Source organism: Xenopus tropicalis, chromosome 1, assembly GCF_000004195.4.
Source record: "Xenopus tropicalis strain Nigerian chromosome 1, UCB_Xtro_10.0, whole genome shotgun sequence".
NCBI lineage: Eukaryota > Metazoa > Chordata > Amphibia > Anura > Pipidae > Xenopus > Xenopus tropicalis.
This window is the reverse complement of record NC_030677.2, coordinates 97,962,154-98,034,242: the sequence shown is the minus strand read 5'-3', so window position 1 is coordinate 98,034,242 and position 72,089 is coordinate 97,962,154. Positions and strand designations below refer to the sequence as shown.

Sequence of the window (72,089 nt, the reverse complement as noted above, 5' to 3'; positions counted from 1 at the left end):
TTTCATATACATTCTTAGATCCTTGCTGAGCTATACAGTAATAATAAGCATAGCATCAAGTTTAAAAATTTTAAAGTTAATCCATTTGAATAAAACAAAATGGTAAACCCAAAGCATATTTTTAAGTTGTGGACTGTTCTCTTCCAACTTTTGTTACCTTCCATAGTAAACGTCTTCGAAACACTGTGAAAACAATTGGCCCAATAGGGCAAATGAAAGCGGAGAATTTCCTCTGCGTTTGTGTTGTTATATGTTATACAGAGTAAGGATTTTTAATCAACTGTGCATGTGTGCTGTCCTGAACAGCAAAGAGGGTTGCAGGGACACCGGCAGAGATGGTGTGGTGCATGGCCCAGGATCTAAAAGTAAAAGTTTAAATTTAAAAAAAGTTTATAAAGTTAAAATCTGTCCAAAAAAAAAGAGATTGAGTCAACTCAAATTCATGAATTTTAGTTGACACATCTATTATTTATTTATTTTATTTTTTTTTACAGATTTTGTGAAAATTATAGTTAAGTGCTTAAAGAGGAACAGTCATGAAAAATGTTTTTATAGTATTGAAAATATCTAGACAAACATTTTGGCAATGTATAGCAATTAACAGACACGGAAAGGTGTGAGTGACAGAGCAGAGTACAAGCTGGTTTGGCATGTCATGAGGACACACCCCATACGTGCAGAGGAGAAGTAATGGGGTGGAGCCGGGCTGGGCTGCGAGCTGATGAAGCTGCATTTATACATATAACGGTAAAGCAGCTAATGGTTTATATCCACATATACATAGCAATTCAGGCTCTTTTTCATTTGGGTTTTGTGCTTCCCACCAGCAGACTTCGATCAACTGCCAGTCAACCTCCTGCACATGCAGATACAAATCTTAATTCAGTAACTAGATACAGTTGTATGCATGTATGTTTCAAATTGCTGAGCCTTTGTGATAAATAACATGACTGCTGCCGCTCAGCAAAGATAAATCAACTGATAAGTGGCTTCTTTCATATCTTTCTCATAAATAACTTTACAGTGACACGGGTTAATAAAACAGAAAGTGTCAGACAATGTAATTGGGAATTGGGTTGAATTTTTGGACCTTCTTTGAAGTCTTTTCCAGGTTTCCTATCAGATAGGAAAGATGAGCAGGTGGGGGTTGAACTTTAGATGTCAGTCAAAAATGGTTAGACCCCTCCCACTCCTGCTCAGAACACAAGCAGCCTGTCAGAACTGAGCCAAGTTAAGTAGATTTTGATTCATGATAGTTCCACTTTAAGGCAGGTTAACTTTAATGTCCAGCAGTGTTAATTTCAATTCCCATGGTTGTAGATTCGGAGGCCATAATGAATTCATTTGGTTGGAATATGTAAAACCCAATTTAAATTATTTTTCTGAGAAGTTATTCCTGAAGTTTACAAACAATCAGTGACTAAGAATTTGCAGACCTCTCCAGTTGTAGGCCACATTTAAAGGGGTGGTTAACTTTTATTAAGTTACAGTAACATTTCAGATGGTCTTTATTTTACTATTTTTCTTAGTTTCTGATTTATTTGCCTTTCTCTTCTGCCTCTTCCCAGCTCTCAAATGGGGTCACTGACCCCAGCAGCCAAAACAACTAATGCTCTCTGAGGCTACAATTATTGTGTTTTTGCTTCTGTTTATCTTTCCATTTAGGCCCCCTACTATTCATATTCCAGGCTCTCATTCAAGCCGCCTCCTGATTTCTAGGGTAAACCATCTGCTGAAATTCCAAAATGAGAGAGCTGCTGATCAAAAAAAAAAAATAATTTAAACAAAATAAATACCAATTGCAAAAATTACCTATTTTTGCAATTGCAAAATGTCACTGTCTGCATCATACTAAGTTAAGTAAAGGGAATAACCCATTTAATACAGAAATCCAGCTGTTTATATAAAGGTTGAAACATGTTTAACACATTTGCAGCTAAATGTCAAACTGCCTTGCTGATTTCAGGTCCTGGGATATGAGCAAGTTTCTAAACATGCAGTGTCGTGTTAGTCGCCTAAAATACCCTCGATTTGCAAAGAAGTGGATCAACATTCGCAAATCTTATGGGAATTTCTACAAGGTTTGTACAAAATTAGTCTGAAACTTTACCCTGAGTTTTCTAATTGTATTAATTTTCTGTTTCCCCTTAAAGGAAAAGTAACACTAAAAAAATTTTAAGTAAAAAATCTATTCTACCCTGCCACAATAATTGCCCTATGTGACTATAGCGAATTAGACCTTTTACTTCAAACAGCTGGTAGTTACATAGTGTATTCTCCTTAATGGGATACAATTTGTGTTAGTCATGGCATATATCGGTCAAAGATGCAACCGTCCCTTCTCTTACTCCTTCCCTGTACAGAAAGGTACTATAAAGTTGTATCTAGCATAATTATTCAGTAACATTTTAAATGTAGTGTCCCTACAGTAGAAAAATTAAAAAAAAAACATTTTACTTTTGACTAGGTACCACGGACTCAGACAAAGTTGACCACCATGCTGGAAAAATTGGGCATGACCTATGATGGACGTCTGCACAGTGGCGTGGATGATTCTAAGAACATTGCTCGCATTGCAGCTCATATGCTTCAGGATGGCTGCGAGCTTCGTGTAAATGAGAGGATGCATGCAGGGCAGTTAATGACTGTGTCTAGCTCTTTGCCTTTTGAAGGGGCTCCAGTTCCTCAAAATCCACAGCTGAGAAATTAGTATTTTATGTCTCTGTAAATACATCGTTTTGAAGAGTTTTTTAGGAGCACCTTAAAATATCATTTTATATATATTGTAATTCTTATCTTGAACGAAATAAACTTAAACTGCGGCAGAATGGTTTTAAATGTTTGCTTTAGCACTTTAACATTTGAAAAAGAAAATGTATTGCTTTCTTGAAATATTTTAAAAAGTGAACTGTATTATTGGTTTGATCAATAAATAAGCTGAGAATAAAAATCCTTGCTTAACTTCACCTTTGAGAAATGTGCACTTTGGCAAAAATGTCACCATGGTTAACTTGTTCTTGTAACGCTAGAGACACATCACATTCTCTGCCAGAGCAGGTTTTAGACAAATGTATACATGCCCATATTCTGGCTAAAATCCACTCAGTGTCTACCCTGATTGGCAGATTAAAGTCCTGCTTGTGCGCACACAAATCTAGTTTAAAATGCTTTTGTAGAAAACAATGTGCGCCGCTACCCAAAGTATTTTAAAATGTTTATTTTACTGTGTGAGTTGTATTGAAGTGGTTGTGGTAGAAGATGCATTCGATTCAAAAAAGGAAGGAATTGTTTCTCCCTTTGAGGCAGATTGGAGAGGTTTGACATGGAGATTTTCTTCTTCCTGTGGCACAGAAGTTGGTCCAAGCTGGAACCATAGTCCTTGGTCATCTGACTTGCCTATAGATTTGCCCTATCAACTCATGACAGGCACTGGTAAAGTGAAAGGAGCAGGTGCTGTATCAGGGAGAGATGGTAATGATGTGCCTGCATCTATACCCACAGCACAGCTGGTATCCATATGCTAAATAGAATCTGCAAACATTGGTTTGCTCTCCACCCACTGAAACAAACTGGCAGAATGGGGGATAGAAGAGTTTGTCCACCTGAGGTTGCTAACAGGGGACCCTGAATAATTTTCACCTCTGTTAGGTTGTGCTTAGCAGTATAACTTAACTATATTTCTATGTCCCTGTTAACAAAAGCCTTTAAACATGCAAATCTAAAGCAAATAGAAAAAAGGAGCTTAAAAACAGTCAAAACAAACAAAAAAAATAATCATTGTGATCAGGGAGTAGATCATCTAATCCACTTACCACACTAGACAATAATATTTTACTGGCAAAAAATAACAATGCAGAACTAAAAATGCATCAAATAATTGAAGTTGCTGAACTAACCGAAGCCATTCAATTGGCCAGAACACTTTATCCACTTGTAACAGTTTACTGGCACATGTACTGGTAAAAACAAGTAATCAACCACAAAATGCTATACAATCACTCAAATGAACAAAACAGTTATGCAGAGAGATTAGTGGTGAAAATACTTGATCTGTCTCTGCATAATCAGGGTCATTTTAGTTAATTGGCAAAAGGGGCATTTGCTGGGGGCCCACAAGCACACCTTTCATGAACTGAGTTCTTCTGTATGGGTGTTTTAATATATTTGCCTTTATTCTTGTGGCATCATTATTTTGTAAATTTTCTGCTCCCAGGGCTGTTGATCCAGAGCGGCACACCTGGGGATCATGTCTACTTCAGTTAGCGCAGACTATTTCTATATTGAACTTTACATGCATGAGGGTTATTCTATCAGTAGTTCTAGGGGCAGTGGGGCCCCACCAATGAAATTTTACCCAGAGAAATAAAACAGAACCTTGTAATTGATCCCAACTAAGATATAATTAATCCTTATTGGATGCAAAACAATCCTATTGGGTTTAATTAATGTTTTATTGATTTTTTAGTAGACTTAAGGTATTGAGATCCAAATTACGGAAAGACCCCTTATCCGGAATATCCTTGGTCCCAAGCATTCTGGATAATGGGTCCTATACCTGTACCAGCAATAGCTAAAGTTCATATAAGAGTGGTCAGTAATCTGGCCTTTGAAGTATCCAAGAGTATCAAAGTACTTGTATTTTTGGGCCCTTTATGAGCTCCTAGCAGGCCCTTCTGTGCACGCTAATATGACTGAACCCACCATGAAAAATTAAAGATACTTTGTATTGAATTAACTGAGTTAAATGAATGAGTTTCTTCCAGGAAAAAAACTAAGGTAAGTATGATGGTGTATCACCTTGTGTAGAGGTACAAGAGGTTTCCCAAAGGCATAACAGCAGGAGCTAAGGAGTGGGGTATTTTTGGTTTAAAATTTTAAACATTGTACATGATGTACATGGTAGCATATTTACCTTCTGTAAAGGAGACTGTTATAAAATTCAGTGTTCGAAAGCACATGCTATTTGAAAAGTAGTTGTGTAACTGCTACTTAAATCACCAGATGTCGCTGCTGCTTTATTTTTCTGTGCTACAACCATGGCTGAGAACAGTTACAATCCAAAAGATAATAAGAATTATGTACCCCCTATTATAAAATATATGGACAGTAAATTACAGAGGCGCTCCATGACCATACTGTATAAAAGCACAAGACCAAAGACCAAGTGCTATTACGAAAGTAATAAAACTCCAAGTTAACTTCTAATATCCTCATATTTTACAACAGGTGGTACATTGTTTATTATAATATACAAGTTTCAGTGAGTCATGTGACAGAAATTACATAACTAAGTACCGATTATAATTAATTACATCACTAAGCATTTATAAAGATGCAGTTTACAGGATATTCATGGCTTTTGTCTTTTATAAGTCTATATACACACACTGTTTTTTTATATAGACAATATAATAAGACAATAATAATGTAAAATGCAACAAAGAGATTTTTTTTTTTTTTTATGGAGTAATCTGAAAAGTTTAATTTTATATTTTTATCTATAGATTTTTTTTACAGAGAAATACACATGGGGTACAGGAAATTACACATGGACCACTTCCGGTGGCCATAGAAAAAAATCATAGTCATAGAGCTTAGAAACATATCAGTCTGTGTTTCCATGGGTCAGTCACCTGCATGGATAGAGGCACAATTGGGGGTGATTTTATGGCAGCTGCCTATTTAAAATTCACAGGGACCATTGCTCTGGAAATAAACCCATGTGCCAGTGCCCTAATAATGCTTTGGTTACAAGGCGCCTGGAGTTGGGCACAGGGCTGGCTCAGAGGAGGAGTAGCAGCAATACAGAAAGGAGGAATTCCTACAGAGAATTACTCTACTCGAATGTTAAGATCAGCATGGTATCAGATCAGAAGGCAAAACTGTAAAGTTCAGGCAAACAGGTCAAAAGGCAGGCAGCAAAGTAGCAAAGTCAAAAAACGTAAGCAAAGGTCAGCAACAGATAATCAGGAATCAGAAAACAGCTCAGTAACACAGCCAGGAAAAGCGCAGATCACGTAGCAATGAGCTCAGGAACACTGGTGTCATTTAAAGCAAAATGCGCCTGTGCATGTCTGACCACGCGCACACTTTTGGGTATTTGGACTCTAAGGGCCTCAATCTAGCTCCACTTAATACTGCAGCACCTGAAGCTTTATGCTTATGAGCCCTTTAGTAGCACAATAATTATTAAACCCAAATATGGATAACATGAATTAAAAAGTGTTGGACTGGAGTATATGCGGCCTACCAGAGAACCTTACCCCAGAGACTCACAAAACATATAAGTGCTGCTGCTTGCCATGCTCTCCCTCCTGCATAGCTGAAAATAACTTTTAGATGGCCATGCATTCTCTTAATGGAATGCACAATCATCATGGGTTTTTTTTCTTTGCCTTCCAAAAAACCAAACTGTCTCAGTCTAGTAGTAGGCAGCGGTTGGTCAGCAGGGTCCTGCTGGGCACTGGCCGGTTGACTCGACCCAGCATAGAAGCAAGCACCTGGCAGGGCACGGCACAGATGCGGCAGGGCCCACTGAGATTTTTCCCAGTATCCTGGTGGGACAGTTTAAGCCTGAACAAGATGAATGTGACAATTTACATGGATGTGTTTGACTGCTTTGAGTAAAAAGTCATTCTTTTCAATGAGTTATTAGAGATCAGCTGAAGGGCTGATGTCTAAATGTTGCATAGTAGTTTAATGTTTGTGTCACATGGACAATATTTGTTATCAGTTGCCATAACTGAGGAAAAAGATACAGGTTTTTCCCTAATTGTAGGAGTTAGGATAAGCCTCAGAGTAGTCACTGCTAAAATACTGGGCAGTGTCATTGCAATTGGATGCAAATGGCAAGCAGGAAAATGTATCAGTGTCAGTTTGATTTCATATAAAATCCTATTATGGGGATAGATAGGTTCATTTAACCAGCTTGAATCCATTACAAAAAGGACTCATACTGACAGGAAGAAACACATTCCGTTCTTTCTAATGTGACTGCACTAACACAGACACATACAAGCACTGAACGCAGGTTGAGCGCAGCATGTTGAGATATTTATTATATGTATTATTTAGCTTTCTTAGACTAACATTTGTTTCCAGCTGTAAACAAAGATACATTTTACAACCGAAAATAACTTGTTGTATAAAGAATAAATTATCAGATTTAGAAGTCTTTCAGTCAATTTGGGAATGCCCTACTGCCCAGACATAAAAAGGGTTCTTATACTCTTCTGGTTTAGATGGACAAGTAGCAATGTGAAGCTGCATACTGTCGTGGAATTAGCTAGTGCATTGCAGTAATATTTACACAACTGTTCAAGTTCATGTATTTTAAATGGTGGCTCTTTAAGCAGCAATGACCTGATGTGATCTTATTTTAGGATCCAGCAAACTAGAAAGACAAGCCAACAGGTGAATTAGCTGCCTGCCCTTGGTGTCAGTTACAAATTACACCCACTTCTCCATGCAAACCACCACACTGGCAAACAGGATGGTAATGGGTCACACTAGTTCAGGATTCTCTAGCACACAGTGCCTGGAAGTCAAGCTATTTTTATTTACACCAGCAATGAAGGGTACATGCTGTTCTGGATCATAAGAAGCCTATGCAATATTTACCAAGGTCAGTATTGCTCTCTGAGTTAGGCCTTTTGACCAAAGTCACTCACTGAACTAAAATAGCTCTAGCAAATAGTGCTACAGTAGCCCAACTGAAACGGTCATGCCATCTACATAGGTTCAGTTTCCTGGCCATAAAATATTCTTTGTTTCCCTGAGGTGTTTATATTGGTTGCAAAGTGAACAGGACTATACTAGCAGCTGCAGCTTTTGCTCCCAAGTTCAGTATTAAAGGGGCAGTTACATAAACTAATAACTTGCATGGAGAATTGATTTGGTAGTTACACCTTATTCGATTCATATGGTACTCTATGCACACTTCAGGGTGAACAGGGGCAAACAAGCAAACAGAGGCATTTCCAGGGCACAAACAGATAAATCTCAAGTACACACCATATCTATAATTGAGTGCTCTGGCACTGCCACATTTACATCTAACAGCCTTGCATTTTATTTATCAAAGGGATAAAAAAGATAAAAAAAGATATTCCGCACTCGCAGGACTTATAATCAAAAAAAGGATTTTATTAAAGAAGTGACTAACGTTTCGGCTGTCCCTGCAGCCTTTTTCAAAGTGCAAAACAACAAACATATCCACCCCTAAAATACATATATATATATATATATATATATATATATATATAGCGAACCCAGGGTGGCACTCTGCTTCAGCTCTTAGTTGCCTTTTGAGAGAATTTAGCAGCCTGGGACCCTATGAAGGAGATTGGCATACAGTCCTGTTTAGCATAGTGTTTGAACACTACTTATTTTCGTTATATGGTGATTTTGTTGGCAGTATTGTATGGCAGTTCCCACTGATATGATAATAAATATGCATAGTGTATGCAATCTGTTATGCAGAAACCAGAAAGCTCTGAAAATATATGAGGGCTGTCTCCCATTTTAATTCAATAATTTATATTTTTAAAAATGATTTTCCTTTGTAATATACCTTGTACTATTTAGAACTAAGATATAATTAACCCTTATTGGAGGTAAAACTGGATTTATTTCATGTTTAAATATTTTATAGTAAACTAGGCATGGAGATCCAAATAAAAAACCCTTTATACTAGATAATAGATCCCATACCTTCATGCAAAATAACATACGTTTTGCTGAACATTATAGGAAAGCAAGGCTAAAACTCGAAAGTTTGAGAACAAACTTCATGTTGGGTTGAAAAACATGAAGTCACTGAATGGGCTCTGCCCACTTTCTCTGACCTTGGACTACAGTTATATAGTAAAAACCACTGTGTAAAGTTTGGGGCCCCTGGTTTTAATAGTGTCTGAATGGCAGCAACTTAAATTTCCCCACTGAAAGTCAACGAGTGACATCTGATTGGCGTTTGGTGGCTCCACCCCCTTTTTCTAACCTGGAACTGTAGTTCCCCAGTGACTAACTCTGCAAAGTTTAGGGACCCTAGGATTAATAGTTAAAGAACGGCAGCAATTAAAATTTAAACCAATAAAAGTCAATAGGTGAATTGTGATTGGTGGTTGGTGGCTCCGCCCACTTTTTCTAACCTTGAGTCAAAGTCACCCAGTGACAAACAGTGGGCACCCTGGCATAAATAGTGTGAGAATGACAGCATTTTAAATTTAAACCAATAAAATTCAATGGATGAAATCTGATTGGCTGTTAGTGGCCCAACCCACTTTTCCTATTTTTGAACTGCAGTCCCCCAGTGACCAACTTTGCAAAGTTTGGGGACTCAGGCATAAAAATTGTGAGGCTGAAAGCATTTTACACTTCACCATTGAAAGTAAATAGGTGAAATGTTATTGGCTGTTGGTGGCTCCGCCCACTTTTTTTCTAACTTTGAATGGCAAATACCCAGTGACTATCTCTGGAAACTTTAACAACCCTGAAATTAATATTTAAATAATGGCATCAGTTTAAATATAAACCAATGAAATCTAATGGGTGGAAATGGATTGGCTGTTGGTGGCTCCTCCCACTTGTTTGGGAACCCTGACATAAATAGTGTGAGCAAAGCAACATTTTAAATTTAAACCAAAAAAATTCAATAGGTGAAGTCTGATCAGCTGTTGGTGGCTCCACCCACTTTTTAAAACCTAAAAATGCAGTTCCTTAGTGACCCTGGTGTTAATACTGTGAGAATGGCAGCAGGTTGAATTTCCCATTAAAAATCTATAGGTAAAATCTGATTGGCTGTTGTTGGCTCCACCCTCTTTTTCTAACTGAACCGCAGTTACCAGGTGACTAGCTCTGCAAAGTTTGGAGACCTTAGTATTAATATTTAAAGAATGGCCGCAGTTTAAATTTAAACATATGAAGTCTATATGTGAAATCTGATTGGTTGTTGTTGGCCCCACCCACTTTTCTAAACTTGGAACATAGTCACCTAGTGACAAACTGTGCAAAGTTTGGGGACCCTGACATTAAACATGTGAGAATGGCAGCAGTTAAAATTTCCCCACTGAAAACAATAAAAAAAAGTGATTGGCATTTGGCGGCCCCGCCCACTTTTTCTAACCTTGAGTACGAAGTCACGCAGTGACTGACTGTGCAAAGTTTGCGAACTCTGGCATCAAACCAATAAAATGCAATAGGTGAAATCTGATTGGCTGTTGGTGGCCCCGCCCACTTTTCAAAACTAAAACTGTAGTCCTCTAGTGACCAACTGTGGTAAAAATCTGATTGGCTGTTGGTGGCTCCACCCAGTTACAAAAATACAAAAAACCTTAAATGCGTAGTCAACCAGTGTCTGACTATGCAAAGTTTGGGAACCTTGGCAAGAAACCAATAAAATTCAATAGGTGAAATCTGATTGGTTGTTGGTGGCTCTGCCCACTTTTCAAAACTAAAATTGCAGTCCCCTAGTGACCAACTGTGAAAAGTTTGGGGACCCTGGTGTTAATACTGTGAGAATGGCAGCAGGTTGAATTTCCCCATTGAAAAACAATAGGTAAACTCTGATTGGCTGTTGGTGGCTCCACCCACTTTTTCTTACCTTGAACCACAGTTACCTGGTGCCTAAATCTGCAAAGTTTGGGGACCCCGGTGTTATTACTGTGAGACTGGCAGCAGGTTGGATTTCTGCCAAGTCAATAGTTAAAATCTGATTGGCTGTTCACAGCTCCGCCCACTTTTGGGCATCCAACAATCATCATATTTTCATTCAGGCTGAGCCCATGACGGTGTGATTCAAGTTTGGGGAGTCTAGCCTCAAAGCTGTAAGATTGGCAGCAGTTTCAATTTCCCCATAAAAGTCAATGGGTACAATATGATTGGCTGTTGTTGGCCCCTCCCACTTTGCGGGGGTTTTCTGTTTTTTTTTTAAACTTGAATGCGTAGTCACCCAGTGGTAGCAGTTTGAAAATCTTCCCTGTCAAAGTCAATGGGAAAATTGGGGGGTTCGGAGCAGCGCCACAAAAAGACGGGGGGGGCACAATCGCTTAGAAAAGCACAAGCAACCTGCTCCGCTATGGGGCGAAGAAGTGTGGGGAGTTTGGGTGTTGTACCCCTAAAACTGTAGGAGGAGTAGCATTTAGAAAATGGGGGGCGCTAAGAATAAGAAGAAGCGGAAGAATAAGCCAAAGTCGAAGAACAGTATGTTGGGGTTTTTCAACCCAACATAATTACCCCTACTTGAATATGGAATATCTTCACTATAAAAACATTCATTTTCTCCATACTTGCATTGCACTCCTCCATATTCCGCTTTATTCCCCCTAAGGCACTCCCTAGAGAGCTCAATCCATGATTGTATTGTACATAGATGATCTAAAACAAAAACTTAGGTAGGCAGAACAAAACAGAGAATTCAAATATGCAGTTTTATGAAGCTGGTTACAGTGATATATACCTTCATATGATGTGAGTTCAAGGAAAATTCAATTAGGGAAACCCTACTACTAATATCAGGACTACCACATGCATAAAGTAACCAAGAAGAAGTGGTTACATTGGACTTCCTGTTTCAGTTGTGCGGTCTGACATTATAATATATGCATGTGTCTTTTTCTGTAAGGAACCACCAAGTAAAACATTCCAAAAAGTGACAGTTTAACTTCTAAGGATAAGAACAGTATGTTTTAGGGTGTCAGTTTCTTAGGAACCCCAGTGAATACTATAGCTTACTTTTACATTGGGCCAGTAATTCACTTGTATAAAAAACACACTGACTAAAGGCCCCCATACACAGGCCGATTTTTTACTGTCAAACGACCGATTTCCGAACGATCCGATACTATTGTTAAGTTATCATATAGTTGATGGTGTGCGAACGATCGTCGGCCCACTAATCGACCCGACATTATCGTCCCCAAAATCAATCGGCCAGGTTTAAAAATTTTAGTTGTTTAACGATAAAATCTGCCAGTTGGTGTGAGTGTCAGACATTTGTCTTCCAACGATTGTTCTCTGCGCATGTCATGATTGCCAGCAGCGGAAGTTAACGAACATAAATAAATACCACTTCCGCCACGACATTGGATCGTATGTAGATGTACGGTCGTACGTATATTACGATAATGATACGATGAAATCTTTTGCAAATTATCGTTGCCCGTGGATGGCATATCATATGGAAACCCGATCGCCATACAATCGTTTGTCGATATAATCGTTCGTCGCACAACGAGTGAAATCGCCTCGTGTATGGGGACCTTAAGGTACTGTACCTCTGAGTGCCAAGCCGCCATCCTTATTGCTCTCCCAGACATCCACTGCAACTGTCCAGGACTGGCCCAGTTATAGTATAGTAAAAATCTGCAAATGCGCAGTATAGCAAAGACAGACATTATATTACACTGCATTTGCAAGAAAGGGTGGATTAGCCCTATTTAACAAAAGAGCAGTGCCAGGATAAAAAGTAAGCCATTGAATTAACTGGGGGTGCCACCTTTAAGTTAAGTAATCTATACCCCGCACAATGTAGGTCACTATAAAAATATGTCACATAAAACAGCTCCTATAAATGTAAAACCCTGTTTCATCTAAATAAATCATTTTCATAAAAATATAATTTTTTAGTAGTATGTGCCACTGGGTAATTCTAAATAGAAAATAGAGCTGGGCGGTTTGACCAAAAATTTTTATCACGGTATTTTTCAAAATTATATCGGTATCACGGTATTTGACGGTATATAAATAAAAAATAAATAATAAATATTGGTGCCCCCCCCAACCCCAACAACCCCCCCCCACAACCAACCCCAACCCCCCCCAACCCAACCGCCCCCCCCACAACCCCAACCCCCCCACAACCCCCCCAACCACAACCCCGACCCCCCCAACCCCCCCCAACCCCAACACCCCCCCCCACACAACTCCAACCCCCCCACACAACTCCAATCCCCCACAACCCCAACCACAACCCCCCCAACCACAACCCCGACCCCCCCCAACCCAACACCCCCCCCACAACCCCCTCCAACCCCAACCCCCCCCCACAACCCCAACCCCCCCCCACAACCCCAACACCCCCCCCACAACTCCAACCACAACCCCCCCACAACTCCAACCACAACCCCCCAGCAGAACTTACCCAACTTGTGGTTCCTCCAGCGATGCGTCCTAGCGACGTCGCGTGCGCGCTGACGTCACATGCGCACGGGCGCAACCCGGATATAATTGAAGAAAAATAGCAGGAGGCGCGCATACCGGTGTAGCGGTATGTTTAAAAACCATATCGTTTTTTTTTTTTAAAACCGGTATATATATATATATATATATATATATAAGTCACATAAGTCAATTAATGAACAAAGTTCTGCCTTTACCACCACACTTCTTCCTCTTACAGCTGCATTATTTCCTGTCAGGTAATCTCTGAGAGAGCGCACAGACCATCACAAAATGGTGGCTTAAGGTAATAGTCTTTAATAGACCACTTAATATGATATAAACTATTTATTTATTCTTACTATCTAAGTATTCATTCTGAAGGTATAGTGTTCCTTAAAAATGTGTTAGATTAGCCTTTTATTACAAACTTCTCAACTGGTTCATTTTAAGGTGAAAAAGCCCTTTAAAGAACAAATTCATGAAACATCCTTAATGAGCCAGTAACACCATTCTATAAAACCCTGCCTATAATATTACCACCCCTTGCTACCTTACATACATTCATGTTGCTTGTATGAATTCTGTAGATGACTGTGAGGAGAGCATGAGCCATATTTTCCCTTTGACCCCAGTTTGGGAAAATTGTGGGTGGAGTTTTGGAATAATTGTGGCCAGGGCAGATCAGGGCCATAGCCGCATGTGCGAGGGGCCTTTTTTTCCTATGTTTGCTGGAAGGGCCCATATCCCATGGAGCCTAGGAAAATAACTAATAACTGCCCCCCTTCCCTTGGGAGAGGGCCCTGCTAACTTATTATTATGGGGCCCCATGATTACTGATGGTGTCCCCTGTACATTGACATCGATTTCATTATATGTGAAACAGGTAATCTAAGGTTTATATGAGCGTGTGCTTAGCATCAGCTTCACATTGCAGGAATAGAGCAGCTCAGTAACAGTTAGATAATACCAAGATTTGTGCCAAATGCCCACCACTGCTCAGTTTTTATTGCACTTTTTGCAATGACACATATTTAAGCAAGGAAAAAGAAAGAATCCAGGAAATAATACCATAGCAATGCTTGTACTGCTGCGCTGTAGCCTTGAATTAAGTGCATATTTAGAAACACCAACATGATTTTGCTGAATGCCCAACAATGAATAAGAACAACATATCAACATTGTGTTATTTATATGTAATCTTTGTTGTCAATATAGCCTTGTCCTGGTTCATGGAACAAACTGGCATTTACCAAATTTCCAACAGAAAAGCAGCCTTTGTTTTTTGTTAAAACAAATACTAGAAGTAGGTGTTTGCAAGTGGAAAATTTTAACCATTACAGCCACAAATCATACACCATTAAAGTGACACACATACAGTACTAGGCTAGTACTAATGGCTGTTTTTTCTTTTTTGCTTTTCTTTTTACTAGAAGCATTAAACTAACTGGCATATCTTAGCAAGAGAGATTTATACACAAAACAGCATTGACTTTTACATGAAGGTTTACTATCATTTACTACTATTATATACTTTGTCTTTTTAAGCACACTAAGGGAATGAGGCACATAACTCTAACATAGGGCACCAGTCAGTGGTGCTCTACTAGAATTTTAGCAATAGGCACATCTGATTTACACACAATGCCATTTTGTGTGTATATGCAAGCCAATCTGCTGCTGACTCATCTTAGTAAAATTAGCTAAAGTGCTGTACTCTACATCTCCCTATATGGAAACAAAAGTGTTGGATTTGTTTTATTACGTTTATAGAAGAATGGATTTTATCTCCATCTTAATATTTCAAGTTCAGCAGTTTATGGATGTTAACATGGCTATTTAGAAATACATCTGCACTGTACTATTTCCCTTCACTTTCAATAATGATTATTCCATATCATGCTGTTTAGAATTACTTATTTTTTACTTTAGTATTTAGTAATATATTTTTCGACCAGCCTGTAACTTTTTAGTATTTGTAAACATTTCTTTCATTCTGCAGTGAAAACTGTTAGCCTATTCACATTTCTTACTTCTAAAAAAGCAGCCATGCTTTGGGCAGACTGTGTTAGGCTAATGTCATACTAATGCTAAATCAGCAAGAACTGTGATTTTCTTTGGCCAAAATTTAACCATTGAGCACAGAGGAAGAAGATAGTAAATACATACATGAGGCAATGTGACACTGATTTCTAATTTTTACAAAGTAAGTCTTTGGTAGGACAATGCACCCAGGATGCTGTAAATTACTGTCTGGGAAATCCCCCCTCCCAACAAATGAAAGGATAGAAGTATAATATCCCTTAATGGAGACCCACTGGGTTTATATAATGTTTAAATATTTTTTTAGCAGACATAAGGTAAGGCAAACAACTTTTTTAAAGATATGTTTATTGTATATATACATTTGCAGCAGCATATTCTGCAGTATTGTATAATAAGGAAAATAATGTTTGCCATAGCCAAGCACATAGATATGTTAGCCTACCTCTGTGTTATTTGGAGCCTGCAGTAATTGTCTTAGTTAAAACTATCCTAGAAGCACTTTTGAGACTTTTAGTAATTGCTATGGACTTAATGATGTGTCGTGCTTTTATTTTAGCACTCATTTTAGCACTCAGTGTCAATAATAGTATTTAGATGTTTCGACAAACATATATTATGGATTTTTGTAAAAGCAGCCAGATTCAATGGACCGGCTTTGTGGGTTTAAACAGCTGAGTGACTGTGCTAGAATGGCACTGTCATGCCAAGGCAAATGATGTCACTTCTAGTTATATCCAATAAATGTTGCTGTCTGATCAATAGTAGAATTTACTGATTTAGTTTGCTCTTCTCTGTTTCACAGGTCGAACAGATATGGAATGCGTTATCCCATAGTCCCATAGACTACATTTAATCAAATAATTGAATTTTTTGAAAATTATTTACTTTTTCCTCTGTAATAATAATACAGTTCCTTGTACTTGATCTCAGCTAAGATATAAATCTTATTATTGGAGGCAAAACAATCCTACTGGGTTTAATTAATGTTTATATATTTTTTTAATAGACAATGTATGGAGATTCAAATTATGGAATTATGGAAACCCCAGGTCCCAAGCATTCTGGATAACAGGTCCCATATCTGTATAAAAAATTACATCAATTGATATCCCTAAATGAATGATTATCTAGCTTATCAAAGCTGCATGCAGAAAGATTCTCTCACTAACATTCATTAATAGAAACCTAAAGTCTGGCTATGCCTAATGCTGTAAACTCATTATCCATAGACTCCTTACCCAGCACTGGCCTAACTTAGAACTGAGAGAGAAAACTAATCCAGCAGATTTTCTAATCACACCTCTAATTCAATGGGATGTTAAAATTAGAATCTGCAGTGAGACTGAGGTCACCATGGTTCATCTTTTTTAAACTGCTTCTAAGCATAGAAGAGCAGATGTAAGAGGCATCAGTAAATTCCAGTGTCTGTGTAATGGTATAAAATTAGAATCCTGCTGCTGTTTTTTTTTTTTGCTGAGTAACGTTGGGGCAGTTCCTGTGTATTTGACCACAATAAAAATACTATAACAGAGAGTTTATCAGGCAAAAGCAAAGAAACAGTTAGTGCTAATACATCCAGACATTATGCGGTTATCTGTTTTAAATAATCTCTGTTTTTTTAATTAAACTAAATTGCTACATCTGCAACCCAAAGCTGGCAATGTAAGGCACGTGCAGACTGCTATCTCCAGCTCACTGGGAAGTATCAAAACATTTAGAGCAGTACTGTCCAACATCTGTGGTACAGAGGGCAGGAATTTTTCTGGCCTACGTGTTGGAGGGCCAATAATTGAAGCCTGTTTGACCACTCCCCATTTTTAAACCACACCCATATCAACATTTTTAAGACCCTATCAACATTAATGGTGGTAGTAAACCAAAAACAAGTGGTTAGTGCTCACTGTAGGGATATCCATATGCCTCCTCCTCCCTTGTGGATAGTACAGCAACCCCCAGCGCATAATTATACATCTTAGGGATCAAATAATAACTATTTCCAAATGCTAACAAAATCTCAGAACAAACCCCACCAGGCAATGTAGGGCAGGCAGATTATGACACATACAGGCAGCATAAGGCAGGCAGAGTATGGCACAGATAGGCAGCATAGGGCAGGCAGAGTATGGCACACACAGGCAATATAGGGCAGCCAGAGTATGGCACACACAGGGGGCACAGGGCAGGCAGAGTAAGGCACACACAGGGGGCATAGGGCAGGCAGAGTATGGCAAGTTGATCTCAGTAAAGGGAGAACCGTGCCCACAGCGTGCAAGGAAAAGTTTTCAACTTCTGTGTTTATGTGACAAAAAGTAGTGTGATTTTAAGGATTTGGATTCGGTTCAGCCAGGAGTGTAGATTCTGCCGAATCCTGCTGAAAAAGGCATAATCTTGCCGACTCCCGAACCAAATCCTGGATTTGGTGCATCTCTAAAATGAATGAATTTAATTTCCCCCTCTCATGTCTTCCAGTAGTAGCTCAGTAAAACAAATCACTGACTAAACTCTTACAAGGTGGTGGGAATTGTCAGGGCTTCTTAGAAGCTTGGGCAAAATGTGTGGGGTAAAAAGAAACCTCTGGAGGCCATTTTAGGTACACAGCAGTCTCCCACTCTCCCTCTGTAATGTGTCCAGAAGAAATGGTACAGGAGATAGGATTGGGCAGAGGATGGGTGTCAAAGACATGGGTTGGAGGTCAGTGCAGGGGTGTTTCTGGGGCCCTGACAGAGCAGCAAATGTTACCACATCTTTGCTCTCTGTAACATAGGGAACTTAGGACACCTTATGCCAACTACAACAAACACACAGTATTTCATTCTTTCTCATTCTATACTCCCTTTCATAGAAATTCAACTGATGATCTGTTATATGCCAATTTCCTTTCTTTTTATTTTACAGAAGGTGACTTTGTGGTCTATGCTTATGCTTAGATTGAACAGATAGTGACCTTTGCTGTCTGCTTGCATTTGTTTACTTATTGGATTTACGGCTTGTGCAAAGCATGGAGCAAGCCTATTCCTATCAGATAAATAAGGCAGTTATTCTAGCTACTGGATTATACATTGGATGAGTACTTTCTGTAAATATTGCTTTAAAACAAACACATCAAAACAATAACAAGCTTTTAGCACTATTTTATTATGTTTGTTAACAGTTTAGGACAATTGGATCTATTGATACTACTACAAAGAATGCCCACTCTATAATGGGGACTATTGTGGATGAAGACTAAAAGAAAATGTAACATTATTCTTTCTGGAAAGCCTATTGCTCTTGTAAAAGAAAGCCAATCAGAAATATTTATATTCCCCAAAATGTATCTCAATACCTACAGCAATGTTTATCAGTAGACTAATCCTAACAGGGCTGCTTTAAAGAAGAAGTAAAGGTACAAACTAAGTAGCTTTATCAGAAAGGTCTATGTAAATACAGCCATAAGCACTCACATAAAAGCTGCACCAAGTCCTCTTTCTACACAGGATTTCTTGTCTCCTTTTCATTCCTGGGGCCAGAGTCTGTCCAGTTCTCTCCTCTCTCGTCTCTCCTACTCCCCTCTCCCTTCGGAATGTGTGATCTGGGCTAGAGCTGCAGCAGGAAGCTACTTAAAATGGCAGCTGCTTTTTTAAACAAACAGAGAAAGCTTCTAGGGCTCTTTACTCAGGTATGGTAATGCTTTCTGCAAAATAAATATAGTGTTCTAGGTGGCACTAATGTGGCAAATCTATTGGCAGTAAAATGCCAAAATGCTTTCCTCCTCCTTTAATATACAACTTGGTCAAGGAGATGGCCACCCCAAGAAACACTTCACTATTGTTTCTATTAGAAAAAAAAAAAATTCACGTGATTATATAGATTTATTCCAGCCAAAATGTTAAATGAGGTGAGCCATTCCTTAGGGGTTCTTTAGTCAAAAGTTTTGATGGTGAACCCACCTGTCATTTTGTGCCCTGGGCAAATGTTCATTAAGATGGCCTTTATATTGAAGGATTAATCTATGCAGTTTTTGGCAACAATAGTTAGGATTCACAATAGTCTTAAATCTTTTGCCTGCATGGGATATGCAGCAGGGAGCAAGGATGTGTACATCCTTACATTCACAATCTCTATTACATTAAAGTTTTGTCAGGAGCCAGTTAACCTGACAGTTTTTAGAGTGTAAAAGAAAACTGAAGTGCCCAGGGGAAACCCATGTAGAGGGAAGTGATAAAAACTCAATGAAATCCATTTTTAATTCCAGGTTGTAACCCAATGAAATCTATTTTTAATCCCAGGCTACAAATGATCCAGCGGTTGAATACTTAGGCTAACCATTGTGCTTTCTGTACAAAAAAAAGCCTATTCGTAACTGTGGACGTTACCATAGTGTAGTACCTTAGGGCTCATATTTCATTGCAAAGCTATTCTTTTACAATACAATAGCTTTGGTATTTAAGTGGTGACAGGGATCAAATGTCATTCAAGCCTCATTACACATGTTTAGAAAAAATCAGCACTGTTGTGGCATGGATGGTATTATTGCTAACACTGGATAGAAATAAGTAAATTATTTCTTAAGGTATACAAAACTGATTATTTGTCATTTGTATATAAACTTATTCATACAAAGAAAACTGTACCCAGGCACACTTACATCTGAAACTGATAAAATAGTACATGACTATTAGATTACCCTTTTTAATTTAGTGAAACATTATTAGCACAACAGCTGGTCATGTGAATAGTGTACTAATTAATTATAGCAGAAATAGTATTTTTAGGAGAGCTTCCATTGACCTCCTATAGTAGATATAAAGCTATAAAGAAATATGTTATTACTTTTTTAAATTGTAGAGTGTACTGTGAACAGAATTTTGCTGCTTCTTCTACTAATTAACTTTTTGTAGCTCAGTTGTTTAACACCCATCACTACCATCTGTGCCATTCTAATTTTAGATTGTAGCCTGGGGATATTGACTTTAAGCTAATCAAAGTATCTGCAAATTAAGGTCAGCTTTCATGGCCAGTTATTTATTTCCATAGAATCAAATGCAATTAATGGGTTTAGGACATCTCAAATATATATGTATTTTTGATTTCCCCAAATAATTTGTTTCTGCTAGGTTGGGAATTGTATATGTGTTTTACATTTGTCAAGGCAGCCACCCTGAGTTCCACCTGAGTACCTGATACCAGGATACAGTGTATCTTGTGTACAGTGATATGCCACAGGTGCCTGGTTCCCCCAGAAACTTGCTTCTCACTACAGCAAATTACCTCACTGAGCTATGTGTCTGCTGAATAAAGCTGGCTATAAACAATAAGATCATTTAACAGATTGCAGAGGTATTTGAACTGTGTATGCTATGAACACACCTTGAGCATCCAAAAGAGAATGGAAAATCTGGACATTTTCCGGTTACCAAATTACTAAAATCAACTAAAGTCAACTGATGAATATTTACCTAAAGGTGGCCATACACAGGTTGATTTTAGCTGGCAATTCGGGTCCTTAAAGGACAATAAAAGGTTAATATAAATTAAAAGTAAGTCTAAAGGAATTCTTTTTAAGTACTTACTGCATATCTAAATTCCCAGATCCCTACTTGCTTCTCTGAGATATGGTACTGGCAGCCTACAGCAGTGTGAAGACTACAGTGACATCACTGAAATCTCTCTCCCCTTCCTGTAGGCTGCCAGTGGCAGCCTTCAGTAGCAATGCACATGTGCGTAATTTGATCCTGTCTCCTGTTCTGAGCTACACATGCCCACCAGCCAATCAGAAGCAGATCTGCCGGGGGGGGGGGGGAGGGAATGAAACACATGTACAGTATGAAGCAAGGAGGGAAAGGAAGGGAGAATACCTTTTTAAAGATGGCTGCCTGTTCTAGACAATGTGAAGTAAGTGTGACTGAGTAAATATTTGATTAGGTGAGCCAAAAGTTTGGCGTTTTTACTAAACAATAGGAGGACTATTGGCCAGTATGCTTTTTAAATTTTGACTTGCATTCTCCTTTAAGACTGACTCGGCAGCTTATCTGCCCGTGTATGGGGCCCTCCGATAGGCCTAACTGACCAAGATGTCAATCGGACAGGCTTGATTTTTCATCCGCATCGGCTCATTCATGTGGTCATCACTCCGACTATTCCTATCCCCTTCTTCCCTAGTGCCAAATGATCTCATTATCACAATATTGCCCACCCAAGGTTTGCATATGGGGGAAAAGATTTGCTTACCATATATGGCCACCTTAACCCCATTATTGTTAGATTAGCATTTATGTCATACTTGTCAAAAATCAATATTGTCTTGACAAGATTTAATTTGGAAAATCTAGTACATTTTGTCCTGTATTAGAAAAGACTTTATAGTTCTTCAGCCAGACTGCATGATACTTCCATATTATTGATTTCCACTTTTTAGTCGGCAAAAATTGTCTATGTACCAATCAGATAAAGCATCATGTGATGCTGTGAAAAATTCCATGTTTTCTGCAGGTCTTTGCAATCCCCCATGTATACACCTTGGCTGGCATTTTGCAGCACTGTATTCATGGGGGGGGGGGGGGGCAGCTAGGGACACACATAAATAACTCTAGTCTTGCCACCTACCCAATAAAGACCTGGTAAAATCAATGTTTATGACAGGTCGTAAGGACAGGGCTTCCTTGCATAGCACTGCACCTCAGTCTGGATTTTTCATCTGGTGAGAGGTGCAGAGTGCAGCAAAGCCCCAGATGCAAGGGCTTAGTTAGTGAGCAGCAAGGGCTTTATTTTGCACCCCTTAATGCTCTACAACCTGTGTCCAGGGTATTTGGATTTCTTCATCCAGGTAGCACAGATGAAACTTCTGCCTTGCAGCAATGGAGTACTGAGAATGACTCTGCCATTTTCTGCAAGTAATTTGTAGGTTGTCTGCATGGGTTTCCTCCCACACTCCAAAAACAGACAGGTTAAATGGCTTTCTGCCATGAGGCAAAGTAAGAACCTTTCCTCAAGTGGTACTTTACCAAAAGTGGCAAAAAGTCAACGCTTGTAACTTTAAAGGCTGAATTTTCCTTTATTTTAATTGGAAATTAAAGTAGCACAACAAAGTTCTCTACACTAACATCCAGGAGGTAAGACAGGGGTGACTGCAGCATGATGTCTGCTGCCTCAGGCTGCTGCATAATCAGAATCCCTATTAAGCTGCCTCTACACATAAAGGTCTGGTTTGGCAAGTTCAATAAACGAGCAGAAGCCCGAGGCTGATTTGGCCACACACACATGCTGATTGGTTAATCTGATATATGGCCTTCATACTTTGGGACAATTGTATATTAAAACCTGGCCAATAGCTGTTTGAATGATTTTTGGCTAGATGTAGGTTGAGAAGCTATTAACCATATAAGGCACTTAAAAGGGCCAGCAGGAAGACAAAGGAGCTAAATTAGAAAACTTTGTCATTTTTTACACATTGGTAAAAAAAAAAAATACAGACTAATTTACTTTTAAAAAATACTTTTCTGCTTTGGTTAGATTTGTTCCAAAATAAAAAAAGATTTGTTGAATCCTTAATCCCCCTTGCAGCTTTGGTGATTACATAATATATAGAATCGGATGACAAAGTAGAAAATCATTGAGGACAATAACAAACAACAAACATTATATATGACAGAACTGTTTATTCATAAACAGATATACAGTGATATGGAGCTGAAAAACATAATAGAATTTTTTTTAAAATGGTAAATTGTTAACATAAAAGGACTGGTGGAGGGCTGATGAGAAAAATGCAGCACAGCTGAAAAATATAAAAATTAATATATCTAGTAAATAATTAATTACCCAGAAAATATCACCTGCACAAATCTCCATCAGGAGCATGAGAATTACTGAGAAAGAAACAAGGAAGTGAATACATTGGATTCCAATGGTAGGCTGTTATGACTATAAAAAGATGTTGACATCCCAGATAAATTTAAAGCACAAATATAAAATTTACTTACACAAAACATCAAGACACTATCTTTCAGATACACGTGTTTGTGTGTGTGAAAGTCCCTGAAGCTTAGTACAACCTAACAGGTTCAGACAAAATTATTTCAGTTATTAAGGTTTGTATAATAATTTTTTGTACACATTTTATAAGGTTAGTATATTTTTTAATTTTATTAAGGGTTGTTTTTAATTAATTCATGCTGATTTATTAATACACAACATGCAATCCCAGATTATTCCTGCACCCTCTTTGTTCATTTTCAGGAAAATTACTAAATACTGGTCCTGGTCGCCACCTGGCTCGTATTTTGGCCAGTAAATATTATGCTTGATGTCAATACAAATGAACGATAAAAATATAGGTAGACCGGACAAAAGATAGCAACCCTAATTCAAGAGTACTGTCTGCTGTCTTTGATATTTTGTAGATGTAAACATGATGATGTCTTAGGGTTTCTGGACCCTGTGTATAGATTAGAACCTACTGTGGATGTCGGTGCACTGTAAGCCAGTGAAACTAAATAAATTATATGTTTTAATTATCACCATTGAACTGGGAAGTTCAGTTCAGTACTAAAAATAACTTTGTTGTAGGTATTAGGATTGCACCAAAAGGGTTGGCTGGAAGGTTATTAAAACCAGTTCTGTCACTAATGTTTGTATCAATTAAGGGTTGCCTAAACCAGTCACTAAGGATTGTAGTAGAACTAGAAAATATTTCTTAGGAGCGATAAAGCATCTAGATAGTGGAAAAGACATAAAAGAGATAAACAGGAAAATAATACATAAGCATTGAGTTTAAACAATCTTTTTCATTTGAAATGTTTTAAAATGTTGCCAATTTCACTCATCATCTTCCATTAGAATATGTTAAAGAGATACTGACACCAGAAATTAAACCTTTTAAACCTATCATAATATTGTCTTTGCGTGCTATTTGTAATTTTGCCTTAGGAGAATTTGCCTGATGCTTTTACATTACCTATCTGATCCCCCATGTTCCTCTATGAGGGGGCTGCCATATTTGTGCAGCAGTAGTCCATTAGCATTAGAAGCTATAACTGACAGGTTGAGAAGGGACAGTCAGGCTGGCAAAACAGTCAGGTTTAGGAACCTCAAGTAACAGTTACTTACAGAAGCAGCCCTATCGAGGAAAAATGATCAACATGACCTACAGGTAACTTTTTATGCACATTCATATTTTAAAGAGTTGTTTTTTTAGTGTCAGCATCACTTTAACTGTGTATTGCAAAGCTAGAAGAACATTTTGTGATTAAGCACAGATGATGAGTTCTAGAGTAATGTCAACATTCATGAAAGTACTAGATTTCAGGGGTGAGGATATTGTTTATTTAAGAATTGTCCATAGTAGTGCTACCATAAAAATATTTGTCTTGTTGGATCCTTAAAACTACAAGTTCCATGCAGGATGCTGCCACTTTGGTAGAAATAATATAATTACTATAATAAATAATAAGTTATACACTAAATGGTAGTTTGTTGGGGGTATCCTTACTTGAGAAGGATCTGTGGATTTTTGTATATAACAAGTTGTCTAATTTCAGGCAGTGTCATTCCTTGGCTACTAAAGCAAATAAAGTGCTGTCTTGTATAAAAAAGGGCATTGACTGAAGGGATGAGAACATCATTTTGCCTCTTTATAAGTCTCAGGTAAGGCCTTACCTTGAGTATTCAGTGCAGTTTTGGGCTCCAGTCCTTAAAGGAAATGTAAAGCCTACATTTGCCTACAATGTATATCAGTTGGGCACACCTCCCCCACCCAAATGGCATCATTTGTACTGCATATATCCCCTCCATCTGCCAGCACCATCACATTTTCCTAAAACAAATAGCAGCTTTCAGCCGGTGGCCATTTTCCTTCTGATATATAATCAGTTACATTTAAATCTGCAAACAGCATACACACACAGACCCTTATTCAGCATATGTTTCATCAAGAATACAGGGTCACACAGGCAGAACTGTCTCTGATAAAAGTTCTGCTTTGTTTGAGCACTGTAGATAAAGTTGAGCTCAGGAGAAAAAAATTGAAGCAGACAGCTAGAGCTGAGTTTCTATGGAAACCAGCAATGCCATCTCTTCACTGGCTGCTAGACTGGAAGGCGTGTTTAGTAATCTGAGTTTAGAACAACTGAGCATGCCCACAAGCCAACAGCCAAAGCAAATTCCCGAGGGAGGGGGGCGAGTGGGTTACAGGAGGAGAAGGCAACCTAAGTGATTAAGGGAATGTTGCAGCCTTACTATTAACCTCTGGGCACCCAGTGTGGCAGGTATTGAAAGATTTCAAAGAGGCTGTTCACTGATTTTTACATTTTTACATGTCGGGTTTACATGTCCTTTAAGAAGGATATTAATGAGCTGAAGAGAGTGCAGAGCCATGCAACTAAACTGGTGAAAGGTATGGAAGATTTAAACTATGAGGTTAGACAGTCACAGTTGGGGTTGTTTTCTCTGAAAAAAAACGCTTGTTTTGATGGGACATGACTACTCTGTACAAGTACATTAGTGGGGATTATAGGTGATGTTCTTCTTTCCCGTAAAAAAGATCAGTGAATCAGAGGTCACCCCTTCAGATTAGAGGAACAGAACTTTAAATTTGAAACTGCTTAAGTGGTTTTCACAGTCAGGGTAGTGAGGTTGTGGAATGCCCTTCCTAGTGATGTTGTGATGGCAGATTCTGTTAATGCCTTTAGGGGCTTGGATGATTTCTTGAACAAGCATTGTATCTGGGGCTACTGTTATACTAAAATCTATAGTTAGTGTTGATGTTGGTATATATGGTTTGTTTAGGTGAGTTTATGGATGTGTCAGTATGGGTTTGTGTGTGCTGGGTTTAGCTGGAGGGGTTGAACTTGAGTGACGTTGGTCTTTTTTCAACCCTAAGTAAGCTTGGGCAACTGCTCAGTGAAGACCAAAGATGTGGAAACCTGTGCTTCAGAAATCATGATGTTGAATGTAGATATTGAATTGAATTATGGGATCAAATCAGTGAAGCTGCATAGTCTAGAAATGGTAACCTCATGTTTATGGGTCATAGGTAGAGCAGGGCTGGCAATAAGTGGATTCTGCAAATGCCAGAGGGGCTACTGTAAGATGCCATAGACAGTCACTATTTATTTGGCGGGTGGGGGTCTGTTTGGGCCTCTGTGTACTTGAAATGTCAGGGCTTATTTTGAATCCCTGTCCAGACCTGGTCACAGAGTCTTGAGTCCTAAGTCTCCTTCAAGTGAGTTTGTTTCCTGCCTTTCCTTCTTCTGATCTACTCTGTTGCAAGGTTTTTGGGATGGAGTCACTTCTTGGCATTATTGTCAGATGCATTTAAAGCAAGGCAGCTGCATGTATAGACACAAGCTGCTAAGGGAACACTTAAATGTAATGTGTTTTACTTGCAGTGATTCAAAGCTTTCTGAAGGGGATGGCATTTTCAGATATTTTTCACCTGTGGTGGCATAGATTTACTGCAGCCAACACATCTTGTGTGCCAGTGCCCTTAAAAGATACTGATAGATAATGGGAGGATATAGTAGTTTAAACATACGGTATTCCTAAAAGTTCCCAGAATCCTAAATGAAATGCTGTCTTAAATCAAGCTCTCAGGATGATTGCATTCTCGGTCATTAGTTGTGAAGGCCAACACTGGTATTTCGTCCAGGAACATTGTGATCTAAATACATTTATTGGCAGAACATTCTATTCCTAGAGCTCAGCTCTGAAGTCCAAAGTGGGATTATCTCTGTGCATAGGTGTGCTTTTTTGGGTTCCTGATGGCACCAAAACATGATTTTTCTTTGGAAACTTTGCATGAAGTGATTGAATTAAATAATTTTAAATATTTATATCAAGGACATCTGAATCTTTTAAAATAATCTGTAGAATTGTAATCTATTATACTACATAAAGGTATCTAATTCATTTTAATCCAGCCACTGAATAAATCGCTACTTCTCATTTGATAAATATGCTACCACTGTCCTAAATTCAAGAACATACATATGGTTATGGTTTTTATTGTCATACCTCTTTTCTTCAAGTCTCAATGGATGTCCCCTAGACAACTTCTCAGCCTTTTAAAAAAAAAAAAAAAAACAGAGAAATGTTTAAAGATCATGCCCCGTTTTGGGTGTATATTAGTGGTTAGCAAATTGCAACTTCTTACCTGACTTTATTGGACTCTCACCATAGAGTATGTGTCACATGCCTCAGATACTCCACATTTATGGCAAGGGGATTCCAGGTGAATGGAGGTTGTGAGTGAAGAATACTTACTACTAATTCCTTCAGACTGTCAGAACTCTGAATTGCTGTTTCTGTTGTCAAAGACTTCCTGCCAAAATTCACACAATTCTATTTGCAGTATAACATCTATTTAATCTAATACGAGATAAGGATTTTCAATCTGTAATCCACCAGATATTGTTTAACCACACTTTGGGAAATTTACTGTGTATCATATGTATTATTAGGCTTGGAAAGGCAGAAGTGAGAGAAGCAAATTAAGAAAAACATAACAAACTGAAAAGAGAAAGGTAGAATTCAGAAAAAGAGATTAGAGAAACCTAAAAAGAATAAAGAAGCATAGAGCTTTCAATATGTAAGATGTCTGGCATATACTGACATATGCTGGGGGTGCAAAAACTATAGAGAAACCAGTAAGGAAATCTGATTCTTACAACTCAATCACTAAAGCAAACTGCTAAAGTTCAGTCAGGGGCATTGTACCCCTGTTAAAGATACAGTACATATTTACAGAGCAAATAATCAGGGCTGTAGTTAACTCCAGTGGTGACCTTAGCCACAGGACCTCAGCCTTCTGATATGTCTGGAACAAAGACTAAAGGTCCCCATACACGGGCCAATTCTAGCTGCTGATATCGGTTCCTTAGACCGTTTCGGCAGCTAATCGGCCCGTGTATGGACACTACCGACGGGCCTGCCCGACTGATATCTGGCCTGAAATCCGGCACATATCAATCGGGCAGGTTAAAAAAACTAGTCAGATCAGGGACTGCACCAACTTTGCCTATACCTGTCGTTATAATTTGACCTTTTGGTTCAGGGCCAAAGGATCGAATTAGCCTGGATTCTCCTGATATATATCGGGAGAAGATCCGCGCACTTGGTGACATTGCCTGAAGGTGTATGGGGACCTTAAGTAGTAGAAGTTCTTTTAGTTAGTTTATTGTAAACACAATATCATTGGACAAAGTACTAAAATAGTGATTTGCAAAGAAGCTTGGTGTTACAACACCCTTATATGCATAAAGCATCTTAATGACCTCATCCAATGTTACAAAAAAAGGGAAGTAGTGGTGATATTTCCTAATTATTTAATGTTATATCTTAGCAGTTATCCACTAGCAGCTAGTAGTAGTCAGCAGGCAGCATGTCTGTAGTTTCAGCCATTCATGAGTCGGGTTAGCAGTTCATAGTTTAACCTTGTCTTTTCTCTTTTTCAAATTTCTGCACAATTCATTTCAATAAAGGAGAGGCTCATATCAGAAAGAACTGAAGAAACAAATTGGCAATAGTTTCAGTAACAAATTTGCAGTGCTTTAGGCCAGTCTTAGCGCTGCCCACACCCATTGTCAATCAGCACATGTGCAGACTGTCCTGTGCAATGTTGCCAAGACACACCCCTTTCTTTCACAATTAAATCTCAAAACACTAATTCATGACTTTATTCTATGCTGTTTAGATTACTGTAATCTCCTACTAACTGATCTCCCAGGCTACCAACTTTCTCCCCTACAATCAATCTCTGCTGTTAGGATCCTCCTGAACTTTTTCAGCCCAAAATAAAATATTTAGCATGGCTGCCTGTTTAGCAAAGAATGGCAAACTAAATTCTTCTGCTAACTTTCAAAGCCATTCACTCCTCTGTTCCTCACTACATTGTTTTAATTGTCTCACTGTATGTTCCTGGTGGTCTCCTCTGCTCCTCTCAAGGCCACCATCTTTTTACACCTACCACACCCACTGCCATCTCTTGTCTTAAACCTTTCTACCTTTCTGCTCATCACACCTGGAATTCTATCATTGAATTCCTCTGTAAGGAACAATCTCTTCCTGTGGGCCACCTCCCAAAGCTGCTTCCCTAGGCACAGGCCTTTTGGTCCCTAAACCTAATTTTGGAAAACATACAGTATATAGTTTGCTTGTGTACTTCCTCAATGAGGAAGAAAATAAGGAAAGAAAGAAGAAATAAGACAAATTAAGAAGCAGCTTATTGACTGTTTATAAAGCTCTCCAATATGCCTGCCCAATGATATCTGCCCGAAAATTGATTGAGCATGTTTAAAAATCCTGTTAGGACAAGAACCTCATTGGCTCGTTGATGCACTCCTTGCAGGACTAAATCTAGGGGTGTGTGGAGGAGTGCTAGGCATATATCTCTCATATCTGCCTACACCTAGTCCAGGCTCTCGAGTACTGAGCACAGTCCTGTGCCTGGTCCTCCCTCTCCTTTATCACTCAGTTGACCGCTAAGCTTGCTTGGATAGATACTGGGTCATCGTTCCACTTGCCTACATTTACCAAGTTGGGTAAATTGAAGGAATGCAAGGATCTTTACATGTCTGGCAAGCTTTGCTGAGAAGAGGAAAATGTTTCTCTGTGCCTATAGTCAGCCACAATAAAGCAGAAAGTCTTGAATGCATCCCTCAGAATGTATAGTGGAGACTTTATCTTTGCATTTCTTTTAAATATACACAAATATTCTGTGTGCTAGAGCCCCCCCCCCCCCACACTTTTCTCCAGCCACCAGGGCCATGGTGCCATTATCCCAATATTGTTAACAGATATATCAATTCTAACCTTCTCTGCAATCACTATAAAATGTCTCTTCTACATTTTTAGGCACACAAAAATTTGCTCAACTGCCTTTGGCCTCCAGTATATATGAGTAATTATTGTATGTATGCGTATATGTAAAACAAAAAGTGTCAGCACTCACAGGATTTAAATTATTTGAAAAAAAAGCTAATTTTTTTTACAGAATATGAAAAAGGAACGTTACAGAGCTCAACGTTTCAGTCCCCCACAGGGACTTTCGTCAGGTAGCAGAGAAAAGACAGTCTTTTCTCTGACACTGCCGACAATTTTTTGTTTTATTGTACTATATTTGCTCTTGCACCCAGGTATAATCATTGTTAGTGGTGTGTACCAACTCGCTATATGCATATATGTAGATATAATTTTTTTTACATAGGGCTACTTGTGTACACAGCACCATGCACAAAAATAAAACAATAAAAGAATTAAGGTGAATCAATTCAATAACAGAATATGAATTCATCTAAACATACAGTTACATTCAGGATTAAATGTTAAAGGAGAATTAAAGTCATTTTGGCATTTTACTGCCAATAGATTTGCCACATTAGTGCCACCTAGAACACTATATTTATTCTGCAGAAACCATTACCATACCTGAGTAAACAGCTTTAGAAGCTTTCTCCATTTGCTTAAGATAGCAGCTGCCATTTTAAGTATCTTCCTGCCTGCAGTCTAGCCCTTATAGCTCAGATCACACATTCCTAAGGGAGGGGGGAGGGAGTGCTTAGCATTCTTGTGCGAAGGGAAGTAGGAGAGGGGAGAGAGAAGACAACTGTGCAGACTCTGGCCCCAGGAATTAAGGATGTTTCTGAGAGAGGAAGTCAGACACTGGAACATCATGTTTACAAAAAAAGAGACAAGAAATCCTGTGTTTCTTTTGATAGAGGACTCAGTGCAGCATTACTGTAAGTGCTTATAGTTACATAGTTAGTTACATAGTTACATAGGGTTGAAAAAAGACCATTGTCCATCAAGTTCAACCCATCCGAGTAAACCCAGCACACAACCTATACTAACCAATCTATACACTCACATACATAAACTATATATATACAACCAGTAATACTAACTGTAGATATTAGTATCACAATAGCCTTGGATATTCTGCTTGTTCAAAAACTCATCCAGGCCCCTCTTAAAGGCATTAACAGAGTCTGCCATTACCACATCACTAGGAAGGGCATTCCACAGCCTCACTGCCCTCACCGTGAAAAACCACCTACGCTGCTTCAAATGGAAGCTCTGTTCCTCTAATCTATAGGGGTGACCTCTGGTGCGCTGATTGTTTTTATGGGAAAAAAGAACATCCCCCAACTGCCTATAATCCCCTCTAATGTACTTGTACAGAGTAATCATGTCCCCTCGCAAGCGCCTCTTTTCCAGAGAAAACAACCCCAACCTCGACAGTCTAACCTCATAGCTTAAATCTTCCATCCCCTTTACCAGTTTAGTTGCACGTCTCTGCACTCTCTCCAGCTCATTAATATCCTTCTTAAGGACTGGAGCCCAAAACTGCACTGCATACTCAAGGTGAGGCCTTACCAGGGACCTATAAAGCGGCAAAAATATGTCCTCATCCCTTGAGTCAATGCCCTTTTTTATACAAGACAGCACTTTATTTGCTTTAGTAGCCACAGAATGACACTGCCTGGCATTAGACAACTTGTGATCTACAAAAACCCCTAGATCCTTCTCCATTAAGGATGCCCCCAACACACTACCATTCAGTAGATAGTTTGCGTTTATATTATTCCTACCAAAGTGCATAACTTTGCACTTGTCAACATTGAACCTCATTTTCCAGTTTGCTGCCCAGTTTTCCAATTTTGTCAAATCGCTCTGCAAAGCGGCAGCATCCTGCATGGAACTTATAGTTTTGCACAATTTAGTGTCATCAGCAAAAATAGAAACAGTACTCTCTATGCCCACCTCCAGGTCATTAATAAACAAGTTAAAAAGCAAAGGACCAAGGACTGACCCCTGCGGTACTCCACTAACCACACTGGCCCAATTAGAAAATGTTCCATTTACCACCACTCTTTGTACTCTATCCTTCAGCCAGTTTTCTATCCAATTACAAATATTATGTTCTAGGCCAATATTCCTCAATTTGATCATTAACCTTCTGTGAGGTACTGTATCAAACGCTTTAGCAAAATCTAAGTAGATGACATCAACTGCCATTCCAGCATCAAGGTTCCTGCTCACCTCCTCATAAAAGGCAACTAAATTAGTCTGGCAAGATCTGTTACGCATAAAACCATGCTGGCACAAACTAATAGTATTGTGAACTGCAATGTATTCAACTATCCTATCCCTTATTACCCCTTCCAGAAGCTTTCCTACTACTGATGTCAGACTAACAGGCCTATAGTTTTCAGGCTGAGAACGAGATCCCTTTTTAAATAACGGCACCACATTAGCAATCCGCCAGTCTCTCGGCACCATGCCAAACCTCAACGAATCCTGAAAAATTATGTGAAGAGGCTTGGCAATCACAGCGCTCAGCTCATTTAATACCCTGGGATGAATCCCTTCCGGTCCTGGACCTTTGTTTACCTTTACATGTTCAAGTCTCTTTTGAATTTCCTCCTGAGTGACCCATGCGCCAGTAGCTAAATTACTAGCACTGGGTATATTAAAAGGGAAGCCTTCATTATCTGGCTCCTCAGATGTATAGACAGATGAAAAATAAGAGTTCAAAATTTCAGCTTTTTCCCCGTTCTCATCAACCAACGTACCTCCCCGTGATAATAAAGTTCCCACCCCTTCTTGCTTCATTTTTTTACTATTCACATAATTAAAAAATAATTTTGGATTCTTTTTACTCCTAGCTGCAATATCCCTTTCCATCTCTATTTTAGCTTGCCTGATAGCTTTTTTGCATGCTTTATTTGCTTCCTTGTACCTGATGAAAGTTTCCGCTGTCCCAGCTAACTTGAATGCTTTAAAAGCACGTTTTTTATTACCAACCTCGACCTTAACTCTTTTATTCAGCCATAAGGGTTTTGCTTTGCGATGCCTCTCCTTGCTTACAAGGGGAATATACTGTTGTGTATACCTGCAAAGCAATGTTTTAAAGATGTTCCATTTTCCTTCTGTGTCTAACCCCATGAAAAGCCTTTCCCAGTTGACACATTGCAGAGATGCCCTTAAACTGGCAAAGTCTGCACGTCTAAAATTGAGCGTTTTAGTTACTCCCTTATAGAGCTGTCTCTGTAGCATTATCTCAAAGGAGACCATGTTGTGATCACTGTTCCCCAAATGCTCACCCACACAAATGTTAGAGATAAGTTCAGTATTATTAGATATTACCAGGTCCAAAATAGACTCTTTCCGAGTAGGTTCTTGAACCACCTGAAATAAAAAGTTGTCATTTAGCATATTTACAAACCTACTAGCTTTTTCTGACTTAGCCACCCCATTACTCCAGTCAATGTCCGGATAATTAAAGTCCCCCATAATAACAACTTGACCCAATTTTGAAGCCTCCTCCATTTGTAAAAGTAGCTGGGACTCATCCCCCTCATCTATACGGGGTGGTTTATAGCATACACCAATGATCATTTTCTTTGTGACCTTCAGCCCTACTGAAATTTCTACCCAAAGAGATTCAACGTTTTCATTGGTAATGTCTTTATTACATGGCTTTAAATCTGACTTTACATAAAGACAAACCCCTCCACCCTTTTTAATCCCTCTGTCCCTCCTAAAAAGCGTATACCCATTTAAATTCACTGCCCAGTCGCATTTTTCATCCCACCAGGTCTCAGTGATACCAATTAAGTCATAATTTTCAATACATGCAATAGCTTGCAGCTCCCCTATTTTTCCCGACAAGCTACGCGCATTAGCCAGCATGCAGCGGAGATTACTACTTCTTCCTCTACAGCTTACATTAGCTAAAGGACAGTTAGAGCTAAGGTGAAAATTAGTCTGTTTCCCTTGTAACAATGGAAGCTCCTTATCTGATAAACTATATGCCCCCCTCACTCCTCCCCCACAACCCTTTACTGGTCCCACTGCCCCATCTACACTAGCTCTCCCATAAGAATCTAGCTTACCAACCCCCCCCTTGTCTAGTTTAAACACTCCTCCAGCCTCTTAACCATTCTCTCCCCTAGCACAGTAGACCCCCTTCCATTGAGGTGCAATCCGTCAGGGCTGTATAGATTGTACCCCAAAGAAAAGTCAGCCCAGTGCTCTAGGAACCCAAACCCTTCCTTCCTACACCAAGACTTTAGCCACACATTTAGCTCCCTAAGCTCCCGCTGTCTCCCTAAACTAGCACGCGGCACCGGCAAAATTTCCGAAAAAATTACATTGGAGGACCTTTGCTTAATTTTAGAGCCTAGATCCCTGAACTCACTCTTTAAGGTCCCCCACCTACCGTTCATTTTGTCGTTAGTACCGATATGTACCAAGACAGCCGGGTCATGCCCAGCCCCTCCCAATAATGTGTCGACCCGATCAACCACATGCCGAACCCTGGCACCAGGAAGACAGCAAACTGTCCGGTTGAAGCGATCCGCTCGACAGATTACCCTGTCCACTTTCCTAATGATTGAATCCCCTATAACCACCATCTGTTTAGGCCTAGCTCTGCTCTCCTCCCCACCACTACTAGAGAAACTGGTCTCCCGGCTGTTAGAGAGATCAGCCTCATCTAGAACCGCCAGTCCAGAGTTCACACTCCCATCTTCTTCACACAATCTGGCAAATCTGTTGGGATGCGCAAACCCTGGAGCAGCCTCCCTTTTTCTTTTCCCCACACTCGATTTTCTAACTGTCACCCAGCTTACTGCCCTATCATCCTTTCCTTGCTCCCCTCCCCCCATACTATCTGACCCCGCTAGTTCTTGTTCAGTTAGCAAGAGACTTCTTTCAAGATTGTCAATAGAACGCAGTGTTGCAACTTGTTCCTCTAGTGCTCTAACGCGAGCCTCTAAAGGCTGTATTTACATAGACCTTTCTGATAAAGCTTACTTAGTTTTTACCTTTCCTTCTCCTTTAAGATACAAGAGGAAGGAGGGCCCTTTCCCATAGTAAGTATGTGGGTGGGTAATTTCCTACAGACAGTAGGAAGATAATAAATGCTGCTATTTACAATGGTCGAGATTGCATGATTGAGCCAGATGTTGAAGATGGCTCATGTACTTCCAGTGCAGTGTGAAAAATGCAATTTTTGGATTCAGACTGCTTTTACCCACATTTCCAGGGACATGAAAGCGCGACAGTGTAGGACCGGATGCAAGATGCAGGCTGCTTCTTCATGATTGGTGTTGCATAAATTCCAGAGCATAGCGTTAATTCACTAAAGGTTGATATTTCGAGCGCTATTTATAGCATGCGTTAAAAATGTTATTGCTTCTTATTTTTTGCGACTTAATGCACGATTCACTATAGGATACTTGTGTTAATTAAGACATGATGTTGTTTGTGTTATTTAAGTTGCGATGAGCATTTTTCTTGCGTTATTTTCCATGCGTGCGTTAATTCCTGCTGTGCGATATATTTCGCCGCTTGCTATATTAGCGCACGATTTAACGCACGTAACCATAACGTTCATAAAACTACTTTTCTGCAAATGACCATTTCCCTGCAAACTGGAGGATGCATCACTCTAGGGCCAACACATACTTGAAAAAATCCCACTGCAAAGTCCATGTTGTGTTGCCAAAAGCTCACCAACCACAATTTTGTTTAAGTACCGCCTGCCCCAAGCAGGTGTTAATTTTCCCACAGACTAATGCGATATTTAGCGCGTCTAACGCTTCTTATGTGTTTGTGAATCATACGTTAGTATTATTTCTATGCGCGAATTGACGCAATGCGTTAAAATTAACGCCTTGCGATCATGCATTATTTAGCGCATGCGATCTGCGTCTTAACGCACGCGATAATACTTTAGCGAATAGAACGATATTTTTCGCGTCAATTTTAATGCAAAAAAGCATGCGATAATGCTTATCACACTTTAGTGAATCAACCCTCATGTGTTTAAAAATGTGTAGGTGTCTTCAATTGTGTGTTGCTGTTCGTGCATCTTGAATCAATATTGACACAGAACTACTATACCAACTGAAGTGTGATATTTTTTTTTTCATGGGAATGAAACCCTACCCGCTTAAAGCTACACAGGAGATTTTATAGAATGGTTTCAGATCCACACAACACATTCTACAAGTCAGATGTAGTTGCATGAGACAAACTTGATGTGTAAACTACATGAAAGCCTTGCTGTCTGACATGACATGCCTATCAGAAGGGAACCCTGCATGATGGTGTATGATTTTTTCATCTCTATAGCTTTATCTGATAAACAGTGCAATAGGGAGATCAGAGTTTGTAGCATACTACAAAATCTTGTGGTGTTGCATGACACTTCTCGCACTTGCATGCAATTTGTGATGCAACACTCTATGCACAACTGCATGTTTCCGGTGCTATTTACCATGTAACTGTAGACATGATATGCTACACACAAAATGCAGTTTCGTTTTCAAAGGGAACTTCATTAATGTTATTATAATATTATTATGGTTAAATTATGGTAACAATGCTAAAGCTGCAGTTATAGTTGTACATTATGTATATACTGTAGGGTCAGCCTAGTACTAGAAAGAAAAAGTTACGTTGTTGGAGAATAAATACTGTATATTTTAAAAATGTTGTGTTTTATTGCAAAATTGTTTCCTTTTGATACATTGCTTCCTGTACACAGCAGGAATTCAGCCTTTTGTATCCAATTCAAGGCAATGAATATCATTTGACATTATCTGAAAGGCTGCCAGCTACTGCCTGGTGGCACCAATGGGCATGTTTAGAAAAGAACATTGTTGAGTGATTTCAGTTTGCAACAGTGATAATAGATATACATATACACAAATATATGTAAATTGCTGCATGCGACAACAAGGCATAATAATCATTTAAATAGCACAGAGGTTTACAATAATGTCAGTATCTGTATACATTTTGCACATCCTTATCACTTTTTCTTGCTTATCACAAGTTCCTTATACTGCATGCAGTCTGTATATCACATTCTAATTTCAATTCATAAAAGCCAACAATTCTCCCTCCTGCCAGAATACTGTTATTTATTTACAAATTAACATATGGAATTTAATGAGAAACAATAATAAAGAACTGTCTTGATCCTGAAAATTCCATGCAACAATGATTTTGTAACATCATTACAGGGTTATAAGCTCAAAAGGTGACTGACTAAGCTAATGAAAGTGAATATATTGTCCATGACAAGCTTTAACTAGCAACACTAAAAAAGTAAATCATGTATTTGAATCAACATACTATTTTTGAAAATTTTTTACTTGTAAAAATGTTTTCTTATATGTTTTTCAACATATCGGCCTCAGATTGTAGACACAATAGCACTGGCTGTCAGTACCCTAGAGTCTAGGGTTCCAGGCAGGGTTGGACTAGGCCCAGAACCAATCCCTGCTGGGCGCTCCGGGGCCTGCAGGTCCCCTTCTACAGACGCACCTAAGTATGAACGCTCAGGCTAGAGTGACCAGATATCTAATATAATAGCCAGAACTCTACTTCCTGCTTTCAGCTCTCTAACCTCTTAGTTAGTCAGTGACTTTAGGGGGGCCCATATGGGACATAAATGTTCAGTTAGTTTGTGAGCATGTAAGAAGGTGGAATAATGTGTGTTAATATGTATGTTGGAAAATGGGGTAAAGGGTCGTTGCTTTGTTTGACCACTAGGTGGCAGTATAGTTACCTAGAAAAGTTTAGTGTAATTTAGACCCCGGCCACCAGAGGGCAGTGCAGGCAGGAGGATATAAAAGGAGCAGCCACACCCAGGTTCACTGTCTTTGACAGGAGGGCGGGGTCGAATCAACACCTATCAACAGGAGGTGAGTCAGGACCTGGGCAGTAGAGAGGAATATCTAGCTAGGTTAGAGGGGTGTAGTAGCCAGCATTCTTATGCAGGAGGCAGTCAGGGTAGTCACTGCCCGTTTTCCATTAGTCAGGGAATCCAGTGCCAGTATAGGAACAGTTAGAAAGAGTATAGAAGGCTTCTGGCCAGAATGCATAGATAAAAGTCCTATCCTGAAAGAGTGGAGGGGTATCACTGCAGAGTACCGGACCACTAAAGAAAGTGGAGGGGTACTATAGTGGATACCGGACCACTAGGCGGATAGGTGGGACTAGGTCCATGGTACAGAATTGAAGAGATAATGTGCTGAACTGTGTAACTGGACTGGAAGTTGGTGGAAGTAGAAAGACTTGTATGTATCATTTGAGATACTTCAGTGCCTGCCTGTGTGAGTGTAATGGTGACCATCGGCTGTGATAAAAGTTATTTGCATGAGGACAAGTCTGGCTGTTCCTTCCAAACCGGAGTTGGTCTATCGAGTAAAGGTAAAGGCACTGTCCCTTTAAGGAATTATTACCCACGTCCTCCCTACAAGCACGCATGTTAGATTCAAATGCAAACTAACTGTTAACTGATAGTTATGTCCCATTTGCCCCCCCCTCTCAAGTCACTGATTGGCTACTGACTGCTAACAGTTTAGAGAGCTGAAAACAGGAAGTAGAGTTCTGGCCATTATGTTAGACATCTGTTCACTCCAGCCTTTATAGATTGCATTTTTGCCTATCTAACTATATTGAAATCACATATTTTATTTTGCAGTTTATCTATTTAACCCATTTTCATTTTTACACCGAACTGCTCCTTTAATCTATAAGTACCCTAACCTGACACACATGCCTGCTAAGGACACACATTTTACAAATACAGTTGTGTTTGCATTCTATAAACTATCCATATTTCTGTACCCCTACCATTCTCTCAAACAGAAACAAATTTGTCAGGTTTTATGCCTGAAAGAGACACCAATTTTTCTAAACCCTATAGTAAAAGGCTGTGGATGTGGAATTTGTGTACATCTTATGGTTATTCCTTGGCTAAAAGCCAATGAGGTTGTCAGAATGCAATAAATTATTTGAAATCACCTTACCATGCATTAAAACACAGGAATGCAGTGAGCCAGTAACCACATATAAATGTTAATTTGCATGCAAATTCTAGTTATTAAAAGGCATTAGATATATTGTGTGTCAAGGAAGACAAAAAGCAACTAGGAAACATTTTACCCCCACATCTTTTCCAGAAGCTTGCAAAGTTTTCGAATGCCAGAAGGAACTATACCTTGCGTACATTTTGTAGGACTGTCTTGCCTCTGAGATCAAAATTTTTTTAAAACTACCACCTTGAGGCTATGGTCAGACCAGGCTGTTTTCAGCCTGTGGATAAACGCAAACTGGGAAACAGCCTGGCCGCTAACCTCTGCACCATGTTGTTTCTACACCTGCAGGCACAACCTTGGGCTGGATGTAGACATATCAAGTGGATTCTGGCACAACAATGCATTCTCTAGCATTTGTGTACCATGTGCCTGAATGGTCAGGCGGTTTTGGATAATCGCTGGCCAAGAAATAGCCTGGTCTGTCTGTAGCCTAAAAGTGGCCTTATTCATACTCTGGTTGTTTATAAAATTCATTTATTGATAGGTCACTGAAGAGACAGCTTGATCAAACCCTGCTAAAATCAGAATTAAATCTAACAGAAGATCCAGGCAACATAACATCAACAAGCATGGAAAGCACTGGCAGAACTGAAAGTGACAGAAGCCTCATCACCCCCCCATTTCCCTCTGAGATTCACCTATCTGGCCCATTGTCTAAACAAGCAGATTGGTTGTTCAAATGGATTCACGATTGCAAATGCAGATTTTTATAATATTTATTGCTTCATAAAGTAATTCTAAGCAGCTTTCTTAAATACATGAATTTGATTTGTAATGGTTATTAAAGGAGAAGGAAAGGCTAAGTCATTTGGGGGTGCCTAAAATTAACTTTAATCGCTTACCTTGTACCCTGGGCTGGTGTCCCTGTTAGGAAGCAATTTAAGTCACTTGGGGGTGCCTAACATTTTGGCACCCCCAAGTGACTTTGCCTTTCCTACTCCTTTAAGTTATATGTAAACAGAATTGCAGTACTTGTTTGTCCCTCTGTTTCATGGTTCTGAGTTAATAAATAAGCTGCTTTTGCTACTTTGTTTCAGGAGCCAGAGCCACAAGTGCAGAAAATATGAACAGCTAGACAGTGGCTGTAGCATTTAAATTTGGGAGTGTGGGAACATGCTGTGTTCCAAAGGAAATGTATGCTGGTAGTGTGTAAGGCACAGAAGAGTTGGTGTGCAAGTTTGTTTTCTGCAGTGGTATTGTTAACATATCTGGGGTTAAGGGTTGAAGTGAGTCTATTTACAAAAGTGTTACTGCTGACATGTAGGGGATTAATGCAAGACACATTCCATTTCCTTCAGTGTATTGCTGGCTTGCATGTGGTTGATGCAATGCACAGAGTACGTTGCCTATAATACATTGCTAGGTTTCTGTGCAGAAACCTGAAAGCAAATGTGTATTTTGCCGAGTTAACAACCACAGGAAACCATCTAAACACAGGTTGTGAATAAAGCTTTATATTAATTTACTATTTTCTGCAAGATGGTGCAGAAAAGAGCAAAAATTGTGCAGAAGCCGTCTGCCCTCTGGTGCATATATACAAGCTATAATTTGTTTTTAATATAGATGCTTCCATGCTAGTTCTTTCCACAATAATTCAAAACAAATGTAGTTGCTGGGTGGTATATAGTAACTTAGAGGTTTGCAATGTTGCCTTGCTTTGGGCACTGAGTTGGTATGCTCATCCTCATAAAACCTTCAGGCAGGTTCATTGGCAACTGACCATAATCTGTTGTGTGATAGATTGGACAATCAAGACTGACAGGGCCTAATATGAAAAATCTATAATAATAATTGGTGCAGTCAGAAACAGGCCTGGACTGTACATTTATAGTACACAGAGGCCCAAAAAGACCCCCAGCAGCCCACTAAATAGTGACTGTCTATGGTATTTACAGCAGACCCTCTGGCATTTGCTAGAACACACAGATTGCCAGTCTGGGCCTGGTCAAACACAAAAACATTCTGACACAATACACAATGACAACCTTTTGCAAATAATTTACAGTAAATATCAAACAGCAGAATTAAATACGCTCAAATAAATTCAAGAATGCTGACATTCTTGAAGGTACATCATGGAGTGTACAAGGTCTTGGACTAAAATCAATTTTAAAACTTCCAGGGTAGCAATATATTTGGACCAGGAGCAACAGTAGCAACAGTAGCAACAGTTTTCTTAAAATCCTTGAGATGCTGACATACAGTATATATTTATTAAGTGATAACCCAATGTTTTGCTGCCAAATAAATAACTGTACCCCTGCGGTGGAACGCAGGAGAACACATCAGGGGAGACCAAATGCTCATCAGTGCCAGCCCTATGGGAGAGACACTGCACTGCATTGTAGGCATTAATTATAATATATGCAATATAATGACATGTTTCTTTGTTAGTTTTATATACAGAGAAAGAAGATTAACTAATACCATTGTTTGCTATTTCTGACATTAGAGGTCACATTTAATTACTGACACACTGCCAAGTTCTGTTGCTTGGAGAAGGTAGGGCACATGTACATCTCAATTCTTGACTAGCTGGTTTCTAGAAATTGGCTAGTATACAGATGAAGATTGCGAAAGCTAATTGATTACAAAGGCAAGGATGGATAAGTTAGAGGCTGACAAACTAACAATACAGCAACACAGGAAACCTCCATTTTAAGATGTTACCGCATTTAACACTTATTTTAAGTTCTTGAAAATACAATATTTATAAAATGCTTTAGTGATGATTTTTACATTTGAAATTTAAGTATCCTGATCTTTGGGGAAAAAGGAAAACCAACTAAAACTATGATTTAAAAATAAATACATCATTATAAGAAATGGCATGGAGGTGTGGTCACTATGCTTTCCAGATATGCAGACTGACATGCTTGACTATTTCATATACAGTTAAGTGCCACTGCTAGGTCATCAACAACTAGCATTATACTCAATATCATACAGTAAGTCTTATTTGCTACTTGATGGTTTGGCTTACATCAGCTGTATTAAAGGAAAACTATACCGCTAAAATACTTAACCAACAGATAGCTTATGTCATTAAGTGGCCTATCAAAGAATCTTACTAAACCAGAATATACATACATAGATCAGTAAATATTGCCCTTTTTACATTGTTTAACTTGAGCCAGCAGGTTATGATCTGCGATCTGTGCACTTTAATCCAGTGGCATGAACTATAGAGCAAGTAGACCTTAGAGCGTCTTCTATTGCCACTGAAAATTTGTGAGCCCACTGCAGGCAGACATGCACAGGGGGCAGGTAGGCTTCAGTGCAAAATGCCCCTCCAAAGATTATTGCGGGGCGAGGCTGGTGGTGTGATGTTACACCACTGCTTTAATCCTATTTTACTTTCCCAGCTCATTTGTATTGTTGTTATGGAGTAAATAAAATTGCCAAATTTCTACATGCTTGTAGGCACCCCCACAAATTTACTTTTTTTAATAATTGTCTTTAAAAATGGGTGTTGGTCTTTCTCCCACAGATCTAGGTAACCAGTGATTTGACAAGAACACTCCCTGCCAAGAAATGCAATTCAAACCTGAATTACTGAGTAACTATAAGGTGACCTAAGGATAACTATTACCCAATTAGTGATACAAATCAAACCTTGATCAGTGAGGGGCATGGACCAGAGCCAATCCAGCAAATATTCAGTTTTGGAAGTGGCATTTCAGGGCCGGCTGGAAGCACAGGTAATTACAAATTTACCGGCAAATTAATTGCTGCTGAATACTGGTGAAATACTGGCCAGGTGCCTTCCCCTATCTGCAAGGCATATCATGATGAGTGCAAAGTTAAATTACTCATAGTACTGCCTTAGTGTAAGCATTTATTTTTTTTAGTGTGTGAAATATGAAAGATTAACAATAGAAATACTGTCAAAGTTGCTCAAAACATACATACACCAAGTCAATTCAAGAAAAAAAGCAAACTAGTGTTCATGTTAAATGCTCTACCTTTATTACATTTCACTTTAAAATATTTCTAAAAAAAAAAAAACAAAAAAAAAAAAATTTTGAAATGTTCACACTTGTGATTATAAAGTGCATCAATATTACAACACTTGTGTACAAAATGTATATGTCTTAAAAATGCAAACATGCAAAAACAAAAAACGACATTTAAACAAGGCACTTCTAGGCACAAAATAAGGAAAGGGATAGAAAGACATTTTCTCTATACATTCACAGAAATGCATAGTTTGGGAACAGGTAATGAATCAGTCTTTTCTGATTCTAACAGTCTAGATTCTACATTCTTGGTCAGTAGTGAAGACTTATCAATATTTTCATTTGCAGATCAAGATATTCATTAAAACAACCACAGCTGGTTCTGTTCCATGGCAATTCACATGTGCCAAAAGAGTCATGGAGAAATATAATGCACCACACACAGCAGTGCTGGAAACATCCCAATTATGAATGCATATCTTAACCCTATCCTTTTAGAATAAGTTCATAATGGAACTTATTTTTGTTTACCAGTAAACCCAAAGTTTTACGTAATTTAGATAAAATGCCATTGCTGTTTATGACACAGACATGACAATATGGTTTAAAGTGCACAAATGTCATGCCCTATGGCAAACCACACAGTTCCATATAGAACAATTGTAGAAGATATATCTGAAAGCAAGAATCCAACCTGAACATTTATGTAAAAAAACAGTCTGGCTATCTTTTCCATAAAGGGTGCACATTAACTCACAACAGGGACCAAAGTTAGAATGCTTCAGTTTCAGAAAGAAATTACTATGGTCACAATTATACAACATATCATGGCTTTAGTAGCCAATTCCATCGGTAGATTCCCTTGTACTTCTGAAACTGGGTTTTGATAAACACACAAACCCATTTATATGATTAAAGCACCAGAGGAAACCAAAGGAACATAAGGGGCAATTGCATTTGGAGGGGAGGGGGAAATCAGAGGGAGGAAGGACACCTGCATTTGTTTCTTTGTGTAGGGAAAAAGGAAGGGGGGAGGGGGGAGAGAGTGCAGACTTCTACTAAAGAACCCAACAAAATGCAAAGATTAAAACCCATCCGACGAGGAGAAAAATCCTTGAAGGCACAGAGATCAAATGACAGAAAGAATAGGAAATATTTGCATTTAGCTTTCTAGAGGTGGTCAGGACATGCACTTCTGGACAACATTAAGACCTTCTGGTTAGAGTGCAGCCCTTTATATATCAAGACACTTAATACTTATAACATTGCTGCAGTACAGTACCAAATCTAAAGAGGCATGCCAGTGGATACTCAACTGGTACAAAAATTTGTGCACGTGAAGCAGTGAAATAAAAATTCAAAAAACATTTACACCATGACGCCCATCACATCCGTTCACCTGAGAAGAGCGAAACATTTTAAAAACAAGAGACGTGGATAGCGTTTTGGTGTGGTCAAATGTGGCATAAATCTCTCAAATCCTAGGAACATGAAAATGCTTCCAACTGCAACACAGAGGAAGACAATACTATTAAAGTAACAGTGGATTGGTAGCAGCAATAGGAAGGAAAAGGCTAGCAGCACTGTAGGTTATCACTTTTCCTGGCATCACCACATCATTACTTTGGTGCAAGGTGCTACTTTGGATTTAAGTATTAGGACACCAAACGCATCCCTTAAAAAGGAAAGCTAGATACAAGACAGCATTATAACCTAGTATAGGTTCTCAGTTCATTGTGCATTACCAGTCCCAACAAGGACATATTTTACATCAAATCCCAACTTTACCTTATTAGGATTGGCACCACCACAAACTTTTGGCGGTCTCCTCCAATAATTTTCTTTATTAATGCAATTTTTAATAATAAGGCCCTAGTTTATCAAATCCAGAGTAGGTCTGTAATTCTGGGAAAATGCCATAAGAGCACCTAGGACTCCCATACTGATCAACAGACAAGCATACAGGATCATAATGCCGACTTTCAAAGTCAGAGGGAATCCTATGATCCTGTCTAACAATTCTGTAGTTTAAACCTTTATTACTATCCCAAAAAATTCTTCCTTCGCATTCAAAACACACAGCAAATTCTATGCTTGCACTGGATTGGATACCCTCTGGCAAGCTGACATCAAATGAGAAAGTGTCTTTATCTGAACCAGCGTATGTGTCCTTAACATACAGACAGTCATAGTCTTTGTAAGTTTGCCAACTATCACAGGTCATTCTTATCTTCACAGACTTTTGGAAGGCAAGATTCTTAACCTTTACAGTACCAACAAGAGCTTTGTCTTTGAGCATGCAGTTTTCTAGACACACACTTTCTGCTTGCAATCGGTTTCTGAAGTCCAAGTAATCAGCAGAAGGTTGCACAAAGTCCAAGAAAAAGCGTTCCTTCTCCACAGTTGTCAGGTTGACTATGTTATCAATTAATTCTGATATATTAAAAGGAATTTCCAGTTCATCATCAAAATCAGAATATACTTTCACCATGGTAAGTGCAAGGCCTCGACTGTCTGCAAATGAAACCCGCTTCTTAACTTTATTTTCTTGGTTGCTCAGTTCACTCAGCAATGTTTTATTAGTTGTCTGAATGCACGGTCTCAAGGGTTCATTAGACTTTCGGGCAATCCTGCATTCAACACGGTCTCGTCTCAATGGCGGGGAACGCAAGTAAAACTTCATGGCGATGTCTACCGCCATTGTCTTATGAGGAAAAAAGTCCAGAACACTAAAAATAAAAAATTAAACACATCAGATATACATTGAGAGAAAAGCAGTCTGATCTCACTTTGTTGCTTAACTTTAGTTCCATAACATTACAAGCAAACTTTAAATGGGTTGTTCACCTTAACACTAACTTACTAACATTTAGCATGAGAGTGTGCAATTCTTCATTTCTTATCTGTGGTACTTAAATAAATTTGTTTTTTATTGGCTGCTTTCAAGAGTAAGTTTGGTAATCTTAGCAACCAGGAAGAGCCAAGAATATAAGGTGAGGGACTAAATAGAAAGATAAGAAATAAAGAGTAAAAAAGCAGCTGCAAGTTTTTTTTTTGACTGCTGGGGTCAGTGATCCCCATTTGAAAGTGGGAAAGTGTCAAAAGAATGCCAGTAATTCAAAAACTATTTAAAACAATCCAATTGAAAGTTGCTAACCCATTAAAAGTGAACTGTATTCCATGAAGAGCAGGGTCTTGCTTCCTATTTAGTGTTGCGTTGCTCATTCAGTCCTGCTTTAAGAAATATTTGTTTATGACCCAGATATCTACACTATGGGGTTTATGCGAGGCACAGTGCTATAAGTTTGCTATAGTTCTCATCACCTATATTAACCAATTAGAAGGCAGTATCCGTCACCTCTTCAAAAGAAAACATCTTATTTCTTTGTGGGTTACTGCAGCTGGGCAAACTTTGTGCCTTGCATTACATATGGGGGTATAATTTTAAGACAATTATACTTAGTATGTTGCTTATGTTGTCTGAAAGACAACGGAGAGAGTATGGCAAAAGCTTAATTATTTGCAAAACCAAATTATCATATGATCACATGATGGTCACAGCATAAAAGATGCAGTTACCAAATGCTATACAGCTCACTGGAGAATTCAGAAGATAAAAGGGTATTTTTGCAGTATTCAAAAGGTTTGGAAAAGCAATTGTGACTATTATTACAATGTATTTTCCTCCACACAAAAATATGTAGTTTAGAGTTCAGATTCAGCTGACTCTTTAGTAGAAGATTTGCTAATTTGCATCCAAAAATTATGAATTTGGTGAATACCTACAAGTTATTGGAAACTGCTCCATGTACAGCACTAAATGAATTGCAGAATTATACCTCTGATTAAAGGAAATGTAACAAAAAAAGCTATTCTCCCTGCACCAATAACTGCCCTATCCTGCAAACCACTTAGTATTTTAAATGCTTTAATAGAAAATACCTGCTAAAACTTGGCTTCCCATCAATTGAAGTACGGCGATACAGCAAAGGAAGGAGCTGCATCCACTATGCGACGATCGATTGATCGAGCCTAGCCTGACTCCTTCCTATTCAGAAAGAAGTCTAGGCTCAATCAATCGATCATCGCATAGTGATTGCAGCTTCTTCCTTCCCCGTATCGCTGTAGTTCAATTGACAGGAAGCCAAGTTTTAGCAGGTATTTTCTATTAAAGCATTTAAAATACTAAGTGGTTTGCAGGATAGGGCAGTTATTGGTCCAGGGAAGAATAGCTTTTTTACTTAAATTTTAGTGTTTCCTTTAAGCCACACATAGGTTAGACAAATAAAGTACTATTGTATTAAAGGAGAAGGAAAGGCATTTTGGCATTTTATTGCCAATATATGTCACAATAGTGCAAGCTAAAACACTATATTTATCCTTCAGAATGGTTTACCATACCTGAAGTAGACAGCCATAGAAACTCCCTCTAAGATAGCAGCTGTCATTTTAACTTGGTCTGACTTCACTTCCCTGCCTGCTCACAGAACAGCTCTAAGCCCAGATTGCAGAGCAGAGAGGGGAGGGGGAAGAGAGGACTCCTGCCATGCCCTGAAGGATTTTTCTGAGAGCAGAAAGTCTGACTCAGAAGATAATGTATACTGAATAGAAGGAAAGAAACAGTGTTTCTTTTCACTGAGGACTAAGAGCAGCAGTCCTGTAAGTACTTATGGCTGTATTTACATTGATCTTTCTGATAAAGCTTACTTAGTATTTCTACTGTCTTCTTGTCATTCTGGTCCAGGCAGGCACATGCGCAGAAAAGCGAAAGCCGCATTTAGAAACAAAAGCGGTCTCTTTCACACTAGTGTGCCGGTGAAGAGAAGCAGAAGAAAGATTGTGCTGAAGAACTTCTGCAGAATTACACCAGCCTGGGGTATCAGAAAGACTATTATACTGGGGGTTGCCTAAAATTTTCGCACCGCTCAGCGATTAAGACTTTACAGCGCAGGTATAATTTAAATTAAATATTTCTAAACCGGTCTCTCAGAAAACCCAAATTAAGTCAATGAATCAATTCTACAAGCCCAAAATTTTTGAGGGCCAGTATCTTTTTTCCACCTTATTATAATTACTAATTTATTCTGTTGGAAGAAACTTTACATTAATAAAAGGGATGATGGAAATAAATTATCCGCTACATTAAAAACTAGCTTTCACTCCTCTCTCCCCCCCCCCCCCCCCCAACTACACAAAAGTTTTTTCCATTACTAAAATTTGGATGCAAATCAAATATGCATAATGTCCCTGGCAGTCAACAAGTAATTCTAATTAGAGTACTGTACAATGGTGCTTTTCAGATTTCATGAGGCAACACCCCTCTTTTCTCCCACAACATTTGGTCAGCCTTTGCCCCACCTGTTTAAAAAAAAAAATAATGCAAATGTAGAAAACATTATCATCAGACGTCCCTAAGATACATTGGGCAAGAAGCATTTAAGACGCAGTTGTTCACCTTAAAGTGTGGTCAATGATATTCTTAGACAACTTGCAACAGGTCTTCATTTATTTGTTGTGGTTTTTAGCAATTTTGTCCTGGAACACTCCAATTTGCAATTTAGGCTACCAGTTTGATAGGGCCCCACTTACTATAGCTATAAAGGTAGATTTTGGAAGTCAGAATGAAAAATAAATAGCATAGGGTCTCAATAGAAAAAAAATTGAAATAAGAATAAAATGTAGTCCCATAAATTGTATATTCTTTGGATGCTGGATTAGTGACCCTGACATGCAGGTAGCATTTTAAACTGCATGCTGGGAAGAGTCAGAATAGAAAATTATTCAAACACCAATAAAACGAAGACCAAATGAAATCTATAACACACTAAGAAAAAAAAAAAAAAAAAAACATTTAAGGGTACACACAACTCATACCCTAATTTAACTTTAGATTAGCTTGCCATGTCGTACTTTGGGCCCTAAAGTGGGTGCAGCACCACAGTTTAGGAGCCTATGCTTTAGAAAAAGTGTGTACATCTTATTTTGGAAAAGGTATATATTTTTGACAAGAATATTAATAAAAAACACAAAATACTATGCGGTTATTTTGCACACATAAAAAAGGAAACAGCTGTAAAAATGAGATGTAGATAATGGAAGAAAACACATTCACAGTAAACTAAAGTTTTACATATTGCCATATTACCTGGAGGAGTTCATATGTGACGAAATCCAGGGCATTTAAAACTCCTGAATGTTGAGTTGCTGATGTAGAATACAAATCCCCAGAAGCAAAGACAGAGTGGAAATAGAAATAGTGCCACGGGAGCCCGTTGTCTACTGGGAGAATAAAAGAGGAAATTAAAACTGCACGTAGGCATGACACACCCCCCTTCATTTGCCTTTTGCTGTTAATGTTTTCAGTCCCCTTCTTATTGGTCCTTTGATTTAGGCAAACATTTACTGCCATCTAGTGGGAATCATTTCCCCAAGCCATTCTTCTAACTATAGATTGGAACAAAACATTGTTTTGTGCAATTTTTCAGTTGAAGACAAATAACAAAGCATCCCATTGTTATCCAATATGATTTGGCCTGTAGTATCATAATTACTGGGATAATACTTGTCTAAAAAAAATATTTTTAAATAAAACCTGTATACCCTTGTTCAAGTTCAATGAATAGGGCTTGGCTGCAGATACTTATAGCATAGTTTTTATCATGTATGTTTTGTTATTTCTTTAGCTAAACATGGCAAGTTGAAACTATTACACATTAGGGCATTGCAATGTAACAGGTAAGCATAACTGTGCACTGGTAATCTATCTACCGTGCAGGGATCAAACATGGAGCAACCTTAATATTCTGGTTTAGCTTAAGAAATAAAATAACCAAAAAGTATGTTTAGCATAAAACTGCCTCTTTAATACCCTAGATGAGACATTTAAAAGGCAAGTTTATCTTTAAAGAGTTTATCTTAAAAAAAAAAAAAAAAAAAAGGCTTTATTTTAAATGTGGATGGTGCACAGGGTTTTTCCTCCACCATATTTTAGCCAGAAGAAGCACTATAAGCTGCTCATGCTGCCTCCCCTACACATGAATAGGTCTGAAGCAGTTGTTTCCCACCAGAAGGCAGCAGGGCTGATGTAAGGTACCAGTAGTATAACTTCAAATAAGTACACACCATGACCATGCAGAGCCCGGGGAAGGGGTTGCTGGTATGACCTTCCTTCTCCCCCACTCCATACACATATTTGCCCCTGGAGTGCCATTCTATGCAACTAGAGTGAGCAGAGTGTATTAACATGCCATGGTAATGTGATGTTGAGTGCCCCCTCCAAAAACATTTTTGCAGGTCAGGAGCTTATAAAAATGAAATTTACACCACTGCTGGCTACTTCTTAAATGGCTCAAGGAGCAGAAATGCCCACAGTCATATCAGCCTTTCCCTACTAAATATAGGGGTGCAGGTCAACAGGTGTTGGGGCAGGGTATAAGAAACGTTTTTAAGTCTGCACACGCTAGACTAGACTATTCTTGAATTAATCATGGCGGGCATAAGACAAGCACAAAACAAATATTTTTTAAAAGCTGGCACTTTTATTTAAAAAGAAAAAAAAAAAATTACGTGAGCTTACCCTTAAATTGTAGCAAAGTCTTGATCACCTGTCTGCCTACCATATTTAAGGTCTGCATTGATAACAGTAAATCCAGTAAAGGACTATGGAAATACTTATCTTCACAAAGTTTGAGAATATGCATGTTTGAGGCCCTAGTTTATGATTTACTGAGAAATAACAGTTTTTGCATGTATATGGAGAAGCTAGAAGTAATTTTTTTTTTCCATAAAGATACAGCAACTTTGTCATAAATGTTGATAGAACACCTTTAATTTTACCTCATGACCTAGAACCTAGATAAGGATGAACAAGGTGTGTGATGGAAACTGCAGTTCTATCTCCCACCATTAGGTGACACTAACAGGGTAACAAAATCAGAAATATCAGAGCGATTCTTTCCAAAAAGTAAATGCAGTCATTATCTGCCTTTAAAGTATTGATCAGGCACAGTAGAGCGTAGTTATCCACATACTTAAATAACTAAGGGCCATGCTTCCCAAAAAGATTCCAGAGTAACCCACAGTGACAGTGTGAAGAAGGGAGATACTATCCAGTAGCGCAGCTCTCTATGTACAACAGGTTTCCCTGTATACATTGCGCTAGTACGTGGCGCTATATATAGCCCTCTTGATAAGCCTGTTCTTTATAGAGGGTCCTTGCACCATGTGGACTTGCAGGTACTGAGCCATTTGCTCTTGGGATCCCTAGCTAATATAGGCAAGCTCAGCCCAGGTAATACAGTGGCACCCCAACTCCATTTAAACTGCGTACCCAGTCCCCCTAAACCCAATAAGACAAGTAAGTAGGGCCTACTTCGTGCTCTATACACGCACCCTGGTGCCCGAACTCACCCAGCAAACAGTCATATAAATCCATTTACTGGGGGAATACCCGTACATTATCTAGAGAGGCACTTTAGACACAGTCCATATAAAAGTGTAGATAACATCGCACCATGAATCGCGTAAGTCGACCACTTACAGGTGGACAGACCATGTGAGTTCCCGTAGAAACGGACGATGCGGTCCATGTACCCGGCGTTCTGTTAGTTCACCCTAACCCTTAATTGCCGATTCCACTTCCCATACCTTATACAGGTAACGCATTCAAAGAGCCTGGCAGGTGAAACCGAAGCAGGGCTTCCGGGACGCAGCACTGTCAGTGGGCTCTCTCATACCGGCAGCAAAGTACCGCGAATCGACTCAACGCCAGCTGCAGAACCCACTAGCACTACATAGAGCTCTCTCATTGTTAAAGAAGCCGGCGTTCCAACCCACTCAGCTGTTCACGTGAAAGTAGCCCGCCAACCAATGAGAATCGTCTAAACTGCGCAGGGAAGCCAATTAGGTCAGCGATACCGAGTGCTAGAGCCTTGCAGGCCCCACGTGATTGCATGCACACCGCTCGCTGAGTTTAAGTGCTTGGGTATAGAGGTGTATGTCTGAGGGGGGCTGGGCTGGACGTGGATACTTTCCTGCCTAAAATAGTTTCCCTATCAGCTTCTTTTACCTCATTTCCCGTTAGGGCCGGCTTGCTTAATTGTGGGAATTAAGCGTTTGACAGTATTATCTGAGGATAATGACGTTAACGAGCATATATTTTAGTGTACCTATAGCTGTTCTCCAAATACTTTAGTTTTTGAGTTTTCCGCTCACAAAATCGGATAAACTTGCTAAAGTGAAAGTTAAAACGATAACTAGGAGGTATTCTTTGGCGGCTGTGAGGTGTAAGGCAGAATGTATTGTGTGTGGAGAAGGTTTCTTCTGCTGTTATGGACTTCATTTAAAGCATAAAACAGACTTCTTTTTTTTCTTTTAGTCACTTCGATTGAAATTAAATGATGGTCTCTGCAGAGAGCAATGCCAATCATGTTTGTCTTCAGTCAGCTGAGAATGGGAAAAAGATGCTGCATGTAGAGCTTTCTAAAGAACGTGCTAGTTGCTAAGGGAATTGGGAGAAGCTCATTTTATTGCTGCTCTGTGTCAGTGCTGGACATCAAATGGATGGGATCTGGAACGCTCCACAGTACTGGGTATTGTGATCATCTTTTATTTATATAGCTCTATCAGGTTACACAGAGCTTTACAATCATTTATAACAGAGTTTTAGAATAGTGTGAGCAGTGCATACTAAAGCTTTCCTGTCTTGGGGAGATGGGACAATGGACACATAAGTTTGAAGACAACTGGTAAAATGTTGACTTTTTATCAGCATATATTGCATGCAATAGTAATAATTTGTTGAGTTACCAAATCTTGTGCTTACGCTCATTCTTTTGTGTAGCCCAGCCTTTTTGTGTTGCATACCTTTACTAGATACTAAGTACTAAGCAGTAGTAGTACATACTATATACTAGTCAACTTCTTATCCCATGAAGACATCTTGTATTAAAGGACATGTAAAGCCTACATTTGCCTACAATGTATATCAGTTTGGCACATCTCCCCCACCCAAATGGCATTATTTGTACTGTATATATCCCCTCCATTTGCCAGCACCATCACATGTTCCTAAAGCAAATAGCAGCTTTCACCCGGTGGCCATTTTTCCTCTGATACATAATCAGATACATTTAAATCTGCTAACAGCATACACACACAAAGACCCTTACTCAGCATACATTTCATCAAGAATGCAGACTCACACAGGCAGGACTGTTTTTGATAAAAGTTCTGCTTTGTTTGAGCTGATCTTAGGAGAGGCGGTTAGGAGAAAAAGCAGACAGCTAGAGCTGAGTTTCTATGGGAACCAGAAATGCCATCTCTTTACTGGCTGCTAGACTGGAGGGCGTGTTTAGTAACCTGAGCTTAGAACAATTGAGCATGCCCAAAAGCCAGAAGTCAAAGCATATTCCTGAGGGAGGCAAGTGTGTTACAGGAGAAAAAGGAAATCTAAGTGATAAAGGGGACACTGCAGCCTTACTATTAACCTCTGAACAACCAGTGTGGCAGGTATTGAAAGATTTTAAAGAGGCTGAAAGAAAATTGCAGTTATATTTGTTTGTCTAGTAGAATACCAATTTATAAGAATACTATAGTACTAGTATACCAGTTTACTTATACTGAGCATGTTTGTCCTGCCTGTCATAAAAAAATACAACAAATAAAAGTCCCATAGTGCTAGGTTGACACCTTTTGAAGCAGGAAAGTCCAAAAAGGGGGGGGGGGGGGAAATCCGAGATGGGCCCTTGATGTTTAGCGGGCAGGCTTGTGGAGATTGTGATTGGCTACATCATTCACTGCAGAGTCTTGTCTGGATTTCCTAATTTGGAAAAATGGGCAGGCAGTTTTGACCCAGACAGCCCTTACAAAAACCGGGTCAGCCCTACATAGTGCCAACACTGTATATAGGGGGGAACCGAGGGCTTCAGGGTAGCCCCGGAGTGTAGAGGACCCAGTAAGGGCAAGGTCAGACAAATTGTATTGTTCCCATTTGAGACTCCAGCAGTTGTATCTCTGTATACTGGGTTCAGCCTTTCTCTTCTTTCTGTTTGCATCAATTAATCTTAACCCTCTGGAAACAGCATTACAAGCACTAGGTTAGGGTGTGACATGATCTAATACACTGTTATATACAGTCACACCCTTAGTCAGCTAACACTTGGAAAAATGTTGTTAGTATTTTTCCAGAAGTATAGAGGCATATGCTACTGTAAATTGCAACAAATTCAGCTAGCTTTTTGAATGTTATGGGGATGATACCATTTTCATATATTTATCTTTTAAACATGCAATACCCCTAGAGATTTTTTATAGTGTTAATGTTAGTCATAATATGAGAGTTGTAAAATATGGGTAGACTATTATCAGATTGTTTATCTGTCACTCGTTGGCAGCCTACTAGACAAATATTGAATTACAGTGTTATGCAACTAAATTCTGGATTAATAAGTATTCAAATTTAAATATAGAAAGATCAAGGGCCTTTATAGCTAATGATTCTTGCACTTCAGAAATCTTATGAACAGAGAAAAGACTACAAAAAACAATAAATGTGGGCCTTCCAAACTTTAATAAACGGAGAGCAATGCTTAATTTTTCTATATGAAATCATGGCAATTTGCATTTTTTAGGAGAGTCAGCAACACTCACATGCACAGTATGCTCTGAGCAGCTGTTGAGAACCTAAGCTTAGGGGGTGTCACAATTTATCAAGCAGAAAATGAGGATTGGCAGTCCTAGAAGTTGATGATTCAATTCTGATACAGAATGCAGTGGTTTCGGAACTGCCATGTAATGTGAATCTGAATTAATTACTAATCAGCTTTGAATTGTGACTTTTATATTGTATAGATATACAGTATATTTTAAGTCAATCCCTAAAATGAGGTAACCAACAGCAGCAAAGAGCATGTGTGTAGAACAGAAGATGACGAGCTTCTGGAGGCATCTTTAGAGGTACAGATCATTACTACTAAAGTCTGTGGTCACCATGGAATGGTACAGAACAGAAAACAAGATGTGTGCATTTCTAATCTACCTTTTTGTTAAGCTTTAGTTCTCAAATCACAATCACTAAAATTCTCTTAAATCACATAAGCACTGTAAATTTTTTCCTCATCTAAAATTGCCAAAGTTCACCTCAATTAGTCAGGTGCATTTTTACACATCTCATATTTGCTAAAATTGTAAGTAAGCTGTTGCAAGAGAAATCTGGTCGTCTATATACATGTTACTGTATATAAATAATTTTTTTTCATGCATATGCACCTGGCATTTATGCGGATTTTCTGGGCATAACTGGGAAATTATCAATAAGAAGGCACATTTTGCTAACATTCATATGCCAGTGCCTTGCAATGCTGTACAATAAATGCCATGTTTTTCACAACTTTTCTAATACGACAGTGCCTGAGTGCACCCCTTCCCTGTAGTTTTGTTCACAGGTGTGACTTGGGCCTGTATGGAGACACACAGAGCACATGATGCTCTAGAAATGCAAAAGTAAGCATTTTTGTGTATATATGCTCCATGTAGCTCCACGCTGCCTTACACCATGTCTGTAAATGGAGCTACAGGAGCACACAACAGTGGATCCCCCTTCCTCCACTTAGGTGAAAGTTGATCTTATTTTTGTATGTTTTTGAATTATTAGTATTATTAGTTCTCCTGTACAGCATATTTCCAGCCTGAAACGCTGATAACGCTATATGGTTGTTGGGTCCTTTGCAACCAAAAACAAATAGACTGTTAGGGTTTATCTTCTGATGTTCTACTTTGATCTCCAAACTGCTGCCTGGTTACTATAGTAGTTAAACCCTAGCAAAGACAATTCCAAAAAACACAGCTGTCTAGATCACATTAAAAGTTAATTCAAAAGGGAACTTTGCTTTTAAAGATTTGGCTTAGCATTCAGGTGTATAGTCTAATTACTTTGGAGGCAAATTTGTTCACTTTCAAGCCTTTGGAGCCACTGTACTAGTTATTTCAAAAAAGGGCCTAGTACTAATATATGCCTTTTTGGACCTGTCACTTTTCACCAAGGTCATGCTTAATAATATACTAGGGCTTGTAAACTAATACCATGTGCAAGAGCTATGCACAATAAAGGCAGTGACACGCGCGGGAGATTAGTCACCGCCCGACAAATCTTCGTTGTCGCGGGCGACAAATCTCCCCACATGCCATTTTACCGGGTAGAATGTAAATCGGTGGTGGGATGGCATACAGCACCGCGGTGTGCCTAGGTCGCCCTAAGTTTCCTCTCAAGGCAACTTTGCCAAATCGCGGCACCATGTATTCCATCCCACCGGCAATTCCGCATTGTGGGTAAAAACCATGTTGTATTGACCTTTTTTTTTTTTTTTTTCTTAAGTAAATGAGATCTTACATATTTGCTGTAGGAACACTTTTCTGATAACAGCTGCATGACCGCTTTAAGTCTGGGTGATGACATGTTGTAAGTACTGATGTTACAAGTGGAGTGAGTACAGGTTCACTGAGTTCACTGGTAGTCTATACACACAAATTTATGCAGTGAAAATGTGCATGACTCTGAATAAGAATGCTCCATAACAAAAAATGTTGCACTTTTAAAAAATCTGTTCTGACTGCATGTTTCACATTGTATACAATTCAGTCCATAATTGGGAATTATACTAGAATTGGAAGCAGTCCAAGACAGGGCTGCATCTTTTTAAAGGCCAGATAGATAATATTACTGCAAGGTAAAATAATGATATAATGTCCTTTTCTTATCCTATTGCTCAGAAACCAGTAGGTAGCCTGGGGTTTGGCTGGTTAGATCAAACACAAGTACTGTCCGTCCACATTTGATCCTCCATAAAGGAAAACTGAGCAAACTAGCAGCCTTTCAAACAAACCTGTGCCCAAGACTATGAAAAAAAGGAATTATTTTATCAGACTGCTGGATGTTTAATAAGGGTTTGAAGTTGCAATAACAATGATATTTGGAAATTAACATTCGTTTTGAGTCTGTCAGTGCAATTATTTTTTTACAAATCACGTGTAGGCATGTTACAAAAAGTGTAAATTACCAGTATAGATGTACACTGGTAATCTAATTAGCTGCATTGCAAGGACCAAATATAGAATATATATATATATATCAGTGAATATCACATTATACATTTTATATCTTTTACCTTGAGTCACCATTTTGTAATGGTCGGTGTTCTCAACAGATCAACTGAGAGGAAATAATTAGGGCTCTGGTACACGAGGAGATTAGTCGCCCGCGGCAAAACTCCCTGCTCGCGGGCGACTAATCTCCCCGAGTTGCCTTCCCTCTGCCATCCCACCGGCGAACATGTAAGTCGCCGGCGGGATGGCAGACGCGGCGGGGCGATTTCGCGCAAATCGCCGAAAAAGACTCGCGAGGCTTTTTCGGCGATTTCCCGAAATCACGCCGCCGCGTCTGCCATCCCGCCGGCGACTTACATGTTCGCCGGTGGGATGGCAGAGGGAAGGCAACTCGGGGAGATTAGTCGCCCGCGAGCAGGGAGTTTTGCCGCGGGCGACTAATCTCCCCGTGTACCAGAGCCCTTAAAATCTAACTGTAACAGGAAGAAGTGTAGGAGTAAAAATCAGAGCTGTGTCCACTATCCCTTTAAGTTGTACAAATACATTTTTACTGATACCTGCATTACAGGTTTCATGTATCGTAAGATTTTGATGCTTGAACTCTTTCTAAAATTCCATCCAAAAGTCTCAGAATTACAGTCTGTGCTAAAAGGACATGCCCACAAAACATATATACCTGCAAGAGTATCTCAGGGTTGCATCAGTGTGCCAGGTTTTTTTTTCAGCGTAGTGAAGATAATGCATCTTATGTTTCAGCCTAAGGCAAGCACTGTTTTAGTTCTTCAGACAAAAGCAAAAAAAAAACCAAAACAAAAACAACCCTTATGTAGTAACCAGTACTTTGTAGAGCCGCTAATCTAATGTATAGTATATACTATTGTTAATTCATTAATGTAAGCCTATCATTTAAGTTATTATTACTATGCTGTGCTTCTATGGCAAGTTCATAAAAGATAGATGTGCCAAGCATCTGCACAAATGGGGTTTGACCACTCCCAGCTCTATGCAAAATTTTTGAGTTCTTGAGCCCTGGTGCAAGATTTGGTGTCCACAACTTTTGTCATGGAGCTTTTGCCATGACTGTCCTGCCAAATCACACAAAATAGATGTCATGTGCGCCTGAGCAGACCTACCCAGCTAATATCTGCAACAAACGCTAAGTCTCCTGTTTTTTGGCAGATATTGGTTGCTTGTGCCTGCACCCAGGTGGATTTAATGCTTCCGGATGCAGGCACAACTAGAAGAATATTTAAGCATATGGGTAAATTGTCAGCCTGTGCTTATCCGCAGGCTAACAATCCACCCTGTGTGACCTTGCCCTAAAGATACAAAATATAGTGGAAAGAAAGGCTTCTCCAAACTCACCTCTCCAACCATCCTGTTATTGATTAAATTTCCCTCTACTTAGTAGTAATCTAACTTCTAATAGGAAAAATCAGTGCCACTACTCATAATAGGCTTTGTTGTGTTTTTATATAATGCGTTTTGTGCCAAAGTCTTAAATCAAAGATTACCCCAAGGCTCAGGGCCTTGGGTGATGGGGTGATAATGGACTTGTTAACAGTAATAGACACTTCTAGGATGTTATGAGTATAGGGTATTGGATGGGAGAAAATTAACAATTTCTGTCTTTAACTGATTACTTTACCAAGGGAGGAAGTAATACAAGCAAAATAATAAGGGGCCTAGGACAGAACCTTGAGGTATACCAACAGAGAGATCTTTTCCAGCAGAATCCTGCAGTGAAATCCATTTTTCAAAAACAAACTGATTTTTTATTTAATTTTGAAATTTCATATGGGGCAGGCCATGTTCTTCATTTCCCAGGGTGACAAAGCCATGTGACCTGCGCTCTGATAAACTTAAGTCACACTTTACTGTTGAACTGCAAGTTGGAGTGATATCTCCCACCTCCCAGTAGCCAATCAGCAGAACAATGGGAAGGCAGCAAGATAGCAGCTTCCAGCAGATATTAGAATGGCACTCTAGAGTAAGTAATCCAAGTCTGGCTTGTGACTCCTCTGTGTGGCTCTTCCGAAAGCTCAGACTCGGGCACAATGCACTAAGATGGCTGCCTACACACCAATATTACAACTAAAATACATTTGTTAGTTCAAGAACACAATTTTACATGGTAGAGTGAATTATTTGCTATGTAAATGGTGTAATTTAGAAATAAAAAGTTTACCATAAAAATCATGATGGTATCCCTTTAAGCATAGGTAAGAACCTTTGGAACACACTGTTTTCTATAATAAAAATCTAGTATAGAACTATAAGTAATTTTAAAACATGTCTGAATATGATCTATATAATATGATCAGATGATATATATACAGTATATCCATACTACATAAAGCTTGCTGCTAATTGTGGGACTTTTTTGTTTTTTTTTTGCCCAGTTGTTCTGTTTGGGCCTTAAATGTGGTGCTACACTTCCTGTAAGGAATATATACCTCATTTAGATTTCTGATAACAAAGTTATATTTAATATATGATTAAAGTGTTGGTCACTGCTTATATGTAGATTTATTTACCTTCTGTGATGAATTTAATTGTATTTTTTTCATAATATTACTTGACTGAGAATACATTTCAGGACATTTCTTCTGTCGTATATGTTCCTGATGAATGATTTCCTCCATTTGGATTAAGTTGTATTAAATAGCTTGCTAGTTTTACAGTGATTGCACTATGACTAATAATGATATCAATTAAATGATTGATTTGTAAAACTAAAAAAGCATACCACCATTGTAATGATCATTTAATCTTTGGGGGCACAGAGATAAGATTAGCAATAACCTATGACATTTCCATTTTAACTTACAGGGAAAGCTTTATGGATGGTCATGGTTATATCAATAAATAGGAATATATGCACAAATGAGCATCACTGTATTATTATAAGCTATGTACATTTTTCTGTAAATAAAGAAATATTTGTTTTATAAAGCTTTGTACTCTGATCTTCTATAAGCCTGCCAGTTGCCAGATACAGTTTCATACCTCCCAACATTTGAAAAATGAAAAGAGGGACAAAAAGAATTGGCATGCACGCAGCGCGGCAATTTTTTGACCGCGCCCAGTTTTGTGACCATGCCCCAATTGCCACACCCCATTTTAAAATTCATTTTTAAATAGTTGAAATAGTGCCCCCAATGGCCTAATAGACAGTGCCCCCCATAGACAGTGCCCCCCATAGACAGTGCCCCCCATAGACAGTGCCCCCCATAGACAGTGCCCCCCATAGACCGTGCCCCATTTGCCCCCATAGACAATGCCCCCATAGACAGTGCCCCCAATTGACCCCACAGACAGTAGCCCCCATACACAGTGCCCCCATAGAAAGTACCCCCCATACACAATGCCCCCAATTGCTCCCATACACAGTAGCCCCCATACACAGTAGCCCCCCATAGACGCTGCTTCTTGTGGCTCCTGCTCCTTATGCGGCTCCTTCTACGGCGGCGATAGGCCCTTTTATAAGGTTGCGCCGCGTGCGTACGTGTGATGTCACACGTACGCACAGGCGCAACCTTATAAAAGGGCCTGTCGCCGCAGTACGAGGAGCCGAATAAGAAGCAGGAGCCACAGAACGAGCCACTCGGCTCCAGCCAGCGCATCTCGCTGTCCTGGATAGTTCAATGAATGTTCTGCATTTCCGTAATGCGGGACATTCATTGAACTATCCGGGACAGTTGGGGGGAACGCAGTTTTTACATTGAACCCACCTTTTAGCAGTTTAGTTGCTCTTTTCTGGACTTCAATTTCAATAACATTCCTGCTGAGTACTGGAGACCAGAACTGTACTTCATATTCTAGATAAGGTAAAGCAGAGGAATTACTCCCATTGATCTATACCCCGGCTAATACAGGACAGTATCTTCCTGACCCTTGCTGCTGCTGACTGGCATTGCATGTAATAGCCAAGGACATAGGCATAGGCTAAGGACATAGGTATAGGTGGAAGTAGGGCCTGTGCAATTTCAGCAGGCCCTACTTCCACCTCATAGGCCCTGCCGGGGATACCATGGCATGCTGTATACAGCACTTTTGGTAAGTGGAAAGGAGATACATATGGGGGTAGATGCCAGGGTGAGGAGCTTGGTGCAGATTTTGGGTTTTAGGTATGCTACTGGAGGTTGTACAAATAAAACGTTTATATCTGTGAAACAGATTTTACTAACACCAAGTACATTTTGGCTACCATGTGTGTAGCTATGGCACCTCCCCTTTAAAATCTATGTATTGCTTTATATACCTTGGCAATTCTGAAGATCAGTATCCCGGGTATTATCCTTAACAAACCTTAATTCCTATAACAACTAATGAGAAATTCAGTTGCATGCCAGCTAAGCTCTTGAAAGCAAATTGAAATCTGGTCTTTGTGCGTCACTCACTGCTAACATTCCCTGGGGTGGGACATAACAGGGATGCTGTCACTATATTAATGTGTGTCTGGTTTCTGCATCATTTCCACTCCATGACAGCAAAAAAAAAAAACCAAAAAACAGATTAACAGATTAACAGAAAAAGGAAAGTAACATAGTAACATAGTTACTATGTTACTTTCCTTTTTCTGTTAATCTGTGTGATCAATTTGAAAGTGATCAAATTCAGACCTGACAATGATTAAAACTGACAACAGAAACAACTGATAGTAGAAATGACACATTACTGAATGTTTTTGTTGAATAGAATATATGCAATAACCATTAATAATGTAATCTCACTAAAACATGCAATATAAAGGCCTGGTTAACTGCATTTACGTATATACTCTGGTAAAGAGGCTGCAAAATTTAATTTTTGCTGTATCATTGTTAACACTAATCTAAACACAGTACTATCTTTATATGATCACTAGGGGTGCTGTTGCTGTGCTTATGTTGAATGACAAATGTGGGTAGTTAGTTCCTAAATGCACAGATACTTACTTTCAGTGACATTTTTGCTACCTTGCCCCAGACAGCATTTTACCAAGGATACCACTTATCCACTCCTGGTAATGTAAAATCTAAATTACCATTTTTGTGGCTCTTTTTGTGTAGAGACTGCAAATTATATTCATTCAAGCTAGATTTCTTTTGTTTTGTATTACTATTCCTTCTAGATAGACCATCTCACATTTATCTTACAATCTGTCATTCAAACCTGTGTTGTTACCAAGATAAAGAAAACCCTAGCAAAAAACAGTTTAAAGGTGGCCATACACGCACCGATATTATCGTCCGAAACCTCGTTTCGTACGATAATCGGTGCGTGTATGGCATGTCGGCGAGTCGACCAATATCACAGGAAGCTGCTGATATCGGACGACTCGCCGATCGGACCAGTTTGAAAATTTTGATCGGGCGCCATAGAAGGCGCCTGACCAAAATTCTCCCTTCAGAGCTGAATCGGCAGAAGGAGGTAGAAATCCTATTGTTTCTAGCTCCTTACCTGCCGATTCAGCCCTGAATGGTGTGTGGCGGATTTTACGATGGTCGTACGAAACATCGTCAGATCGCCACGTGTATGGCCACCTTTAGAAATGTTCTGTATATGCTATATGCGTTAAAAAAGTTATGTATTTGAAAAAGAACAGCTATCATATAAAAAAGAAATTGCTGCACTCTCATTTGTTTAGAGGTAGCATCCTAAAATACTGTTTAAGGTCATCACAGTACACGCTGATTCATGTGTCCAGCATAGAATGTCAGCAATGGATTTGTCATCCCTTTCTATTGGGTATTGTGGAACGGGATCCAAAAGCTTGTCAGGATCAAGCCACTAAATGTATCATTAAACTATTTTTTTCTTTTCTTCCTTATAGGTATTGCTTGGCATTAATGTTTTTCTAGCATGGCCTTTTGAACTAGCTGGCACTTCTATTACTAATTTGTTTTCTATTTAAAGCCTGTCACATGCATTTTCTGCATGTTTAGGCCTCTATGATCCTTTCTATGTTATGTTCTAAGTTAGCAACAAACTAGTGTTAGTTCCTTGAGAACCTTTACCATATACATTGGTTAAATGAATGCTTGACCTAAAGAACAAGCAACTTGGCAGAATTGTTTTTATGCTGTGTGATGGAAAAGCGCCTTTTGGGATTTTTAGATGCATAGTCTTAAAGGAACAGTAACACTAAAAAATAAATTTTTTTAAAAATAATTAAAATATAATGTACTGTTGCCCTGCACTGGTACAAGTTGTGTGTTTGCTTCAGAAAGACTACTGTAGTTAATAGAAATAGCTGTTGTGTAGCCATGGGGGCAGCCATTTAAATTGAAAAAAGGAGAAAAGGCACAGGTTACATAAGACGATAACAGATAAACTGTGTAGAATACAATGGGAATCTATGCTACTTATCCGTTATCTGCTTAGTAACCTGTGCCTTTTCTCCTTTTTTCAATTTAAATGGCTGCCCCCATGGCTACACAGCAGGGTATTTATATAAACTGTAGGGCAATAGTACATAATATATTAATTATTTTTATACACGTTCATTTTTTGGTGTTACTGTTCCTTTAAGAAGAGATGACTGCATTTCCTTCATTATAATATCCACTAGTTGTGGGTTATTTAGAAATTACCGTTTTAGAGACTATGGTGTTTATTTACAAAATAAACCCCACAACTTTGGAGACAAATTATATGATTTGTTAACTGTGACAATGAATTGCAGCCTGCTTATTGCCATTTGTGCCACCAGTTTTTCTGGTAGGTAGTATGTATCTATGGCAGGCCTATGTGCTTAAATATAATATTTAGTGTAAATGTTGATCGCTATTAAACATATCTCTTATGAGTTCTATATTTTAGAATTTTTCATTGACCTTTTAATTAGTATCAGTCAAATCACCCTCTGTGCCATAGCCCTAATACACATTTTCTTGTAAGTAACCCTTTTAAAGGAAAAATGTATTACCAATTTTTATATGTGGAAGCTCATCCAATGACATTTTATAGATATTCATGTAAATTTTGACATGCAATGACAGAAGTTGTAAGTGTTGTAACTGTGTTGGTTTCATTGCCATAACACATTGCACCCTTTCTCCAATTAAATAAAAAGTAAAAATACATATAGGAATCCCTAACTTGCTAAAAATATAGAACATGCAAACTTTCTGGCATTTGTCTTCAGACTCTGTGGATTTGTTTGTGGTCCTTCATGGGGGTTGTACCCCTATCTCACAACTAAAAGGGCTAAACTACATGGAAGATTTTGATCAGATTTGTGGGTTTGACTATATCTGATCTACAAAATCTTGTCATGCAACAGCACAAGAGTTTGTAGAATGCTACAAAATTGAAGTCAGATCAGATAAAATCAAATGGTAGGTTGTGTCTTTTAGACATCCTGAAATTTTATCATGTTGAAAAGAAACACAGTATGCATTTTTTTCCTTCAACAGGTGTGTCGCATTGGATGGCAAACCTTCCATGTAGTTTACACATCAAATCAGTCCCAATATATTTTGACCCATGCAACTTCATCTGATTTGTTGGATGCAATCTGCCAATATAACACTGTTACAAAATCTGTTTAGTTTAGCCCTAAGGGTAGGCAGATACCTTGGATGCAATTTTAGGGGGGGTATGCGTTTGAAGTGAAAAGATGTGTTCCATTGCTCCCTCTATGCATGTAGTACTGGGGATGGATTGAACTGTGGCAATGATGGGGTCTGGCAATGAGCTGTGGTGAATAACAGAAGGGGGATGGCAGCAATCAGTGGGTGGCAGCAAATAAGTGGATGGTTGGGGGCAGTGTTGGGTTGGAGGTTGGCTTTGGGTTGCCTTGGGTGCCCCTATCTCTTGGCCTAACAATGAAATCATGCATATTCAGGTGCCAAAACATCCCTCGAAGAGAAGTATTAATATATTTTTTTCAACTTTCAGTTTTGTTTTGCTGCCATCTTGATCAACCTTCTGTCCTGTCTCCTGCCAGGTTGGAATAAGAGTTAAATTTTGTGCATGTATATAAAATGTGCATGTGCTTAGACCAGGGATCCCTGACCAATGACCCACATTCAAATGGAAAAAGTGTTGGGGAGAAACACAAGCATGGAAAAGGTTCCTGGAGGTGCCAATAAGAGATATAATTGGCTGTTTGGTAGCCCCTATGTGGACTGGCAGCCTAAAGAAAGCTCTGTTTGGCTTTGCACTGGGTTTTATGCAATCAAAACTTGCCTCCAAGCCAGGAATTCAAAAATAAGCCCCTGCTTTGGGGCCACTGGGAGCAACATCCATGGGGTTGGGGAGCAATATGTTGCCCCCGAACCACTGGTTGGGGATCACTGGCTTAGACTATGCAATTTAAGTTTTTTAATAGACCCTGAGAGCCTCTAGGCCTGCTAATCTGTGGTTGTCTGTCTCCTACTTTATTTCTGTGTGTAAGTATTTTTGAATTTGGGTGTGAAGCTAATCTGCACATTATCTTAATCGTCCAATAATGTTTCTCTTTTTAAATAACAATAAAAACTTTCTTGGAAACACCCTAATATACTCATTGCAGAGCAATTTGAGCAAGATTTGACTGCCTGGCATTATTTTTATTATTTAGATGAAAAACCTTTTATATAAAAATCTAATTACATGAGCTTACATTGCAATCTATAGGGATCTGGCTTCTCTTTCTGCCTCAGTTGTTACTGGATAGTATTTGTATGTCTCTGGACTTAGTCCAATGTTTGGACCCCCCACTGCCAGGAGGCATGCGCACTTGGAAGGGAGCAAGGTGGCTGGCCGGGTTGCCTAGGATGGCCGGCCGGGTTGACACGGCTCCAATATGGTGATTGGATGCCACATGCATTTTATTCATCTTGGGCCAAATAAAACAGACATGTATTTCTTTTACATTTAAAATATATGCTTGGTACTTGGCACTGCTTTATAAGGTTAGCCCTCTAATAGGCTCTCAGCTAATTAACATGTAAATGATGATAGAATTTCCATTGTAAAATAATTGTCAAAGTTCAAAACATGCCATGGAAAATCTACTGGGTTACCAGAGCTTTTCCAAAAGCCTACCTATCAATTACAGGCATCTGCAGCACTGCAGTGTAGTGATATTAATATGATTAAGGATTAATGTTTGCTAGGGCACTTTCTTAACAAAACTGTCATAGAGGTAAGTTTTTCTGCTCTATCCTGGTAGCAAGAAAGAGCAGTGATTGAAGAGATTAGACAAGCATGTAGTATTATATAGAATTAGAAGAATTACAGTTTAACACAACCAACTACCTAATCAATTCAAACCACAACAAAATGAATGAAGCAACTAGATAAATGTCTGCTTGTTAGACTACCAATTTTGAGATGTTTAAAATCTGGTTTATTCTTAGTACATGAAGAGAAAAGTTCATATGTCCACTTCTTCTGTGTTGCTCAGTGGAAGGTCAAACTATTAAGTCAACATATAAGAGATTTATGACCATGCATTTGACACCATTGATTTAGAGAGCTGAACAGAATGTTAAGTCGTTCTTTGCACTTGCTAGTTAGCTTCTCAGATTCCAAAAGTACCCTATCAGAAGAATGCAAGGATATATTATTAATGTTTACACAACTTTCACAATGTTCCCTTTCCTAGTACAGTACAGACAGAAATGGATAGTTTGGTCAACAGTGTGAGAAGAGTGCTTGTATGTAGTTGGTAACAAATGGGGCCATTTCCTTTAAGATGCCTCCTGTGTGAATGATACTGAAAAAGGATGCGGTTAAAACACAATTATAAGCTTTATACAGTTATTTCAAATATTCTGAAATTTTTCAACAGGGGGTACTTTATTAATTATTATACACAAGTTCAGTGAGTCATGCAACAGAAATGACCACTAAGTACATTTTATAAGGGAAAAAATTAAATATTGGACTATCAGTGAATATTGCCCTGAGCGAGCATTTTGTGATTGTCTGTAAATTATGCAATGGGCGTAAATTATTCATGTAGATTATATATATTTTTTTTGTTGTTGCAAATATTTGCCTTGTTTTTGTTTGCAATACTGTATTTATTAGGTGCAGTACTAATGGAGTACAGAATGCACCTGCACCTTGCATACTTCATGGCTATTTAATTTATTTTATTTAATCAGATATTTGTGTATCTTATATATTTAACTCAATTAAACTACAGAAGCAATAACAAAACAAATTTGTGTTTGAGTATTTCTTTAATTCACTCTAAACTGAACTATTCTTGTCTTTTCAAAAATTAAAAGGACAAAATAGCTATTCATATAATCTAGAATGTTATTGTCCTGGACCAGGAAGCAAAAAGTGACCTTATCATTTTAGCTGTCATCACTAAAATATGAAATGAATGGTCTTGGTTAGGTCCTTTCAATAACCTGACCTTGAATTAACAACATTCCAAAGCAGCAATTTTCTAAATTTTCATCTAACATTTTACTCTCTCAGAGATACACACATTTTATTTTAGGCTTCCCCCCTCTTATTTGATGTTTGTTAAGGTGTAATATTTGTTAAATAGTTTTTTATGACATTTGTACAACATTTTATATCCAAGGATGTTTGTGTTGGTTAATTAATACTGTGTGCGAAAGTGATATGCCTGCAGTGTCTAATGATAGGATATATAATACATTGGTGTCATTTCTAGTCCGGAAACTGTGGTTTTACCATTCTCTGCACACAATAATGCTTTAGCCCCATAGACACAATGAAGACACTAAGATACAAGAGCATATTGTTATGAGAAAACGTTAAGCTTTTCAAGACTATATTCCATTGTCCATTTAAGCCAGTAAGATGTAATATAATGCAACAAACTGAGATATGCAAAAGAATGTGGAAATTAAAGATATTGCAATAGAAAATATTAAGGATTTGTTCATCTTCACAAATTTGCTAAATCATATCTAGGGGCACATTTATCAAATTACGATTGAGTCAGAATACAAAAAATTTGTATTTGTTCGAACTGTGTGTATTTTCTGCGACTTTGCGTGACTTTTTCGTACATCTGCGCGACTTTTCGTACTTTGCGACAAAATTCATGCAACAAAATCGTATTGTCGCGCCGAGTACAAAAGTTTTGGATTCATTCAAGCTTTGGTATCGTGACTTTCCCTGGGCCAGGTTGGAACTGCAGAGTGCCATTGAGTCCTATGGGAGGCTTCCAAAATCATACACAGAAGGATCAAAGTCAGAAAGGTTTTCCCGCCGTTTACGATCGTTCGATATGAAAATTTCATGACTTTTGGATTGCCAATACGATATTATCATGACTATTCTGTTTTTTTCGTAAGCATTTTTGTGATATTTGCGATCATCAGAAATTATCGTATTTAATTCAAATTTTTCCTATTTCGGGATTCGAGCTCGTACTTTGATGAATGTTCCCCCTAGTCTATGCATATATACTATATAATATTTCTATAAATATCTTTTTCACTAAATAAGATATGAGTGAAGAGGCATAAATCATCATTTAAAAAACACTATATTGCAATTTGCATCTCAAAGGGATCCAAATCACTACAAGGTGTGGGTTATCAGTGATAAAAGGCTTCTTGGCTGAAGCGGGTGTTTGTTGATTATGGGCATATTAGGGCTCTGGCACAAGGGGAGATTAGTCAATTTCGCCGATTTGCCGAAATCACCTGCGCAGCGTGTACCATCCCACCGGCGATTCACATTTTCGCTGGTGGGATGGTAGTTCGGGGAGATTAGTCGCCCGTGACAAGGGCGACTAATCTCCCCATGTGCCAGAGCCCTTATTTCCAGATTTGCCTGGAAGTTCACTGCACAAATTGACAACAAACCCTCCATTAATCCCAGACAAAAAGAAACGTAGATTGTGTGCCTAATAAAAGTATTTGAGTTTTCACCGTCCAAATGTTAACTGTCGGCAAACATTTGTGAAATGCTGCCATGCATATTGCTTATATTTCCATGTTTTTGTGAACTAGAGATAAAAGCTTTATTACATAATCTCAATGGTGAAAAGAACATATATTTATCAATGTGTAAATAATCATCTTGCCACAGCAGAGGTAAATTTTTACTCTTTGATATGTCCCTAAAAACCCTATACAAGTAAACAAGGTGGCAACGGAGCTGCTGCACATACTGAATGAGTTAGTTAAGCAGCCAGTATTTTGAAAGGAAATAACTTGATGAGAGCTTTAGCTGGTATTTTATAGTTATATTTCAATGTAATACTGTCAATGACTTTTTCTATTGAAGTGCTTGAAATTAATCTCCTAGGCCAGGGGTGTCAAACTCAATTGCACAGGGGGCCAAAATTTAAAACACACTTTAGGTTGCGGGCCAAACAGGATAAACATTTATTGAGCACACTAAAATTCAGTTGTCTTTGCTCTTATATCATTTTATCAGAGCTGGACACCTGGCATCTTTTTTTGGTAACAAGTTTGTTTATGTACCTGAGCCAGCAGCTATATTATTGCCCCATGTACCTGTGCCAGCAGCCATATTATTGCCCCATGTACCTGTGCCAGCAGCCATATTATTGCCCCGTGTACCTGTGCCAGCAGCTATATTATTGCCCCATGTACCTGTGCCAGCAGCCATATTATTGCCCCATGTACCTGTGCCAGCAGCCATATTATTGCCCCGTGTACCTGAGCCAGCAGCTATATTATTGCCCCATGTACCTGTGCCAGCAGCCATATTATTGCCCCATGTACCTGTGCCAGCAGCCATATTATTGCCCTGTGTACCTGTGCCAGCATCTATATTATTGCCCCATGTACCTGTGCCAGCAGCCATATAATTGCCCCATGTACCTGTGCCAGCAGCCATATTATTGCCCCGTGTACCTGTGCCAACAGCTATATTATTGCCCCATGTACCTGTGCCAGCAGCCATATAATTGCCCCATGTACCTGTGCCAGCAGCCATATTATTGCCCCGTGTACCTGTGCCAGCAGCCATATTATTGCCCCATGTACCTGTGCCAGCAGCCATATTGCCCCATGTACCTGTGCAAGCAGCTATCATATTGCACCCCATCTGTCCCTGTGGCAGCAGCAGCCAACACTATATATTACCCAATTTGGCCCCAGTTTGTACCTATGCCAGCAGGCAGCAGCCAAAAAATCATATATTGGCCCCAAATCATCTCTACCTTTGCCAGCAGCAAGCGCCAGAACTCCCCGGTTTCTCCTGCTTGTATTTTGTGACGCACCAGCTCTTTCTGTCTCTGCCAACCCCTACTGCGCATGTGTCACAGCGCCAGTGCGATTAGAAGAGAGCTGCATTATGGGATATGTAGTTTATTGTGTGGTGCTTCATATCGTCGGGCCATTAAAAACAATAATAATAAAATGATCTCGCGAGTTTGACACATATGTCCTAGGCTGAATAAGTATACACAAAATGTGTTACCATCAGTCTCCTCTGATTTGAGTATTGTGCAGACACGATACCAGCAGTGATGAGCAAATTTTTTCAGCAGGTATAAATTCTTTGCGAAATTCCACATTTCTCCATTGGTGAATTTATCGTAAAACTGGCAAAAAAAATTTGCCAGAACAAAAATTTGCAGAGTAAGGAAAAATTTTCAGAGTGAGCAAAAAGTCGCAGTTGTGTCAAAAAGTCATGTTCAATTAAAAAAAGTTGCGGTTGCGTTGACAAAAGTTGTGCGTGTCAAAAAAGTTGCTTATTAGCCGCATTTCACAAAATTTTCCCCATTTCGCTAAATTTTTCATCAGATTCATTCATCACTAGATATAAGTTTTTGTCAACCTATCCAACACTTAGGGGCTGATTTACTAACCCACAAATCCGAATGGGAAAAATTCCAATTGGAAAATGAACATTTTGCGACTTTTTCGTATTTTTTGTGATTTTTTTCGTTGCCGTTACGAATTTTTCGTAGCCGTTACGACTTGCGCGAATTGTTGCGACTTTTTCGTAGCCATTATGATTTGCTCGTATCTTGTCGCGACTTTTTCGTATTGAGCGCTCGTAAACTGCGGGCAAAACTTTCAGACTTTCAACTTTCAGATTTTGGAAGCTTCCCATAGGACTCAATGGCACTCTGCAGCTCCAACCTGGCCCAAGGAAAGTCACGATACTGAAGCTTGAATGAATCCGAAACTTTCGTACTCGGCGCGATGGCTACAAAAAAGTCGCGACAATTCGTGCAAGCCGGAACGCTACGAAAAAGTCGCAACAATTTGCGCAAAAGTCGTAACGGCTACGAAAAAGTTGCGACAATTTCCGAAAAAAATCGCAAAATACCGATCATTACGAAAAAAACGCATTCAGACGCTTTTCGGACGTTCGTGGATTAGTAAATGTGCCCCTAGGGCTACACACCACAAATATGATTTTGTTTCCTGGAAAACATCCCATTTATTCATGATGAATACATATCTCATTTATTAATGAGCCCTGATATTTTTTTTAGAGTTATATAATTTCATTTCACATAAAACAGTTCCCTAAAATAGATATGTTAAGCCAAAGGCTAATAACTTGCAATACTATTATGATAGGAGTTAGTTATATTCCCCTTTCACTAGGTCATTCAAGTTAAATAATCATTTATAGCAGCTTCAATTATGATAAGAACCTTTCCATGCTCATGGGAAATTAAATATTTAGAATGCAACAGCCTAAAATAGATTATTGGAGAAAGTAAACTTCTTTGTATCTTGACATGCAAAAACGGTATCCTACCTGTATCCCAATCTGCTAGCTGACCAATAAGAATAAACAAGATAAATAGGAAATTTTAGTCAGTGATCCAGACTCCTGCTCTGCTCCCCCCTCACATATTGTCAAGGGCTTTGTGGGAAGTGTCAGACTGTGCTTCAACACTCCTTTAAAGGAACAGTTCAGTGTAAAAATAAAACTATTTGTAATATAGTTAGTTAGGCAAAAATATAATCTATAAAGGATGGAGTGAGCAGATGTCTAACATAATAGCCAGAACTCTACTTCCTGCTTTTAGCTCTCTAACCTCGGG

The 72,089-nt window shown here is 38.9% G+C and overlaps 2 protein-coding genes across 8 annotated transcripts in view; one reads left to right on the top strand and one right to left on the bottom strand.

Moving 5' to 3' along the window:
* The window catches only part of eri1 (exoribonuclease 1), a 7,790-nt gene extending 4,824 nt beyond the window's left edge, over positions 1 to 2,966 (top strand). The window contains 2 exon segments of the mRNA NM_001016146.2: positions 1,967 to 2,081; positions 2,468 to 2,966. Of these exon segments, the coding sequence (NP_001016146.1) occupies positions 1,967 to 2,081; positions 2,468 to 2,710 (358 nt within the window). The 3' untranslated portion in view covers positions 2,711 to 2,966.
* Positions 2,967 to 43,023: 40,057 nt separating this feature from the next.
* On the bottom strand, positions 43,024 to 52,033 carry ppp1r3b (protein phosphatase 1 regulatory subunit 3B). Of its 7 annotated transcripts, none has more exons than XM_012961856.3 (3): positions 51,683 to 52,033; positions 49,182 to 49,315; positions 43,024 to 45,765 (listed from the first exon to the last, which is right to left on the bottom strand). In XM_012961856.3, exons 2-3 carry the CDS (start codon positions 49,214 to 49,216, stop codon positions 44,895 to 44,897), a joined length of 906 nt encoding a protein of 301 aa, XP_012817310.1. In that variant the 5' UTR covers positions 49,217 to 49,315; positions 51,683 to 52,033; the 3' UTR covers positions 43,024 to 44,894.
* Positions 52,034 to 72,089: the final 20,056 nt, after the last annotated feature.

What these genes read in the sequence shown, in the direction of transcription:
- ppp1r3b (XM_012961856.3), bottom strand. Translation starts at nt 49,216, where the DNA reads ATGCCCTGGATTTCGTCACATATGAACTCCTCCAG. An exon ending in TCACATATGAACTCCTCCAG is followed by an intron (nt 45,766 to 49,181) that starts GTAATATGGCAA and finishes TTTTATTTTTAG; the next exon opens with TGTTCTGGACTTTTTTCCTC.